This window comes from Ursus maritimus, unplaced genomic scaffold (assembly GCF_017311325.1).
Source record: "Ursus maritimus isolate PB19 unplaced genomic scaffold, ASM1731132v1 scaffold_22, whole genome shotgun sequence".
In the NCBI taxonomy this organism is placed as follows: Eukaryota; Metazoa; Chordata; class Mammalia; order Carnivora; family Ursidae; genus Ursus; species Ursus maritimus.
This window is the reverse complement of record NW_024424675.1, coordinates 1,362,134-1,433,767: the sequence shown is the minus strand read 5'-3', so window position 1 is coordinate 1,433,767 and position 71,634 is coordinate 1,362,134. Positions and strand designations below refer to the sequence as shown.

Here is a 71,634-nt window from a genome sequence, read left to right as displayed (position 1 = left end):
AAATAATAGGAAAAAATCAATGAAACAGATTTGCTTCTTTGAAAATATCAATAAAATTGACAAACTTCTAGCATGACTGTCAAAGAAAAAATGAGAACACACAAATTACTAATATTAGGAGTGAAACAGGGTACCATTACAGGCACAATCATGAAAAGAATAAGGGAATAAACAAATTTATTTGCATACATTTGACAACTTAGATGAAATGAACAAATTCCACAAAAAAAAATTACCATAACTCAACTGAAGGATATGTAGATGGCAAATAAGGACATGAAAGGTGTCAACATTATTAGCCATTAGGGAAATTGTAATTACAGTCTCAATGAGATGCTGCTATGCACTGTCGTAATGGCTGGGGAAAAATTTTGCTGAGGATGCTGAAAAACTGGGTCATTCAAATATTGCTTGTGGGAAGGTAAACTGTAGAGCCCCTCTGGAAAACTGTTTGGCAGTTTCTTTAAAAATTAGGTCTGCAATTACCACAGGACCCAACAATTTCCCTCCTGGTGTTTACCCCAGGAAATGAACACTTGTATCCTCACAAAGACCTGAATATGAATGTTTATGGCAGCTTTATTCATAACAGCCCCAAACTGGAAACCAGTAAGATATTTTTCAATGAGTGGTACATCCACGCCATGAATACTGAAGAATAAAAAGGAACAAACTATTGACATGGGTAACCACCTGGAGGAATCTCCAGAGAATTATGATAAATGAAAAAAAAACAAAGATACGTATTGCATGTTTCCATTTATATAACATTCTTTAAGTGACAAATTATAGAAAGGAGGAACAGATTAATGGTTTCCAGAGATTGAGGAGGGGATGGAAGCATGGTGCAGCTGTAAGGACAAAATAAGAGATCACTGTGGATGGGAATGTTTCATATTTTTGATGTGGTTTTGGAGTATAGGCGAGGTTCAGTGGGCTGGAGTCTGGAGCCGACAACCAAGAAAGAATTCTTGAGGTATCTTTGGTGCAAAATGGTGGTTTATTAAAGCACGGGGACAGGACCCTGGCAGAAAGAGATACTGCCCTGTAGTTGTGACTGATTATATACTATGGGGGTGGAGGAGGTAAGGAAAAAGGGAGGTTGAGAAAGTACTTTTGTATGTTAAAGAAGACTCAAAGGATGCTGGAGGCCTTGCCATTGCCAAGTTAAGGTTGTTTTTCCCTCTAGGAAGGCATTAACAGGAAGATAGTTGAGAACTTCCTGGAGGAACATTTCACTCTGCCTGTTTCAAGTATGGGTCAATGGGCTGCAGGTTATAAGGACATTTAATTGTATCTACATTCCCTTCTGGAAGCTAGGTAATTGTTAGAAATGCTTTGTTCTTGTAGATTGCTAAGACATTTGTAAACTGAGGGAGACTCAAGTCTTGAAGGATTGTGATCTCTATAAATTAACTATTTGTTTTTCCTTTCCTTAGCTTTAGGGCAGCCAGGAGTGCCTGAGGAATGTCACATATATCCCACGGCGGTGGGGGGGGGGGTCAGCTTCCGCTTTGTCCTCAGCTTGCCTTCTGCTCCCTCATCATTTTGACTGCATCACTGTTAATATCTTGGTCATAATATTGGACTATCATACAAGATGTTACCATTGGAGGAAAGTGGGTAAAGGATACACAGAATCTGTGTATTATTTCTTACAACTGCATATGGATTTGGAGTTATCTCAAAATAAACAAGTTTAATTTAAAGAAAAGTTTTTAAAAAGTCCTGGGAGCTTGGAAGTCACCTCTCCGTCCTAACAAGTAGCAAGCTGAATAGACTGACAACAGATTTACAAGAGATTGGAGGACACAGGGCAAAGTGCTGCCCCGCGATTGTAGAGACACGGAGGCGATATGGGGGTCATGTTTTACCAGGGCAGAGACTAGCAGAAACCATGGCAGGAACCATTGTCAGAGCAGGCAAGCCTAAACTTCAATTGACAAATTCCTGGAGGCTCAGTGAGGACAACTCAGAAAAACTCCAGGGAAACCCAGGCATTGCAGTGTGGGGGAGATGGCCCCACAGTATTGTGAGATTTACCATTGGCAATTCAACCAGATTCCCACGGTAAATACCAGAGAAAAATTTCCTCCCATTTTGGGCAGGAGGAGGGAAAAAAAACATTTTGAAATACCCCAAAGCCCTCTGTTCTTAAGGAGGCCTGCCCTCAGGGGAAACTAGTTATCCAGAGCCTAACCTGCTGGGGTATTGTCAGAGCCTCACTACACAACTTCTAGCTGGCTCTAGCTAAGCTGGGCCTACACAGGACTTATATACGCAAATATAATATTATATGTGAACAGATGGATGAAAATAGGTCTCAGGAACTAGAATCAATGCTGGTCTAAAATGTTTTAGAAATTGCAATGAGGAAAGAACACAAATACTAGAAAAGAGGATAAGATTTCTGTATGATTATTTTTCTGGAGAAAACAAGAGAGTTGGGTGAACAGCACACTTGGTCACTAGACCCAGATAAGTCACCTGAGCAGGTGTGCACCCCACCTTCCATGTTCTATGGAAGCCTAGTCCTGACTGTCATGTGTAGAACAGTGGAGGCCACAGAGAAAACATCAGAAAGTATCTCTTGAAATTTAAATAAAGCCACTACTTAATGTCATAAAAGATGACTCATTCTGAAAATGTAATAATTCTGAACTCAAATGCACCCCAAATTATATATATGCCTCGAAATAGAGCAGAAGTCAGTGGAACCGCCAAGTGGCACAGACACAGCCCCAGTGATCGTGGACATCTCTGCAGTCACCTGTCCTAATGAATGAGAGCACATGGCCCCAAACCAGGAAGGCCAAAAAGAGAGGCACCCAGATGGAGCTTCCTGGAGAGGGTTTGTGGGACCAGGACCCATTTTTCAGGAGGTTCCAGCCCATTGTTGGGGAGTGACCATAGGCTTAGGGCAGCAGGAGGATGAGCAAGAGCAGAGCCTAGCCTCCCTGACCTCAGCAAGGGGAGGAGGAACATCCAAACCTTGGAAGGTTCAGGACACATGCCTGTCCTTTGGCCTCTGTCCTGACGTTTGAGAGCCCCCACGCCTCACTGGACCCCTTACCTCAACTCAGAACCAGCCTCTTGTTTCTACTTCCTTCCCTTTTGGCTCACACTTTCCTTCCAGTTTCACTCTTCCTCTTCTCTCATTTCTTTTTCCACTTTCCTCTCATCTCTCCACTGGCCTTGATGTGGGAATGAGGTATATGTCAATCACTAAGTCTATGTACAGAATCTTTGCTTCCTGGTTTTAGGAATTTAATTAATTATAGACACTGCTTGTGTTCTCTCTATCTCTCTGTCAAATACACACACAGACACACACACACACACACAGATTCTATTACAGGGCTTGGGGAGGTTGAGCTTATTACATCTGCATGCATGTTGACTATGATTTTCAAGAAAATCACATTCAAGCAAGAATTTGGGTATGTACAAAGAGATATACACAGAATAATCATTATACTGCTAATACTAGCAATGATGCAGATGACATGTGTTCAGAATAGAGGCTAGACTAAATCAATCATGGGATATTATTCAGACATTACAGGTGGAAAGGTCTTGTTTATATGATGGGGAAAGAGGGAAGGGACAGATCACAGACCAATGAGCAAATTAGTAAGATTATTCCTAGGGTTTGAAAGTGCTGATAGAATGGGTTAGTGGGCTAGCAATTGATTGGCAAGTGGGAGCAGAGGGTGAGAACTACCCAAAACAGGGGTATCATGCAGGTACCTAATATTCCACTTGCCCCATGTTCAACTCCACATTTCCTGCCCAAGCTTTCTTCTCCTCCATTCTCCACCCCAGCACATGACATACTGCCTGCTGCTTAAGCCACTTGTTATCTGGGGTCACCTTTGACTTTTGACTCTTCTTTCTCTAGACCTGGTTAGCTCAACCAGCTCATAACTCTGGGCATTACTTTCCCCTTCATTTGCTTATACCCCAGTAGCTGCCACCTCCTCCCAGTTGCAATATCCCAACAGCTTTTTAACTGAGAATCTAGCTTCCACCACTTTTGCCTTATTTCAATTAATCACCTGTCATTATATAGATAATCATATTTAAGAAAATTAGAAATCTTATCATGCCAGTCAGCTAGACCCCCATGTTTAAGCATTTGTTGTTTTGTTTTGTAAGTTCTTCAGTCATCTAATGGGGAAAGCACAGTTATGGGAGGAAGGAAGAACGAGGATTTGGACAACAGAGGGTGGGACATGGGGATGAAGGAGGTAATGGAGTAGATGAGGCTACTAACACCCTTATCCTACAGAGATAGGTTCAAAAGGAGCTCCTGGAAGTTGATGAATGAGAAGAGGTTTAATTATGTTTTTTAAACTTATACAAATAACTAGTAGAATATCCATCCATCAATCCATCTAACCATCCATCCATCCATCCATTCATCCATTCATCCATCCATCCATCCATCCATCCATCCATCCCTCCATCCATCCAAACAGTGAGAAGAAGTTGGAACATAAAGAGCTAGCATGTGAGCCAAATCCTCATCTTTCATATCAAGGATTCACAATGTATTTTATGATTCCTGTGGAAAGGAGCCGAAAGAGAAAGAGTGGAGTGGGCACTTGCTTTTCATCATCTTAAGGTCTTCTCTACATTTTATTTTCACTGTGGAGCTTTGAAATTTTTATAGAGGTTATTTTATTTCATTATTAGTTCTATGTTATTATTAAGAGCTAGAGCATTATGGAAATAATTAACTTAGAATTGCATTCCTGTGTAATCCCATCCATCAGGCACAAGCCTGTGAATGGTTCAAAATTCCAAGATTTCCTTTTTTTGAGCTTAACAAATCATTATTTATTCTGAACAACTCTAGATCTTTTTCTGCTTAATGCTTTACAACTTGCTTATTTATCCAGAGCAGATATCGGTCTTTGTTAGTACATGCACATGCTTTGGTTAATTTTTTTAGATCTCATTCCATAGATATTACATATTTTAAAAATTTTATTAAGTTTTTTCTTACAATCCAGTATAATTCACATACAGTGTTATATTTGTTTCAGGTGTACAATATAGTGATTTGACAATTCTATACATTACCTGGTACTTATCAAAAGTGGGCCCCTTAATCCCCATCCCCTATTTCACCCTTTGCCCCACCCACCTCCACTCTGGGAACATCAGTTTTTTCTCTATAGTTAAGGGTCTGTTTCTTGGTTTGTCTCTCTCTTTTTTTCCCTTTACTCATTTGTTTTGTTTCTTAAACTCCACATATGTGTGAAATCATATGGTACTTGTCTTTCTCTGACTGACTTTTTCACTTAACATAATACTCTCTAACTCTATCCATGTTGTTGCAAATGGCAAGATCTCATTCTTTTTCATGGCTGAATAATATATATATATATATTATATATATATATATATATATATATATATACCACATCTTCTTTATCCATTCATCTATCAGTGGACACTTGGGCTGCCTCTATAATTTGGCTATTGTAAATAATGCAGCAATAAACATAGGGGTGCATATGTCTTTTTGAATTAGTGTTTTTTATATTCTTTGGACAAATACCCAGTAATGTGATTATTGGATCATAGGGTCACTCTATTTTTAATTTTTTGAGGAATCTCCATACTGTTTTCCACAGTGGTTGCAGAATATTACACATTTTATTTAATAATCTACTATAGATACATATTTGGGCTGTTCTCATGGTTGTTTGTTTGTTTGTTTGTTTTTTAACTGTTAAGCACTGTAGTGCAGTGCAAAATTTTCAGTCAATTTTGTGCCTGCAGGCAAGTATTTCTGTAAGACAAAATCCTAGATGTGGAATACTGTGCTGAGGGATAAGTAACTTTCAAGTGTTTAACAGGGATTGCTAAACTGCCATAACAAAGACTGTTCAATTCCTACTCTGTCAATGATGATGAAGGTGCTTTATCGATGAAGCATTATCATCGTGTTTAATTTTTTTCCCAGTGTGGAGGAGAATAGTGACATTTCATTGTTGGCTTAACTTGAATTTTTATTGTTAAGGAGGTTAAGCCTATTTCCACATGAATATTATAGACATGTATATTTCTTTTTCTGTGATTTGTGTGTTCATGATTTTTCTCCAAATTTCCTACTGAATTTTTGTCTCAGAAATTACTCATAAAAACACTTTGATATTATGAAAATTAAAATTTGCTGTGTCACATTTGTCAAATTCTTAGCCCTTGTCTTACTTTATTCCCACTGGGATGACTATAATCATAAAAGATAATAACCAGTATTGGCAAGGATGTGGAGAAATTAAAACCCTTATACACTGCTGGTGGGAATGTAAAATGGTGCACCCACTTTGGAAAACCACCCAGTAATTCCTCAAAAAGTTAAATATAGAGTTACCACACAACCCAATAATTCTACTCTTAGGATATACACAAGTGTCTATACAAAAGCTTGGAACATAAATGTTCATAACAGCATTATTCATGATAGCCAAAAAGTGTTGTCAAAAAAAATTAGATGAGTAAATGTGAAGGTCTAATTAAGTGATTTATTAAATGATTTTTAATCACTAAATTAAGCTTTATTAAATGATTCATGAATTAAGCAGCATCCTATCTAGAAAGTAGAAGGGAGCTTCGGTGAGCTAAATGAAGAGACAAACAGAAAAGGGTTTTTAACGGCGCAGAGAGGACATTAGAGGAAGAAGGAGGAGGAGGAGGGAGGGAAAAGAAGAAGAAGAAGAAGAAGAAGAAGAAGAAGAAGAAGAAGAAGAAGAAGAAGAAGAAGAAGAAGAAAAAGAAGGAGGGAAGGAAGGAAGGAAGGAAGGAAGGAAGAAAGAAAAGGAGAAGAAGAAAAAAAGAAGAAAGAGAAGAAAAAGAAGAAGAACGAGAAGAAAAAGAAGGAGAAGAAGAAGAAAGGAATTTATTAGCAAGGGTTGAGTTGCTTAAACAAAGTCACCCTTCTAAGGGGAGTGGAAGGGGTCTATCAAAGTTAATTTCCTAGTGCTGACCAGGAAATTCCATGTTTACTGGTTAAAGATTACATTTCTGGTGGGTTGAAACTGTAGTTAGGTTAGTTATTAAGTCTTGGTTTACTGACCTGGGGCCTTAAATTAAGTGATGCCATTTAGGCTTGTGGTTTTCTTTTTAACTGTGGAAACAACCCAAATGTTCACAAATTGGTGAACAGATAAATAAAATGTGGTATATAGATACAATGTGACATTATTTGGCAATAAAAAGAAATGAAGTAGCAAGATAGGCTATAACATGAATGACCCTTGAAAACATGTTAAATGAAAGAGGCCAGACACTAAATGTCATGTATCATATGATTCTATGCATATGCAACAGAAGGTGGATTAGTGGTTGCCTAGAGATGAATGGGTGGGGAGGCTAGTGGTGAGAGCTAAGGAGTGCTGAGTTTCTTTCTGGGGTAATGAAAACATTCTAAAATGGGTTTGGGTGTAAAACTGTGAATTATGTACTTCCTACAAGCCACTGAATTGTGTACTTACATGGATGAATGGTATGGGAATTTGCTTTTAGTAAAATTGTTTAAAAGACCATCCTACACATGAACAATGAGCCCAGGTGCATCCCAGCTGCTCTCTGGATCCATGGGACACCCGGAGTGACAAGCACCCTCCTGGGTCTTTCTGAAATCCTAACGCCTGCAGTCACGAGCAAAAAGAAAATCTTTTTGGGTGGCAATAGCTTCTGGAACAATCAGTATCTGAGGTTTCTGGTGACCCTAAAGTAGATAGAGTGTGATTGGTTGGGAGGAGAGGGTTTTGGAGGGGAGGAATGGAGACCTGAGAATGGGCCCCAGGACTCTGGCTTGATGGAGCCCCTTCCCCTTCAGATCTGTGGGTCCACACCCATCACAGAATTCAGCAACTCCCCCACTCCCTTTTATTTCCCAGGACCACCTTCTTTAGAAGATGTGGAGTCACAAATGGGCTCCTGTCTAGAACTGTGGAATTCACAGTGGAGGGTGGGGGTGTCTCTCTGCTTCACATTGTGCAACTTCCTCTGGACACAGATGCCAAGTAGAAGGTGGATCAACAGGGGCAGCTAGAGACACTTCTCACCACAGGTCAGCTGTTTTCCAACAATTGATGTGTGGCCAAGAGGGGAAATGGATTCATTTTGGATGTGTTGTCTGCTCAAATTGTTGACTCACTTTGAGCCAAGACGTCTTTTTCTTTTGGATTTTAAAGAGCCTTTTCCATAAGAGAGAATTTAGTCCTTTGCCAAATACCAAATATCTTCCAAATAACTTATTCTGTGTTCCCATTCATCTCTTGACTTTGCCTGTATGTGCATGTGTGTGTGTGCAACAAAATGTGTGGCCAAATTAATTATTCTTTTCCATTTTGGTGTCTGTGTTTTATACTTGCTTAGAAAATGCTCCAGGGGCACCTGGGTGGCTCAGTTGTTAAGCGTCTGCCTTCAGCTCAGGGCGTGATCCCAGGGTCCTGAGATCGAGCCCCACATCAGGCTCCCTGCTGAGGGCCTCCTTCTTCCTCTCCCACTCCCCCTGCTTGTGTTCCCTCTCTCTCTGGCTGTCTCTCTCTCTCTGTCAAATAAATAAATAAAATCTTTAAAAAAAAAAAAAGAAAGAAAATGCTCCTCAGGTTGAGCACACAATTTTGTCTCAAACATCTAAACCCCCAGCCAGGCAACTCTCAGGCTTTACAGGCCCAGGAGTCTGACTTCCTGTTTGGAGCTTTATCTTACGTATCTCAGGTATGATCCTCTTTATGCTGATCTATATTTTGTTCTGGAATGACAAATATTAATCCCCAGGTTTCTGAGTTCCCGGGAGTTCCCTGTCACTGCCAGGGTCTAACTGCAGAGTGGGATGGAGTCTGCTCCTCAGTGGAGCTTGGCTTGGGGCCTGAGAATAACCACCAGACAAGGGAACCCCCACAGGGGAGAGGGAGACAGAATTGGGAAAGCTTACGTGGGACAAGGTTAACGATGGGGTGACACAGGGCTAATGGGTCTGTGGGAATCTGCTCATTCATTCATCCCACTGGTATGTTATGCCAGCACTGTCATTGCCAAATGATGCCTTCTACTTGGTGTTTCTGGGCACAGCTCCTTCCAGCCATAGCCACCACCTCCCCAAGTGCCTCTTAGTCCCAGATTCCCTGAGTGTGGCAGTTTGGTGGCTCATCCCACTTCTAGGACTATGGACTCATATAACAGAACCATGACAGAAACAACCATGGAGGTGCTTTCTTTCCAAGGGATTCAGTCATAAGCCCAGGAATTTAGAAAGCCAGGAGGTGTGAAACAAGCAAGCTTTCTGCATTAGGGACAGACACTGCTGGTCTTGCTGAGCCAGTGGGGTTCTGAGAGCTGAGGGACCTGTCAGAGGTGCCCCACACATAAGCAGCATCAGAGGGCTGGGCTTACCTCACAAAGGGGCCATAGATGTGACCACCTGGCCAGAGACTGTAGCCAGAGGGCAGAAGCACCCCTGACTCAGGCCTAACTAACACCCTGACTAGGTACAGGGCATGAACTGAGTGTTCTGGGCCAGAGAGTGGCCCACAAGGGGAGCTGGTCAAAGCTCAAGTCCTCAGAAAGGAGAAAGATACCACCTGTGGGTGAGGGGGGGTCTCACCCACTCAAGTCTCACCCAGCTCAAGTATCAGCAAGCAGGAGTGTGAAGAGCTTGGTTCTGAGGTGGGTCTGGTGTATAGCTGTACTGGCTGAGGAAGGACTATAATGCCAGGGTTAGCTCCAATTGTTCCCTGGGCAACACATTCAGACATTTTGGAGCAGGAAGTCTTACAGGCCAAAATGAGCTGCCTGAACAAATCCCATGTATATCAAGTCAGCGCAAACCATCAAACCATTGGGTGAAATGTTAGGTGGGGAAAGGAAGCAAGTTAACATACTTCAGATATGGGGCAAGCTGGGGAGACACAAAGGCCATGTTGTCTGGACCCTGGGCCTGTGATGCTCTCTGCTGCCTCAGTCTCCCTGCTGATGGGGTTATGGGGCCCACAGTGGGCATTTGAGCAAAGCCTGTGCAGCAGGTCAGAAACACACACTGGTCCTGGGGAGAAACACAGGTAAGTCTGCCTGGCACAGCTGGACATGTTGAGGATTTGGTTGGAGGTTCCTGGGGTGAGGACACGTGGGGCCAGGATGGCATCATTGCTGGGTAGCCGACATAAGACCTTATGAATATTCTGTGCTCCATGTATCTCATGTGTAGTTAGTGTCTGATGGATATCAGGTGTCTCTTGGTTCTGCTGTCACATTCCTTGTTCAACTTAGCAAGCTATACTTACCGCTTGTCTGTGATGAACACAACCTTTGGATTTTTGCCTTTGTCTCTGTTGGGGAGGAAAATTTCCTGTCCCCTTCAAGGTCCTTTTAGCCAGACTAAGAATCAAATTGACATGCAACAGATTAACAGGAGAAAAATCAAATTTAATTTCATACATATGGGGAATCCACACAGACATGGAAATTCCAAAGACAGTCAGGCAAACCAAGGTATCCATATCGTTCTGAACTAAGGAAAAGAAGGATGGGGTCTGGGACTTCAAAGGGAAGGAGTGTAATCCTCAAGAAGAAAGAAAAAGAATTGATGTTTGGTAAACAAATGCTTATTGGCCCCATAGAAACAATAAGACAAAGAGAGGACGTTGATCAATCAGGCTCTGCTAGGTTCCTCCCTGTCTACCACACCTTGTTCATAGTATAATGTAGTTGTCTATGATAGCTCTCTTCCTGGAGTAGGTCCTCTAAGTTCTTTTTAGGTAGTTGGAGGAGGGGTGGAGGTAAATCCCTGAATCTGCAGGGTTTTGATTGTCTTTCAAATCAAAATAATCTTCTTGCCAAAGTGGCTCCCCTTGAGGTGGCCTGCCCTTGGCCCCTACATCTCTCAGGCTATTTGCTTCTTCACCGTCTATACTTAACACATCAACTGTTGTGCTCTGTCTGGTGAACTACACCCTGACTCACCTTCTATAGGAGAATGAAATCTCCTCAAGAGCAAGTGCGCATTACAAGCTGTCATCTACACATACTCGTTTGTTAGATTGTGGTAGGTCTGAAGGTGTGTTTCAGGTAATGAGGTAAATCTCCACAGGTCGCCCGAGGCACTTACTTGACCTCTTTGTGAGACCTATCTTCCTCCTGTGTGAAAGGGGCTGCTCACTATGTGACCCCAAGGGAGATAAATAAGAGAAACATGTGGTATCCTTATTATAGGGCCTGGCGAGACTCAATAATACTCCATAAACAGATCCCAGTGTGATTGCTAATGAGCCTGACTGGAAATGGGGGAGATGCAGCTGCAGTTTTGAGGCCAGACAGAGGCTCAGCTGCGGATTTTCATACGTGCCCCTGAAGAGGAAACAAGATGAGTTTCGACAGCCATGTTCTCCCTGTGGCAGGGCTTCTGTTGCAGGTTCTTGTGCCTTTCTGTGCACCGAAACCTGATACAGAAAAGCACCTGCACGGAATGTGTGGGAACCTCGCAGGCAAGGAGGCAGGGGTCAGCTGGTAGGGAAGGAAAGGAGTGTGAGTGCATTCCTTCCAGAAAGGAACAGCCAAGATGGGAAATGCTCTTAATTGTGACTTCCAATTTCTCAACTCCTCTTCTCTTTGAGGAAGGAGAGAGAGAAGTCTATAGCACACAAAGCTAACAGAAGTTCTTCCCCTTTCGCCCCTAGCAGTGCCAGGAAGACCTGGGGGTGCAGAAGCAGCAGGGCCAGCCCGGCCCATGTCCTGCCCCAGTCCTGGAAGGACAGAAGGAACAAGGCCTATACCCTCTTGGCTGAAGTGCCATGGCCAGACTCTGCCTGAGCCTGCTGCTCCTGGTGGCCACCGTGACCCTTGTGTCCAGAGGTGTCCACACCTGGGGCAGGTCGAAGGTGGTGAGGAAGTTCCAAGACATCCCGGAAACTTACGTCTATGTGCAGCAGGCACTGTGGTTTGCCATGAAAAACTATAACAAGGCCAGCAAAGACAAGTACACTTTCAAGGTGGTAAAGGTCCTTAAATCCCAGGAGCAGGTTGGTGAGCATGTTGCCTTTGCTCTTTCTCTCCAAGATGCAGTCATGAGGAGGCCCATTATCCACGGAGGGCACAGACCCCAGGGAGTGGAAAACAGCTGAAAGATGCCTTTAGCCAAATATGTATTAATTTTATTTTAGGGGCTTGGGGAGGAAAATTAGTTATGCTTCATGCCTTATTATTCTGGGATGAAATACATAATAACCATTAAAATAACTTAAAATGGATTGCAATCATGTCAAAAAGCATAGGTGAGAGTCCAAGAAGGGCTGTTGAAGGGGCCAAGTCTGGGACAATTTGGGCTGATATCATCAAAATGAGTCATTATAGGCATAGATTATAACACAGTGAAAAAGCAGAGAAAGTTCAAGTCCAGCTTTCACTGAAAAAAGGAAGGGAAGGCTTTTCTTTACAGAAAAACACCTACCTGTAGATGTAAAAGACTGTGTAAGTAGGAAATCATCATGGCAATATCTACTTCAGGCAAGCGTCAGCAATGAGTCCTATAACCACTGGGTGGGAGAGTGGTGGGGACAAATTGCTGCAGGGATTCTTTCATTAATTAATTACAGGGAAAAGATACCTTTACAATCAGGAAATCTGGCAAATGGCTTGTTCACCAAATGTTTGTCACCAACGCTGGGACAAACTGACATCATGTGCCCCCGATGTGAGGTCACAGAAAGGACATAGCATCACCTGTGCATGGTATCCTTGTCTGAAATCCATCGCCCCAGAGGTAATCATGAGGAACAATTAGACAAATCCATATTACGGGGCATTCTATAAGACCTCTTAAAAATATCAGTGTCATGAAAGACCAGAAGAAAAAGCAAGGAAACTTCTTGATTAAGGGAGGTATAAGAAACATGACAACTAAATGCAATATGTGGTCTTTTATTATTTCTTGGATTAAAAAAAAACTGTAAAAGGTGTAGTTGGGGGAATTGGAATACAGACCATATCATAGAAGAGAGCATTGCACCATTGTTGTTTCCCAAGAAAGACGATTGGACTGTGGTTTGGGGGGACCCCAGAGAGTAATCGGTAGGTGCACAGAGGAATGGGGGTTCAGCTAGTCTGGCTGGAATTTAAGAAAGGGAAGAGAGAGGGGCTGATGGGGCATGGGAGCTACCCTGCAATGTCAGAGTGACATGTAGTACAAGGACAGTCTTTGTGCTCCTCTTCTTCCTTCACTAGCCCTGTCTCCTCTCTACCCTCTGCCCTCTAACCTTTGCTGTCCACCCCTCCAGGTCACCAGGAACCTGCTCAGGTTCCTGTTTTCTTAATGGGCCAGGAGGGAAGGCTCATCTGGCAGCTTCATGTCCCTATGAGGTTGGGACATTTGGTCCCTTGGCCATCTTCCACACGTAATGGGCCTTGGCTCCCTCCTTTTCTTTTGTGTGGTCCCGGTTATGTTGTTTATGTTTCTTGAGTAGTGGACACCTGGGGCCAGGATGTATGTTACCATTGGGTTACCAAGTGAAAGCCTCATGAATATCAACGGAATATCAATATGACACACAACTTGGGGGCTCATTTATATGTAGTGAACTAATTAATAGTGAACTATTCCACTTTATGGACTTCTGTTTATCTATGCTTTTTCAGTTCCACAAATAGATGGTTCCACTTTGTTTAATCAAAAGTACACCAAATTCTCATGTCTCAAAAATTATGCATCATTTTGTACTGCATGCTAGTTTTTTCATGAATGTACATTTTATTTCCCAGTTCACTGTAAACTCTTGAATTCAGGTAGAAATTCAAAAGAATCAGGTAGAAACAGGTTCAAAAAGAGTCTAGAACATAGGTATTCAGAATTTCTTGAATTTCCATCTACATACCACTGGAAAACACACCGAAGAAAAAGGTAAGGAAGAATGAAACATCCTCCCCAAACAAAATTAATTTGAAACAAAACAAAAGCACAAAGAAAAATGCTTGGTGATAATTCAGATTAAATTTAGTAACACACACACAGGCTCTATATAAAGAGAACAGCTGTATCTTACTGGTTGATTTAACTTAAAAGTACAAAAATCTATATCAGGAGTTGGACAATTATAGCCTGCAACCAAGCCTGGCTTGCTGCTTATTTTGTATGCCCCATGAACTAACAATAGTTATAAGAAATAAAAAAAAGAAAATTTCGTGACATGAAAATTACATAAAACTTAAATTTCCATGTCTATAAATGAAGTTTTATTAGAACATTGCCACCTGCATTATTTGAGTGCAGTCTAGGCTACTTCTGTGCTGCACTGACAAGATTGTGTGTTCTGAGCCTCAAATATTTACTCTCCAGTCTTTAAAGAAAAAGTTTGCAGCTATCTGCTCTAGTTCCTAGTTGACTGAGGCTCTGCTGCAGATTCTGTGCAAGGTGCATGATGGTAAAAATAAGCACCATAGGTCAGATTATGTGCTAATTTCTTTTAGAAAATACAGTGCAGTGTTATAAATGTATTTTCTCTTCCTTATAATTTTCTTAATAAAATTTATTTTCTCTAGCTTACTTTATTTCAAGAATACCAGCATATAGTTAGTATATATGACACACAAAATATGTGTTAGTTGCCTGTTTATGCTATTGGCAAGTTTTCTGGTCAACAGTAGGCTATTAGTAGCTAAGTTTTTGAGAAGCCAAAAATTCCATTTGGATTTTTGATTGTGCCTGTAACTTCCGTGTTGTTCAAGGGTCAAGTGTATATACAGTCTACTTTGTACCAGACCTGGTTGCTTTTCATATGCTCATTCAGATCCCACAACTCATTACATAGGAATGACTTTCTTCCACTTTAAAGAGAAAATAGGCACAGAGAGGTTTAGTATTTTGTCCAGGGACACACAGCTAGTATGTAGAAGAGCCAAGATTTAAACCCAGGCTGCCTGTTGTGAATGAGCACGTCCATATGGATGGCGTGCAAGTGGTGGAACATTGCAGCCAGAGGAAAGAAGTCATGGAAGGTCAGGAGAGTCAGAAGGCCTGTCTGTGAAAGCAGGGAAGGGCTGCCTCAGCAGCCAGGACCCCTATCCTCTCCCCTTTTCTGGGCAATCAGGGGTCAAGCTAGGGCTAGTGGTCAGTTGGTGGTTGTTGAGTATGGCTCAGAGCAGTTTGTTTTTATGATAATTTTAACTTGGAAATATTACTCAAATATAAAGCAGTGGTTCTCAAGTGGGCATGGATTTTGCTTGGCAGGGGATTTTTGGCAATACCTGGAAGGATTTTTGGTTATCACAACCAGAGGGAGCCACTACTGGCACTTGGAGGACAGAGGCCAGGGACTCTGCTAAGCACCCTATAGTACCCAGGACAGCCCCCACCCAAAGACTGATCCAGCCCCAAATGTCAATAGTACTGAGGTTGAGAAACTTGTTATCCAGTCATAAAAAAATGTTCTAGGAGTATATCTGGAAGTCATTAAGTTGATCTGACTCATCATTTACTGAGGGCACCCCAGAAGAAGTTGGCTGTCCTTCCAGACACTTTATATACACTAACACATATAACTGAAAAATTTTAAAGTATGTATGATATTTAAGAAACCATCCTTAGAATTCTGCTGACCACTACCATTTGTTCGATGCCCAGGCAACTTCTCTAGAATGTCCAAAATGTTTACTATGTTTTTGAAATGATCTCTTCCTCTTCTAGGGTCACTTATTGTGTTTAACTTGATTATTCTCTTTAATACTTTCTCTCCCTTAAGTTTTGTAAAATCTTACCTTGTTTTCATCTTTATTTTTTTTTATTTTTTTCATTTTTAAATAATAAAAGTCTCCATCTACCATTGTGCATCTCCATTTCCCCATAGGACACTCTGGAACAAGGGCTGGTGGGGGGCTCTGCACTGGGAGTGGAAGAGACCCTGAAATCAGGGACTTGGAAGGGTGTATCATGTGGAATAATGTTGGATTGCTAAAATTGCCAAGGAGGGAAGTTAGAGAAGCAATACCTTCCAAGCAAATTTCAGTTCTGGGATGTCTTGTCTTCTCCCAATATTGACTAGATATGAAGGTGTTATAGACTCTGCTGTTTATTTCCCAAGCTCCAATAAGCAAACCATAACTTGTCCCAGGAAAACATTCTTTGGGGAATTGTCTTCTTGCTTTATCTTGGGGACAGTTGTCATTATTTAACATTCAATACCATGATGAGAGCCAGACAGACAGAGGGAGAGAGACCAAAGTAAGAACCCCTCCCCCTCAAGTTACCCCAAAATTTCTGGCAAGGAAACTATAGGAGGGAGGGAAGGTGGTGGGGAGACATTCTTTGCCCTAAGCAGTCAATGACATGTTTATTTATCAGAAATGACGGTTGATATCATGTATTCATTTATGATATCTAATTTTTATTTGTTTTATTTTTAAAAGATTTTATTTATTTATTTTGAGAGAGAAAAAGAGAATGAAAGAAAGAGAGAGAGTGAGGGGAAGGGGCAAAGGGAGAAGAAGCAGACTCCCTGCTGAGCAGTGAGGCTGATGCGGGGCTTGATCCCAGGACGCCAGGATCATGACCTGAGCCAAAGGCAGACACTTAACCGACTGAGACATCCATCCAGGTGCCCCTAAGATATCTAACTTTTAAATTACTCCTTGACAGGTCACAGAGAGTTTGGACTACTTTCTTGAAGTCAAAATTGCCCGAACAATGTGCAAGAAAATTTCAGGAGAAAATGAAAACTGCTTATTACAACAGGATCCCCAAATGCAAAAGGTACGACCTCAGTCAGGTCTGTGCACCACACAGAAAAAACCGATAGGACCAATCCTGCTTTGATTTTCTAGTTTCCTTTTTAAAACCATATTCTGATCATATTCAGGACCAAGGACAGCCAGGTTCCAGACATAAAGCACTGTTTCTATCAGTTTTTGCTGATACCCCTCACCCCTGCCAATACACACATAGACACTTACCGGCTTAAAGAACACCCGTTCACTATTTCTCACTATTCTGCAAGCTGGGCTGGGTTTGGCTGGACAGATTTGTCTTGGTGATCTTTTCATAGAAGTTACTTCCAATTTTTCTCTTTCATAGTTGAAGCTGCATACACAAGTGTCTGTGCCTTGTATATTTTTTTCCACCTATTTTGTATATACCTAAAACTGGCAGGTGTCATGGCTAAGCAAAAATTATGGCAGATGAGTGATTCCTGAAAATTGCCCAGACATGTGCAAACAAAATACATCTTCACATTCTAATGAACAGTAGGCACCACAGCAGAGCACCAGATGCAAGTGGATGACTACATCTAGAGAGTAAGCTATTATTATAAGTTACTAGAACTAGTTTTCAATTAAGTAACATTAAAAAAATTCTGATAGATACTAAGAATGATATTTCAAATACCCATGTGCTTGATTTTATAAGCCATGTTGTCATTTTATTACATTAATTTAAAATGTTTATTTCGACCAGTAAAATGTTAAACATGCATTCCACTCCCTCCCTCAAAGATAAACACTGAAATTGTTGAGAAGTGTTCCTACTCATTTAAAAAATCAATTCGTGGATGCAGAGTTTTTTTGTGTTTTGCAAAATGTACATCAATTTTGGAATTTTCTCTTGTTTTCTTTTCCGCTCAACAATATATTTTGAGATTTATTATGTTGGTAAAATCTGTTTTTATGCCAAATGATTTCTTGGGACTTTTAATGTATGTATAAATCAGCTAAAATTGTTTTTATTACTGCCTATTAAGCTCTTATATGACCGTTACATCGTATTTGACCATCTGGCTACTTGTGGTCATCTTAAAATTTCACTTTTGACCATAATGCAGCAGTGACAGGATGCTTGCTGACTGAGCAGGTTGGGGCTCTCCTCTGGGACACCCTGGGGAGTGGGGCCACCATACAGCCACATTTGCAACTTCCGTGCTGGTGGTGCCACCACACGTGACTCACAACCTCAGTTTTACTCTCCAAAGTGGTTCCACCAACATACCTTCCTTCAGTGGTGTGTGCGGTTGTTCATTTTCCCTCAGCACTTGGAGTTGAATCTTAAATGTTTTCATTCTGATGTATGTGAAAGGTCATCTCCCCACCATTTCACTTGGTTGCTCCCTGATTTCTAGTCAGATTGAAATATTTTACTATCCCTAGTAATCATCCAGGTTTTCACTTCTAGGCCTTGCTTTTTAATATCCTTCCCCCCCCCCCCCGGAGCTACCAGAGGGCCCCTTTCAGGAGCCACACCCAAGCCACTGGAACCCCCTGACCACAAATCCTCATGTTTCCCACTCCCTGCCTCTGTCTCTCCTTAACCAAACTCAACTGCAAGCCAGAGGGTGCCCACTGATGAGATCTATGGAAGTCAGAGGGCAGAGTGCCCATTGACACAGACAGTGGAGGGTATAGGGTAAGGGTTCCCATTGGCACAGCCTATAGAAGTCATTGGTCTTTCAAGACCTGCCGGGTAGAAATAGAAGGAATGCAGACATGGAGAGACACATGGAGAAAAGCCAGCATGGGTCAGGGGTGGAGACAAAAAGATCCATAGGAGTCTGTTAGGAGTCTAACGGAATAGCTTAGATGAAAGATGATGTTGGTTAGGATGGTGGAGGTACTCCGTTCTGGATGTCTGTGAAAGCCTTGGTTGGAATTTGCTGATGGATTGGAGTAAGAGGAGAGGAGAGGAGGATGACTTCAAGGTTTGTGGTGTTTGGAGGCAGTTCTCTCTCTTGGTTTTCTCTTATGCTATCATCTACATGGAGCATCTGACCTTCAGTAGACTTCATTCACTTCTTATCATGAGGAGAATCCTCTCAGTCTCCGTCCTTGCATGGGATCCCTTTCCATTTCAGAGCTCCTATAGATTTGACCTTATCTACTTTCTTTAGTTATTTATTGAGATTTAGAAAGGAAGAAAAGGCAAACATCTGAGCTCCTTGTAATATGAATTTAAAACTGGATATGATTTTAAATAGTTATTAGTCTGATTCATTTCATGTGGAAAATTTGGAACTTTCAAAAGTATTAAGTCACTTAAAATCAACTATAAATACCCCTATGTAAAATTTACTGCTGTCAATATATTGTTATTTATACTAGCTTTTCTGTACTTTGTATCTTTGTGCAGTTGGGATCATACTCTATACTGTTCTATGACCTAGATTTTCATTTAATAATAAACTCTAAGAATTTCTAAAACTGTAATATTATTTGAAAGCATTATATACTGAAACTGTGATTTCATTTAATTGTGTTCCATATTTTACTTAGCCAATCCCTGAGAACTGGTTAAGTTTCCTTTTAGCTTTCATGAACAGTGGTTTAATAAATATTCTTCTTTATATTTATTTGTGTGATTATTGTTTCCTTGTAGGCAAAGTTCTTGGAAGTTGAATTACTCAATATTTTTTCACTTCTTAAAGATTTTTAATATACATTTTTCACATGCCCTCTAGGATTGGGTTTTCAATTCTTCTATTTCCTAATTGTTTCCTGTCTACTTTGGCTGATTCAGAAGTTAAGCAATTAGTCAACTCTCTGATAAGCCCACTCCTTCCCCTTTCTACTGTTGTCAAGCTGAACTCATCCCAGATGCCCCTTCAGCCAAGATGAATCTCTGGACTGGCCTTAGTTTTCCAATGGCCTGTCTGGATTGCTGGTAGCTTGGTCTTATTTCCTTCCTCATGCTGATCCCTCAGTATTTGTATCTTATACAACTTCAATTCTGTTTGATGTTGCCATTCATGTTTTCATTTATATTTTTATTCTAACTGAATAAAAATTTTAGGAGCGAGAAGAGATATGCAAGTGAACTCATCCCACACGAGGAGCCTGAACCCTGCTCATTCTGCAGGCCCCCAGAAAGAGCTCTATGTGTCCCCTCAGTTCCCTGGCTGCAAGTTTTGCTCTTGTCTCTGGCCAGACCTTGACCTGCCCCACTAAGACATTCAGGACTTTGTACTATTCCTGTTAGGCTTTCTCTTCTGGGAAAGACACATTAGGCCCTCCATGCAGCATGCAGTCTCAGTAGGCTGCAGGGGAATCAGCATGGCTGGATGAAGGCCAGAGCTGGGGATGAGGATTTCTGAGAATAACCAGTTTCTGGTCTCCTGCTATCCACAATGGCTTAAAATCACAGGGAGGTGAATTGACAGAGGTCCATCCTGGTGAGTGAGGCAGACTCCTCTGCCATCTGGTCTCAGGTCTAACAGCTCCAGGGACTGCAGGGGCATGGCTGGATCAGGCTGCCTTTAGTTACTCTGAAGCCAAATCCTGGCACCCAGAAATAGAAACTTCTACTTGTTTTTCATTTTTCTTTCTTACAAGCTAATTATTCTTTTCGTCTCTTTCAGATGTTTCTTTGCACCTTTATTGTTGCAACCAAACCTTGGAAATTTGAGTTCACTATGCTGAAGAAACAATGCAAAGAGGTCTAATTATTGTCTAGCATATTCGACTGCTTTCACTTCCATTTTAAAGAAGCAAATACACTTGCAAAACATTTAAATAAGCTGACCCACTGACTTCATTTTTGTGGCCTTTTTGCTTTTTTGTGTGCGCTCAGGGTCTGATACTGAGAACATAACGCCTTTTCACAGTGTTGGCCAGCCTCTTCTAATTGACTCACTCATCCAGTAGCGGGACAATCTGCTACCAGTAGATGAAAGAGAGTGTAAACCTGTTTCCATATCTCATTGAACTCTGGGCACAAATTACTTTTCACTGGCAGCTGTTTCTGGAGAACTACCTGGAGGACCCAGCCCTCAACTGTTTTGAGCTGGTGGGTTGTTTCTGCGAGATTCTGAGGGTCTGGCTGCCTTGAGAGTGTTCCTTCCATGGATTTCCACAGAAATCTCTCTGCCTAGGAATCTGGGGAAGACACAGCCCAATGGCTTAGAAACAGTTTTAGACAACTGATCCAACTGGAAGATAGTTGGGTCATTTGTAGATTTGCAGTGTACTTTTGGTTTTGAAGTGAAGCAGAAAAAAATGCAAGGGTTATTGATGGCTTATGGATGGTAGGCTGCTTTGTGCATGAATGTGTGTGCGTATGTGCACAGTGGGATGTATTAGTTATTTAATGCTGTATGACTAATCACTCTGCCCTTAATGGCTTAAGCAGTTTATATATCTCATGGTGTCTGTGGGTCAGGGATCTGAGGGTGGCTTGGTGGGGTAGTTCCAGATGTCATTTTCTCTTGAGGTTACACTCAGACATTGACTGTGCAGCCCTCATCTGAGGGTTAGTTTGGCTCTGGAGAATCCACTTCCCAGGTGGCTCACACTTATGACTGCAAGTTGGTGTTAGCCATTGACAGGCAATCTCTGTTCTCCATGTGGGCCTCTCCACTGAGCTGCTGTGCGCTTGGTATGGCTTCCTCCAGATAGAGTGTTCTGAGAGACTAAGATGGAAGCCACACTGCCCTTTGTGACCTAGCTTCAGATGTCACACACCACCACTTCTCCCTTGTGTTATTGGTTCCCCAGATTAGCTCTGGTTCAACATGGGAAGGGACTCTATGATGACCAAGAGATGAGGATCAGTGAACGCCATCTTGGCGGCTGGCTACCACTGTGTGTGTGTGTGTGTGTGTGTGTGTGTGTGTGTGTGTGTGTACGTAGAGGTGGGATCCAGAAAGAGGTACTTTCTGCAACCTGAATATGGAAACTACAGCACTGGTGTGCAGGTCAAGGCCAGCCAGGGCAGTGTCAACAGTAGCACAGCATCGGGGCACACGCATTATCTTCCACATGTGAGAGATTAGGTAAAGCTCAGAGGTCACCTGGCTGACACACACTCTCCCTGTACCCGAGCCCCTCTGCCTGAAGGCTTTCTCCCCACCTATGGGAGGTGGCTGCAGTGCTGGGGAGGGGATGCCCCAGCCTCCTGACCCTTGGGCTATAATACTGAAGCATGTCCTATGTAGTTTCTAAGATGTGCCCAGCAAGATGGAGCTCTAATCTCCCAACTTGTTAGTCTGCTCACTCTCATATGCTGCTTGTCCTATGTAGTTTCTAAGATGTGCCCAGCAAGACAGAGCTCTAATCTCCCAACTTGTTAGTCTGCTCACTCTCATATGCTGCTTCCCATTCCTACTTCCTCACCGCCTTTCTGGTATTTTCTACAATTGCCTCCAAATAAACCACTTGCACTTGAATTATCGTCTCAAGGGGAGCTTCTGGAGGAAGTGACTTCATAGTGGAGCTCAGGTCCACTGTGAAGAGCAGCCTGGGGTTACTTGGGGACATACCTGGGGAAGGTCAGGCAACAGGACACACTTTGCATTTTCTCACCTCAGCCAGCAATAATATCCTGGGGAGGGCATGCCCAGGCCTCCCTCCTCCATGTGGAAATGGAGTTCTAGGGACAGAGGCAAAACAGTTCTTGTCACATTGCTCCCCTCATCTTGGGATGGCCATCCCTATGCCTACAACACCTGTAGCTTTCACTTCTCTACCCACTTCAGCCCTTCAGCCCCCAACCACTGCCAGGGCACTCACTCTCTTGTTCTGTAGCTGGAGTTGGCCAGCTCCGTCTGGTCCCATGAACATCCCCTAGAGCAGGGCTTTCCCTCTGAACCCTGACAGTGTGTTTCCACACCGGGAGGGACCTAACATATTCACACACCTTAGGCTGGTTGTTTCCATCTTATCCATAATACCTGCAAGCATCTGGGGCATACTAGACTTTACTGACCGCATCCAAGGTCAGCTGGCTAGTATTAGTGGGATAGTGCTTTGGGTTTAACTCTCCAAAACTGTCTGGGCCCTTCTGATGCATTGAGTTAGTCAGAATAAAGACTCAGTATCAAGACAGTTACATTGACTAATGAGATTTCTGAGTTTTTATTTGCCCACAGTTGGTAGTGGCATATGTGAACCTGAAGAGACCTGGAATGTGTGGATGTGTAGCCTCCAAGGCACCTTTAGTATTGGTCCATTCCCTTCCAAAGTTCAAAGGCTCATTAAGGCCAAGCCTGTAGCCTAGGCCACCTGAGGGACCAGCTGCCCATGAGAGGTTATCCTGCCCCCACTCTTCTCTGTAGAAGATACATGGATGACAGAAGCATTGGCTTTGTCGCCATGTCCTCATTTTCCCTGTGATCATGAGAAGTTTGAAAAAAAGAGAGACTCAAAAATGCAGCTTCCAAGCAGGACTTGCTCCCTTCCTGGGCTACACTAGGGCCAGGGAGAAATCCAGGTCTGCATCCCACGTCAGGTTTTAGGATCTGAAGGGAGTTGGAGCATCAGGGACCAGAGTGGTTATCTGGAATGTGTGGTGTCATGCTGAAGCTCACACACAGGACAAGGACTGCAGGCTGCTGGGGTAGCTCTCCACGTATGTCACCTGCCAGCTCCTACTCTCCCAGGTCCCAGATCCCTTTCTCTTTCCTCTGGCCTCCATGGGAGAGGCGTGGGCATCCACCAAGGCCTTCCCAAGTTTTCCAGTTCATTGTTACTTTGTGTTCAGTCCTGTATTTATTGAGCCCAGGCTATATCGTGACCCTGACACCTTGGGAAAGTTGAGAAAAGTGTCCATTGTCTCCTGACAGATGAGGAAGTGGCCACAGAGCAGAACATGGCAAGAGCATTTGATAACCAGCATAACTATTTTCCCAGTTGCAGGCCTTGACCCAGAGACTGAGGCTAATAGGCCAGCACTAGAGCAGTGGAGTCAACATTAGACTCACATTTTGGGGAAAGAGGGAGCTCTCCTGAGACTGAGCCACTGGCTGGGCCTCTTTTCCTTTCTGGGAATTGGGGCCTGGACAGCGGCTGGCCTGTGTTTCTAGCAACCCCCTGCTTTTGCCTCTGCCTCTGGCAGGGCTTTGCCCAGGGACTTACCTCAGGGTGACACTGAATATCCAGAAACCTGCTTCCCTGCTCTTTCAACAGGCAGACTCCAGAAGAGAAGCAGGCGGGACTACTCCAAGCCAATGAGGATGGACAGGGCAAGGGAGAGGTGCCTTCCCACAAGAACTGGTCCCTCAGTCCTACACCTGATACAAAGCTGGAACACCTGAAACTTGTACTCACCCTCAGGGCCCTGGGGACATAGTGGGGACTGGGACAAAACCCCTACTTTCTTTTTTTTCTTTTTAAAGATTTTATTTACTTATTTGTGTGTGAGAGAGAGGGAGAGAGAGAGAAATACCACAAGCAGGGGGAGCGGCAGGCAGAGGGAGAAACAGGCTCCCTACTGAGCAGGGAGCCCAACGTGGGGCATGATCCCAGGACCCTGGGATCATGACCTGAGCTGAAGGCAGACACTTAACCAACTGAGCCCCCCAGGTGCCCCTAAAACCCAGACTTCCTGTAGATTTCCATGGGAGGGGTAGGGGTGGAACCATTAACAAAGGCCCACAAGTGTGATCTGAGGCAGGATTTAGTGGGTCCTTACCAGGAGCCATGATTTGATACCTGTCTTGTGGGCTCTGCTTCCCCAGCACCAGGAGGTAAGGTGAGCCCAAAAAGGGCCTGGACAGGTCCCCCCACCATTGGGCTGAACACACAGGAGACCCTGTCCTGGAGCTACCTGGTGGGACTTCAGTAGAATTTGTGGGGTTGACTATGGAAAACATGCGGGATCACAGTGGGTAAAGAGCCTCCTTTATGCTTCCTTCTGCAGATTGAGCACAACTCAGGACAGACCAGTGTGGGAGTAGACAGTAAGGTGGTTGGTGGGAGGGTCTTCAGAAATCTACTGAAGTCAGGGACCAGGCAGGATGGCTGTGGGACAAGAGTACAACTATGTCCATGCTTAGTGATGCTCGGTTGGCAAGGAGGATGCCGATTGCTAGGGTCTCCCCATGGCTCTGCCTGGAATCCTGGGAAGCCCATCCAGGTCTCCATGGAGGATGAGCCCTGAAGATATCTAACACCACATGTCTGGTGTGAGTCCCCAAGGAGAAGCCTGTGATGAAAATTGTGGGGCACAGGTGGTTCATTTGGGAGATGGTCACAGAGGCACAGAAGGGAAGGGAGACAGAGGAGGAAGAAATTCAATCGGGCTATTGTTATGGGGCACTGAGCAACCATGGGTTTTGTCCTGCTGGAATGTGTGAGAACCCTATGGATCTTCCCTCTGACAGCCTCTGTGGAACTGGGAGCCTGTAGCCATCCTACCTGGGGTTGGAGTGTTGTCCTTGGGCCCTACCTCTATCCACTGAGGTGTGCCTGCTCTGCAGATGGAGTGCCACTTGCACAGAGAAAGCCCTGAACAGAACTTGGGGGAGATGCAGATCTTGAGGTGGAATGGGAAGTGTTAGGTACTGGGTGGTCCAACTGCATGGGCACTGGAGGGATGGCTGGTTAGGAGAGGGGAGCCACTGCCCCAGGACCAAGGGCTGCCCCCGCCTGTATGTTTAAATATAGTTTGACGGCAACACAACACTCTTATTTGTGTTCATATTATCTATGGTAATTTCAAGGCAACATCAGGGAGTTGAGAACAAGGCCATATGGCCCACAAAGGCCAAAATAGTTACACTTACTTACAGAAGAAGTTTGCCAAGTCCTCTTTTAGAAGATTCCCAAGACAAGGGCCACATGTGTCCTGAGGACCTGAGAGCCTGTCTGGGTCTATCTTGCATTTTGAGTACCTTGCTGGGTCATGGTCATTGTACCTCTGTGAGCCTGGAAACAGCAGCACCTGTGCTTCCAGGTTGTGCCACCTGGAGATGACTCCAGAGGTTCCAAGAGGTAAGGGAATCCAACCCCTGGGGCCCACTCTACTGCCCTGTTAGGATGAGCCCTTCACATCCCCGGCCCCTCTGTCTGGAACCATGCCACACAAGCTTCTTGAAATGCTAATGTTAAAGATCTCTTCTACAGGATGAAAATGGACAAGGAAGAACTTCCATAATGCCTGGGGGTGAGACTCAGACCCTTGCAAGAGAACAAACAGAGCCTGGTGTTACATGGCCACTGAAGAGACACCTACAGAGAACCACTGGATCCAGGAGGAGAACAGTCAGAGCCAGGCAGGGTTTGGTGTCACTCAATGGAAGCCCTCCAAGCAGGTCTTGTACAGGAGATGGAAAACTGTTCTCCAGGGCACAGTACCAATGGTGAAGAAGCAGCTGAAGTCTGAGGGAACAAGCACAGGGATGGAGGGTGAGTGGAGAATAGTGGGAAACAATCCAGCTCTAATCACAGCACACATCCCAACCACCCACCCTGGGGTAAGCAGCTGGGGAGGCGGGCTGTGTCCCTCAAGGGCAGCCCCACCTGAGTCCTACTTGTTCTGGACCTGGGACGTTGTCCTGACCTCAGGGACTCCTGTGCCAATACCCCATCCTTAGCCCTGTGATTTCCAGGGCAACACTCAGGTTGATCCAGTGTGACCCATGCCCTAGTACAGCATTGGGGTGCTCTCTCCCAGGGGGTGCTATCTCAGAGGAACCCCCACCCTAGGTGGGGTGACCCGGAGTTGGAGTTCACCTTGACCTTGTGCCCTGGAGCAACAGCTTATAAATCAGTGGGACCCAGGTCAGGGTATAAGAGGGTGGACAGTGGGCCGCTCCTCAACCCTCACAACCTCAGGCTCTCAACAGAGCCAGGAAAACCTCAAAAAGAGCCACAAAGGCAAAGGTGAGGTTGTCCACTCCAACACGGCCCTTCTCCTGAAGGCGGGAAGGGAGGTGGATAAAGCTCAGAGAAGGGGCATCCTGTCTCAGCCCCAAGAGTCCTGGACCCTCATGGCCATGAGAAATCTGGCACTGGTGTGGCCTGGGGCCAGGCAACTGGAATGAGGTGAGTGGGCAGTGATGCTTCCAGATTGGCCAGGGGCTACAAGTATGCCCCGAGGATGGCCTGTCCCTGTCTGGCTGGACTCCTACTGCAGTACCAGCAGTGGGCAAAGTAGGGCCTGCAGCTGCCTCACTTTGTCTCTGTCCCTAGGAATGGCACTGTCATCTGCTCCACCTCCCCCTCTGTCCCAAGCTGCATCCTCAGCTGTGTAGCTGAGGGATCTGCTGTGTGTCTTACATTGTTCAGCTCTGGGCTTTCTTGAAAGGGACGGTTGTCAATGTCTTTGTCAAGTTTCCCACATTCGGTTCTACAAAGCTCCAGCTCCATGGTGAATGCCAGGTTGTCTTCTATCCGTGGTACATGGAGACATTACAGTGGGAACACCTGTCCTGGTTCCATTAAGAGCTGCTAGTGTAGATCCACGCAGTGTAGGCAGAGTCCCAAACACTCCTCCACATAGGGAGCTGCCTCTGGACCTGGGTCAGCTTGATGGGGTTAGAGCCAAGCTTGGGGAATTCAAGCAAAGAGGCCTGTGTTTGCTGTGAGACCCAGGGTCGATGCAGGCCTGGTCACACACCACTCATACATCATACCTTACAGCCCCATGTCCCCAGATGCCCCAGGGAGACCCAGCCTGACTTCTAGCATGCTTCTGAAACTACAGCAGCACTCCCGGGGTTAGGTGCTGAGTGCCTTGGAGGGTGTTTGCTCTGCAAGAGTTTGCTGAGTAATGTCAGCCCCAGAGTGGGAGACTATTCTGCAGCCCCATTGTGACAACTTTCACCCGCCCAAGAACAAGAAAATGCCCTGCAGTGCTGCTGGAACACTCACATGTGCACATGTGCACATGCACACACACACACACACACACACACACACACACAGAATAGTGTAACACTATTACAAAGTGCCTTCTGAAATTTTGTGTACTTAATTAAATTCCATACTCCTACTCCACCCTCCACAACTCCCCCCACCCAAACTGAGTGCAGTTCTAGGGATCCTACAGCAGAGGTCCAGCCTGACAGAGCTCACAGCCAAACCAGGTGGGACCTGGCCCCAAAGTGTTCATAGAGGCTGGAGCTCTGTGCAGGGTGGAACTCCCACTGCCCTTCCCTCAGGCTCTCAGTGCAGAGGTCCAGAGGGAGAGAGGAATGCCCTGGGCCCCCAACACACACACACACACACACACACACACACACACACACACACACACAGTAGGACATACATACACTCACACATACACATGCTCATTGACACCTCACCTACACCCATACCCACACACAGACACACACTCACTCAAAACCTCATACTTACACATATATACACTCCCACACTCACTGATACACTCAAACACACTCAGACATACATACACTCACTTATGGACATATACCCACTCATAACTACTCATACTCACCTTTATACAACCTCTGCACGCACATACATACACACACACACTCACACACAACTATACACACATGACTAGACCTGCTCCACAGGCAGCCCAGCATTCCTGGCTGATTTCTGTAGACACTCCCATTATAAGGACAACACTCTGGGAAGAGTGTAGAGTAGAATCCATTCCTTAGGTGGAGACCATAGGAAGGAGACCAGAGAGGAGGCTCTGAGATCACAGAGGCTGCTCAGGATGAAGAAGAATCCTCACTCCCCAGATCTTCAGCCCCCTCTCTCTGGGTCTGTTCCTCTGTTGGCTAATGATTATTTTTTCATTTGTTTTCTTAGAGTATTTCCCCAACTGACCTCCTCTTTGAGTCTTCTCTTACTCAGGATCTTTACCACCTCATGGTCCAGATTTTGAGATATTAGTCATTAAATAATGTCATAAAATCATGAAGATTGAAAATATGCCTCACATGTGAATAGACCTTGACTAGGGTGTTTAATTTCCAAATTATTTCTTCTATAAAACTAACACTGACTGGACAGTTGTATTTAACTGTATTTTATGAACTTCAGATGGTGAACAAAATCTCTTGATATGATGTCTTCCTCCCCTGGCCTTGACTATAGCAAGTGCAGGTCATTACATCAGAAAATGTGGTCACCTACCTGCTCCTTTCAGAAATTCAGGATGTGCACCAGTCTGTAGGACTTTGTGTCCTTGTTCTGCAAGTTGAATATGTGTAAGGCATACTCCACAGTGGCAGGGAAATGACTTTCCATGTCACTGTCTTTCTCCTCTTGGGAACTTCAACTGTGAGTAACCAGGAGCTGGGAACCTAGGAGAAGCAGGAGCATGGTCCAGGGAAAAGCCCACCTGCACTGCCATTGTGTCATGGTTGCAGGGGTCTGGGCACTCATGGCCTTTGCCCTTCCTAGCTCAGGTTCACACCCGTGTCCCCTGGGCATTGTTCTAATTCACTGGCTCCAAAGTAACTCTTGCTTCCAGGCCTATTCTCTGTTATTACACTCTGTTCCTTCAATCTGTTACTCTGTCTCCTCCATCCAAATCTGCAAAATGTGCCCGCTGTCTGGGGAGAGGAGAAGCCCCAGGCAGGGCGGGCTGGTAAAAACCAGTGATGGGAGGGAGGGGTCCCCTGTAGCTGAGCCGCAGCCACAACCCCTCCCTCACCACCTCATTGGGGAGAGAGAACACTTGGAGGGCCCAGTATCTGAGGCTAAAACAAGGACACAAGGCTAAGAGGTAGAATTGGAAGGTGACTCCAGGACACAACAGTAGGGTGAGGGCCACTGAGATAAAGACAGAGGTGAAAAGAATGAGTTGCCAAGAGCCAGCCTTGTGGGAGATGGTAAGCAACCTCCCCAGAGAAAATCTCCTTATCAGAAGACTTGACAGGTCCTGGTGACTGTGTCCCTCTTGGGTCCCAGGCCCCCTTGAATAGTGGAGCAGACAAGGTTCGCTGACTCCTGGGATGCTAACGCGTTAGGGGAGTTCAGGGGCAGGAACCCAGGGTTGGGAGGGGGACTGTCCAGTGATGCACACAGGGACTTACTGCAACTGTCTGCAGTCCCTGCCCTGTGTGGGAGCCTCAGCATGATTCCCCCACATTCCTGAAGAAAATAAGAATACCTCCATGATGTAGAAACATGTATGGCAGCATAAAGGTGTAGAATAACTTTGAAGGGGAAAAATAGCACCAAGTGACCTGTTTCAAGATCAGAGGGACTTCCAGGATGGGTGAACAGGTACAGAGCATTTCTGGAAAGGGGAGTGATTGAGATTAGGACTTATCAGAAGGTAAAGCTGTTGCTTAAGGTCTGGAGAAGCTAATATAGGTAGAACCATCATAAATGTAAGAATTAAAAACAATAATTTTCAAGAACAATTACATTGGACATTTACACAATGTATATTTAAAATTCTTAAGTGAAACAATATAGAAGAAGCAATTTAATACCTGGAAACTTTGCTTACAAAGAAGGAATAATCAGGGGTGCTTGGTGGCTCCTATGGTTGAGCATCTGACTCTTGATTTTGGCTCAGGTCATGATCTCGTGGGTCCTGAGATTGAGCTCTGTGTCCTGTCACGATCTTTGCTCGGCAGGGAGTCCACTTGACATACTCTCTCCTCCTCTCTCTCTGCCACTCTGCTTGCTCTATCTCTAAAATAAATTAATAAAAATTTTTAAATAAAAAAACAAAGAAGGAATAATCAGGTATAAAATACTTAAAAAGAAATATTCCACACAACACTTTTCAAATTTGCTGAAAATAGAAAAATAGAATCAGTCAAATCAATTCTTGGGTATGGATTAAATGTGAGAATGAGTTTTGAGAGGTCACCATTCCTGGGAAGGACACCAGCCCTGAGGACTTCTGTGCAGTGAGGACAGGCTGTCAGCTTCAAAATAGCTTTCTCTCTGTCTATAGGGCAATCTGGTCACTGATGCCTGGGGGTCTGCAAACCCTACATCAGGCAGGGAGTTCCAACCCGTTCCCTGATCCAGTGTGGCCCCCACAAACCATCCTCAGACCCAGCTCATGCCCTTCCATTTCAGCGACTTCTGGTGATTTAGTTGCATCCCCACCCCCACACTCAGGGACTCACTCTGCACTGTGCTCCTCAGCATGTGGTCCAGAGACCAGAACAATCAGCATCACCTGGGAGCAGGTGAAGATGCAAAACTTTCCAGGCCTGCCAGACTGACTGGGTCAGAGTCCCAGCTGAGGGAAAGGCCCAGGGGTCTGTGTGTCCACAGGTTTTTCAGGACGTTCTGGTCCCCCTGAGTTCACAAGTAGCAGCACACAAATGCTGAAGCCTTTCACATGCACAGAGCTGAAGCCTTGTCTGGAAAGATGTGCTCTATAGTCCTCCCAGAGCCCCATCTGCTGCTCCAGATGGAGGCTGTGAGGGTCTCCCTCTAGAACCCAGACTCTGCCCACAGGAAATTGTGTCCACTGAGCCTTGAGGACCTTCACCACGAGAGGGCACTGATGCTCACCTAATGGTCACAGCTCAGCCATCCCTGGGAGCTCACTGGCTTTGCTCTGTGTCTGTTTCTCCCTCACTCCACCCTCCCTCTTCTAGCGCAAATTCCTACAAAGAGATCTATAGACCCAGTGTGTGTCAAGGGTCACCCCTGCTGCAACATCTTTGGAGAGCAGGTGCTTACAGCATCCTACCAGGCCCCAGGCTGAGCACAAGGCAGCACATTCAGGTGCTGAGAAGTGCAAAAAGAGATGCAATGAGCTCAGCTGGAAGCTTCTGGTCCCAGGACCCTGAATTCCTCTTGCCTGTCATCATCCCAGGAGCCAGTGAGCCTTCTCTGCTCTACTACTCAAGGGGGTTGGGGAGCTGAGGGGGACACAGACACCTGGACCCATTAAGAACTCAATGCTTTTTCCTTCTGTGCAGTTGCCTTCTGTCTGCCCCGAAGTTGGCTCTTGGTCACTCATCCTTTTTGGCTCTGTCCTTATCTCAGTGGCCCTCACCCTACTGCTGTGCCCTGGGGTCACCTTCCACTTCCACCTCCTGCTTTTGTGTCCTTGTTTCAGCCTCTGATTTTGGGGCATCCAAATAAAGTCCCTCCCCAGCAAGGAGCTGAGAGGGATGTTGTGGCTGGGACTCGGCTACCGGGGACCCCTCCCTCCCATTGCTGGTTCTTTCCAACCTACCCTGCCAGGGCTTCTCCCTGTCTCTGGACAGGAGGCAATTATGCAGCTTGGAATGGGGAGGCAGGGTGACATGTGGGAAGGAACAGTGTGTAATAGCAGAGAGGAAATCCAGGGGAGGAGTTGTTCTGAAGCTGATGTACTGGACCGGTACTCAAGAAGCTTTGTGTGGCATGATTCCTGACAGAGGGGATGAGTAAGTGGAACACTCATCCTAGCAGGGCAGTAGAGTGGGCCCAGGGGAGTGGGTTGTCTTCCCTCTTGGAGCTCTGGAGCTTCCACCTGGAGCTCAGGTGATGCAGTCTGGAAGCACAAGGTACTTCTGAGCTGCTCTTTTGGGGTTCATAAGGGATCACTTTCATCCCCAAAGGTGTAATGACCATGACCCGGCAGGGAACCCAAAGTGTAATGTGGACCCAGAAAGGCCCTTAGGCCCTCAGGACACATGAGGCCCCCGTCTTGGGGGGCTTGCTCAAACCCTTTCCCTGGTCCACACAGCTGTGAGGATGTGGGAGTATCTGTAACCTCCACCCACAGAGTGGTCCAGCCAGCAGCAGCAGCAGCAGCAAGTCCTGGAGCCTCAGAAATGTTCCATTAGGACCTCCCTACTTTGCACAAGGAGGCTGCATTTTCTTGAGTTCCCAGGAGACCCTTGGACACTTGCCATTTGAGAGGCACTGTTCTCCCAGACACTACAAGACTCAGCCCAAATCTCCTAGAAGAGGACTGGCAAACTTTTCCCTTGTATAGTGGCAGTCTAACTATTTTGGCTTTGTGGGCCATTATGGCCTTGTGCCGAACAACTCAATGTTGACTTGAAGGGACTGTGGACAGTGTGAATACACATGAGAGTATTGTCTTCCAGTGAGACCGTATTTACACACACAGGCAGGGGCCACATTTGGTCCTCAGGCCATGGCTGCCACCACATCCCTCCAGTGTCCTTGAAGTTGATGGCCCCAGTGTCCCGTCACCTATAATTTAATCTTGGGCTGAAAATACCTTTATAATTAACACTTTATTTTCATGATTATCAGATTATTATTTCAAAAATCCACATTCTATATTGGGTAGAGGGGTTTAGAGACACGGTGGAAGTAGACTGGTTCACTGACCTTTCAACTCTGCTGCTTCCTTATAATGTTTAGCCTTCTTGGTATCAGCTCTGAGACAGGTGATAGAACCTTCCAGCTTCATGTGCAGTCACCTGCTTGCCTGTAACAGGATCAGTTGCTGTGGTGAATGGTTCCATGCTGTGGTGTTATTGGGATGCAGGTTCATGAGTACTGGAGCTTCTTGATGGAGCATTCCTCCTAGCATCATCTCACTGCAACTGTACTGCTCCAGAGGCTCCTGGCCTTGATCCAACCATGTACCACACCACCATTGCCACGAGAACATTCTTGCAGTTGCCCTCTGACTAGTGATGTGTGGGAAGGTGTTGACCCACAATACAGGACTTTGCAGGGGGCTATAGATGTCTACACTTGGGGTGGGGGATGAGTTATCTCCTTGTCTCACATGGGAGAGAAATGTTACTTGGACCCTCCATGCTTGTGTGGCTCTGTGAGAATAATGGTTTCAGAATGACCATAGGGGTCCATACCTGACATGGTGCTGGTGGGCACCAGGTGTTGTAGGTGGTGAGGAGTGAGCATTGGGGGTGCCCCAGGTGGGCAGGCTGGATTGGGGCAGACAAAGTCCCTCAGCATTGAGAGCAGTACTGGGTCCAACGCTGCAGTATACCATCTGGTCCACTCAGGGTAATTTGATAATCACAGTGCTGAAAATCAGTTCTGGGATCTACACTTTGCTGTGTCACATAAACTCATGGAAATTGATGGACCTAAACATGCTGTCCTCATAACAATTCTCATCCCATTGTCCAGAGCTCTGTCAAAGGCAGCACCTGTCTCTATGGGAAAAGGACCTGAACAAAAACATGGATTTGTTCATGTCCTCTTGCCCCTGCCTCTGTTCCTGACTCCTCTAGCAACCGCTAGCTTTGCCAAAACTTCCCTCTTTCTTGTATGAAGTACTGGGGTTGTCCCACTGTTTTCCACTGGCTGACATCAACTGTCATTTCTTACTGTCTTTCTCATGCCTTTGCCAGTAGGATGGTCTATGGATCAGCAGGACTACAGTAACAGGAAAGTGATTCCCAAGCCCGTCTGGACCCTGGGCACCTGTGGGCCCCGCCCCTCAGGCTGTTGATTCTCAGAAAGGTGATATAGACCCTTTTCTAGAGTCCCTCTGCAGGTTTGCCTTCTGTTGCCAATGTATGCTTTTTGGGTCTGTGGACCCTTGTCTCAGTAGCCCTCAGCCTACTGGTGTCTTCTGAAATCCTCTTCCATTTTTATTACTCTTGTATGCTTGTTTTCGCTTCTAATCTGGGACACCTAAATGAAATCTCTTCCCAGTGAGATACTGATGGGGAGGCTGCGGCTAGGAATCAACTACAGAGGACCTCTTTCTTTCATTGCTGTTCTTCCCAACCCACCCTGCCTGGGCTTCTCTACCCCTCTGATAAAGCAATTTTTATAGCCTTCTATGGGGGAGGCAGGGTGACATATGGGAAGGGACAATGTGTAATAGCAGAGAGGAGATCCAGAAGGAGGAGTTGTTCTGAAGCCAATAAATTGGACCCATGCCCAAGGAGGCTTCCGTGGGAGCCTGAGCTAGGAAGGGCGAAGGCCATGGGTGCCCAGTTTCCTGAAGCCATGCCACATTGGCAGTGCAGGTGGGCTCTGCGCTGGGCCATGCTCCTTCTTCTCCTAGGTTCTCAGCTCCTGGCTACTCATAGCTGGCATTCCCATGATGTAAGTGACTGTGATGAGGGAGAAGTCATTATCCATTTCTTCCCTGCCACTGTGGAGTACACATTACACACTTTCAACCTTCAGAGCAAGGACACAAAAGCCTACAGGCTGGTGAGCATCCTGAATTCCTGGAAGGAACAGGTAGGTGACCACATCTTCCTGGCTGATGACTTGCACTTGCTATGAAGTTAGGGCCAGGGGTGGGGGTTCTTATCATCATCTGAAGTCCCTAAAATACAGTGACAATACAGCTTATTCAGTTTGTTTATCTGAAAGCTTTGTAGTGAAAATTTAAAAATATTTCCTCAATATCTACTCAAGTACAATACATTATTCAATCTTTATGACATTGCTTAACTGAAAAATGACACCAAAATATGGACTATTTGGTGATAAAGATTCTGAGTGAGGAACAAACCTAGACAGAAAATGTGAGAAGAGATAGATTGGGAAATGTTCCAAGGAAATATAATACAAGGAGATGATTAGAAAACAGAGAGCAGACACCAAGAAAGAGGGAGGAAGAAGGGCCTGAGGTTCAGGGCAGTAAGAATTCTCCCTCATCTAGAGCAGCCTCTGTGACCTCAGGGCCTCTTCTCTGGGCTCCTCCCTGTGGTCTCCACTTAAGGGGAAGGATGCTATTCTACACTCTTCCCAGAGCATTGTTCTCAATATCCTAGAGCATTGTCCTTGTAATGGGGTGTGTACAGAACACAACCAGGAAGGCTGTTTTCACATAGTCTGCATCAGGAGCGTGTATGGACTTGTGTGTGTATATGTGAATTGTCAGTGAGTGTGTGTAGTGTATGTATGTGTATGTTTAAGTGTGAGTGTATGTGCAAGAGAGAGTGTGTTTGTGTGTGTGGGCGTGTGCCTGTGTCTGTATGTAAGTGTGGGTGTCAGAAGTTCTAACTATGTGTGTGTGTCTGTGTATGAGTGTAAGTGTGACATTGAGTGTGAAAGTATGAGTGTGTCTGTGACTGTGTGTGTGTGTACACGTGTTGGTGGCCCAGGGCATTCCTCTCTCCCTCTGGACCTCTGCCATGAGAGCCTGAGGGAAGGGAAGTGGGAGCTCCACTCTGCACCAAGCTCCAACCTCTGTGAACACTGCTGGGCCAGATCCTGTTTGGTTCTGCTGCCCGAGCTCTCTCAGGCTGAAACTCTGCTCTGGGTTTCCTAGATCTGAACTCACACAGAGTTAGGGTGTGGGGAGTAATGGAGGGTGGAGTGGGGAATATGGAATGGAATGAAGTAGAAGAGAGTAGAGAAGGGTCACTTGGGTGGCTCAGTTGTTAAGCGTCTGACTCTTGATTTTGACTCAGATTATGATTTCAGGGTAGTGAGATCAAGCCCACATTGACTCCATGCTGGGCACGGAGTCCGCTTAAGATTCTCTCTCTCCCTGTCCCTGGCCCCTCACCCACCTTCGCTTTCTCTTAAAAAAAAAAACCAAAAACCAAACCAAAACAACAACAACAACAACAACAAAAAACAGTGGAGAGGAGTACGGAAAATTTCAGAATGCACTTTGTAACAGGATAAGAATTTTCTCAGGGGCGCCTGGGTGGCACAGTCATTAAGCGTCTGCCTTCGGCTCAGGGCATGATTATGGCATTATGGGATCGAGCCCCACATCAGGCTCCTCCGCTATGAGCCTGCTTCTTCCTCTCCCACTCCGCCTGCTTGTGTTCCTTCTCTCACTGGCTGTCTCTATCTCTGTCAAATAAATAAATAAAATCTTAAAAAAAAAAAAAGAATTTTCTCAAAGCCATTACCTTGTGCGCATGTGCGTGAGTGTTCCAGCAGCACTGCAGGGCATTTTCTTGTTCTTGGGCGGGTGAAAGTTGTCACAATGGGGCTGCAGAATAGTCTCCCACTCTGGGGCTGACATTACTCAGCAAACTCTTGCAGAGCAAACACCCTCCAAGGCACTCAGCACCTAACCCCGGGAGTGCTGCTGTAGTTTCAGAAGCATGCTAGAAGTCAGGCTGGGTCTCCCTGGGGCATCTGGGGACATGGGGCTGTAAGGTATGATGTATGAGTGGTGTGTGACCAGGCCTGCATCGACCCTGGGTCTCACAGCAAACACAGGCCTCTTTGCTTGAATTCCCCAAGCTTGGCTCTAACCCCATCAAGCTGACCCAGGTCCAGAGGCAGCTCCCTATGTGGAGGAGTGTTTGGGACTCTGCCTACACTGCGTGGATCTACACTAGCAGCTCTTAATGGAACCAAGACAGGTGTTCCCACTGTAATGTCTCCATGTACCACGGATAGAAGACAACCTGGCGTTCACCATGGAGCTGGAGCTTCGTAGAACCGAATGTGGGAAACTTGACAAAGACATTGACAACCGTCCCTTTCAAGAAAGCCCAGAGCTGAACAATGTAAGACACACAGCAGATCCCTCAGCTACACAGCTGAGGATGCAGCCTGGGACAGAGGGGGAGGTGGAGCAGATGACAGTGCCATTCCTAGGGACAGAGACAAAGTGAGGCAGCTGCAGGCCCTACTTTGCCCACTGCTGGTACTGCAGTAGGAGTCCAGCCAGACAGGGACAGGCCATCCTCGGGGCATACTTGTAGCCCCTGGCCAATCTGGAAGCATCACTGCCCACTCACCTCATTCCAGTTGCCTGGCCCCAGGCCACACCAGTGCCAGATTTCTCATGGCCATGAGGGTCCAGGACTCTTGGGGCTGAGACACGATGCCCCTTCTCTGAGTTTTATCCACCTCCCTTCCCGCCTTCAGGAGAAGGGCCGTGTTGGTGTGGACAACCTCACCTTTGCCTTTGTGGCTCTTTTTGAGGTTTTCCTGGCTCTGTTGAGAGCCTGAGGTTGTGAGGGTTGAGGAGCGGCCCACTGTCCTCCCTCTCATACCCTGACCTGGGTCCCACTGATTTATAAGCTGTTGCTCCAGGGCACAAAGTCAAGGTGAACCCCAACTCTGGGTCACCCCACCTAGGGTGAGGGTTCCTCTGAGATAGCACCTCCTGGGAGAGAGCACCCCAATGCTGTACTAGGGCGTGGGTCACACTGGATCAGCCCTGGAAATCACAGGGCTAAGGATGGGGTATTGGCACAGGAGTCCCTGAGGTCAGGACAACGTCCCAGGTCCAGAACAAGTAGGACTCAGGTGGGGCTGCCCTTGAGGGACACAGCCCGCCTCCCCAGCTGCTTACCCCAGGGTGGGTGGTTGGGATGTGTGCTGTGATTAGAGCTGGATTGTTTCCCACTATTCTCCACTCACCCTCCATCCCTGTGCTTGTTCCCTCAGACTTCAGCTGCTTCTTCACCATTGGTACTGTGCCCTGGAGAACAGTTTTCCATCTCCTGTACAAGACCTGCTTGGAGGGCTTCCATTGAGTGACACCAAACCCTGCCTGGCTCTGACTGTTCTCCTCCTGGATCCAGTGGTTCTCTGTAGGTGTCTCTTCAGTGGCCATGTAACACCAGGCTCTGTTTGTTCTCTTGTAAGGGTCTGAGTCTCACTCCCAGGCATTATGGAAGTTCTTCCTTGTCCATTTTCATCCTGTAGAAGAGATCTTTAACATTAGCATTTCAAGAAGCTTGTGTGGCATGGTTCCAGACAGAGGGGCTGGGGATGTGATGGGCTCATCCTAACAGGGCAGTAGAGTGGGCCCCAGAGGTTGGGTTCCCTTACCTCTTGGAACCTCTGGAGTCATCTCCAGGTGGCACAATCTGGAAGTACAGATGCCTCTGTGCTGCTGTCTTGGGGCTCATGAGGAATGACCCACTCCCTAGGGGTGCAATGACCATGACCCGGCAGAGAACTCAAAGGGCAGGATGGACCCAGATAGGCACTCAGGACCTCAGAACACATGAGGCCCCTGTCTTGGGGGGCTTGCTCAAATCCTTTCCCTGGTCCACACAGCTGTGAGGATGTGGGAGCATCTATAGCCTCCACCCACAGAGTGGCCCAGCTACTAGCAGCAGCTGCAGCAGCAGCAGCAGCTCCTGGAGCCTTAGAAATGTCCCATCAAGGCTTCCCCACCTTTGGACAAGGAGGCTGCATTTTCACAAAATCCCGGGAGACCCACAGACATTAAATTTTGAGTGGTACTGCTCTACCAAATGCTATGTGACTCTGCCTGAATTTCCTGGGTGCAGATTTGGCAGACAATTTCTGCAAAGAGTTCAACTGTGTTGGCCTTTGTGGGCCATCAGTCTTGTTCTCATCTCCTCAATGTTGCTCTGAAAGGTCCGTAGAAAATATGAATACATATTACAGTGTTGTACTCCAGTGAGACTGTATTTACATACATAGGCAAGGGATGTGTTCGGTCTTCAGGTCGTGGCTGCCTCCCCACCGCTGGATTTAGATGTTTTTCCAGTGCCTGTGCAGCTGGGTGACCCAGTACCTGCCATTCCTTGCTCCACCTCAATATCTGTGTCTCCCCCCCAGCTTTGCTCAGGGCTTTCTCTGTATAACTGGTACTCCATCAGGAAAGCACGTACATCTCAATGGGGAGTGGTAATGACTACCCCCAGGGAGAGCTGCAATGTGGAAGGGCCTAGGGTCCCAACCCAGACAGATAGCCAGAGACTAGAGTCACACAGCTCTCACACATTCCAGCAGGACAAAACCCATGGCTGCTCGGTGACTCTTAACAACATCCACATTGGCTTTCCCCTTCTCTACCACCCTTCCCCGCTGTGTCCCATGTGCTCATCTCCCAAATGCCCTACCTATACCTGCCAGTCTGCATCGCAGGATCTCCCTGGGGACTTACAGCAGACATGTGGTGTTAGATGTCTTCAGCTCTCTCCACAGAGAGCTGGATGGGCTTCCCAGGAATGCATGTTTCTAGGCAGAGCCCTGGGGAGAAGCTGGCAGCGGGAATACTTGCTCTAACCCAGCATCCCTTAGAATGGACACAGCTGTGCTCTTGTCCCACAGCTCTCCCGTCTGGTCCCAAATCTGAGTAGATTTTTCTTTCTTTTTTATTTTATTTATTTTTTATTATGTTCAGTTAGCTAACATATATCATTAGTTTGTGATATAATGTTCAATGATTCATTAGATGTGTGTAACACTCAGTGTTCATCACAACACGTGCCCTCCTTAATACCCATCACCAGGTTACCCCCATCCCTCCCCCCTCCTCCCTTCTGTAATCCTCACTTTGTTTCCCAAAGTCCAGAGTCTCCCATTGTCTGTCTCACTCTCTGATTTCTTCCCATTCAGTTTTCACTCCCTCCCCTTGTGGTCCCCCGCACTATTCTTTATGTTCCACAGATGAGTGAAACCATATGATAATCGTCTTTCTCTGCTTGACTTATTTCACTTAGCATAATCCCCTTCAGTTCCATCCATGTCAATGCAAATGGTGGGTATTCATCCTTTCTGATGGCTGAGTAATATTCCATTGTGTATATGAGTCGATTTTTCTGAAGACCTTCCCAACACCTTCCTGTCTGCTCCCACACTGGTCTGTCCTGAGTTGTGCCTCAGTCTGTGGAAAAAAGCATAAAGGGGGTTCTTTACCTACTGCGGTCCCGACATGTTTTCCACAGTCTACCTCACTGATTCCACTCACGTGCATTTCTGGGCAATTCCAAGGAGGTTTCTGTGGACTCAGCCCAATGGAGGGGTAACATGCTCAGGCGCACTGCAGACTCACTTCAGCTCCTGGGGCTGGGGGACCAGAGCCCACAAGGCAGGCATTGAGTCATGGCACCTGGCAGGGACTCACTAAATCTTCCCTCATACCACACTTGTGGGATTTTGTTAATGGTTCTGGCCCCCACCCAGAGATTCTGGCCCCAGCGCTTGATGGTGAGTCCATGCTCCAGGCGCTCCAACTTTGTAACAGATGTAGGATTGAGGATCACGTACTGTGGGGAGACCATTCCTCTCTTACCCTGTCACCTCTACCTGGCTTTGGGGGGTCCCGCCCACTTCTCCTCCTTTCAGAATAGGTTTGTTGAATAAGCCTAAGCTGCCTTCCTGGAGTCAGGGAAAGGAAGAAATCTGAGTATCCAGGGAAGGGGACCCAGGCCAGGGCTGTGGAGTGAGTTTGAGAAAGGAGTGAGTTTGAGAAAACACTGGGAATGGGCTGCCTGGAGCCATCCTGCTTCAGTGAGCAGGGCTGGCAGATAGATCCAGACATCTGTAGCCTTCGAGGTTCTGGTCAAAGGATGAGTGTGGCCATGGCAGAAACCCTGTTCAGGCTCACAATACTCCTCATGCTTGAGCACACCCTCTCTCCCTAGGCATTAGGCCAGGGGGAGAGAACACAGGTGGGATTCACCCATGGAAGGTGAGGACAGGGTCAGGTTTAGAGGGGCCCAGGCCCCCACTCTCTGGCTGACCCTCTCTGCCCTAGGCAGTGGGTGACAAAGGCCATTTCCTGGTGTGAGGCCACGGAGAACCCTGGGGGCTGGCCAACTGTGATGAATTCCCCCTGATCTCCAGGGAGCCCCATGGATCTAACTGGAGGGCCTGGACTGGAATTGAGAGAGCCAGCCTAGCTCTGCCACATGCCAGTCCTGCAGCCCTTAGCCATCTACACTCCAATTGCCCACATGCCACACAGGGATAGTATCCTCGATGCTTTCTCCAAAGGGTGCCATTTGAGATAATATTCAGGGGTATGGAGTAGAAGACCTGTATTTCCTGGAATATTCTCCCTAGTTTGGAGTCATTCTGACCACTCGCTTCTTTTCTTGTCTCTGCTTAGGTCCATGTGGACCTTGCACATTGGTCCATAGCGTCTGACCCTTGGTCACAGGCTTGGGGACAAGAGTTAAGGCAGGCCTTAGTGCTGCCACTGAGATGATAGTAAAGTGCAGATTCCAGGAGTTTTCTCACCACTGTGATTATCAATGACCCTGAATGTAGGCCTGGGGAGGACACACTGATGGAGAGGGTAGGAGTACAGGCCTTGTCCAAGGGTGAACTGTAACCCCAGCTGTAGGCCCAGCTCCTGGTACTGAAGGATTTGGTCCATTCCCCATCCAGCCTGCCCACCTGGGGCACCCCCAATGCTCACTCCTCACCACCTACAACACCTGGTGCCCACTGGTGCCACATTGGATGTGATCCCCAATGCTCATTCTGAAACCATTATTCTCACAGAGCCACACAAGCATGGAGGGTCCAAGTCACATTTCTCTCCTGTGTGAGACAAAGAGATAACTCATCCCCAACCCCAAGTGTAGACATCTATAGCCCCCTGCAAAGTCCTGTATTGTGGGTCAACACCTTCCCACACATCACTAGTCAGAGGGTAACTGCAAGAATGTTCTCATGGCAATGGTGGTGTGGTACATGGTTGGATCAAGGCCAGGAGCCTCTGGAGCAGTACAGTTGCAGTGAGATGATGCTAGGAGGAATGCTCCATCAAGAAGCTCCAGTACTCATGAACCTGCATCCCAATAACACCATAGCGTTGGACCATTCACCACATCAACTGATCCTGTTACAGGCAAGCAGGCGACTGCACATGAAGCTGGAAGGTTCTATCACCTGTCTCAGAGCTGATACCAAGAAGGGTAAATATTATAAAGGAAGCAGCAGAGATGGAAAGTCAGTGAACCAGTCTACTTCCACCGTGTCTGTAAACTCCTCTACCCAATATAGAATGTGGATTTTTGAAATAATAATCTGATAATCATGAAAATAAAGTGTTAATTATAAAGGTATTTTCAGCCCAAGATTAAATTATTGGTGATGGGACACTGGGTCCATCAGCTTCACTGGCACTGGAGGGGGATCTTCGTTGGCAGGGATGGGATTGGTGTCAACACGGCCTAAGGACCAAACACATCCCTTGTCTGTGTATGTAAATACAGTCTCACTGGAGTACAACACTGTAATATGTATTCATATTTTCTACGGACCTTTCAGAGCAACGTTGAGGAGATGAGAACAAGACTGATGGCCCACAAAGGCCAACACAGTTGAACTCTTTTTGCAGAAATTGTCTGCCAAATCTGCACCCAGGAAATTCAGGCAGAGTCACATAGCATTTGGTAGAGCAGTGCCACTCAAAATTTAATTGTCTGTGGGTCTCCCGGGATTTCGTGAAAATGCAGCCTCCTTGTCCAAAGGTGGCGGTGCCTTGATGGAACATTTCTGAGGCTCCAGGAGTTGCTGCTGCTGCTGCTAGTGGCTGGGCCACTCTGTGGGTGGAGGCTACAGATGCTCCCACATCCTCACAGCTGTGTGGACCCGGGAAAGGGTTTGAGCAAGCCCCCCAAGACAGGGGCCTCATGTGTCCTGAGGGCCTGAGTGCCTATCTGGGTCCATCCTGCCCCTGGGTTCTCTGCCAGGTCGTGGTCATTGCACCCCTAGGGAGTGGGTCATTCCTCATGAGCCCCAAGACAGCAGCTCAGAGGCATCTGTACTTCCAGATTGTGCCACCTGGAGATGACTCCAGAGGTTCCAAGAGGTAAGGGAACCCAACCCCTGGGGCCCATTCTACTGCCCTGTTAGGATGAGCCCTTCACATCCCCGGCCCCTCTGTCTGGAACCATGCCACACAAGCTTCTTGAAATGCTAATATTTAATGATTTTTTACATGAAGAAAATTCGCAGGAGAAATTTTCACAATGCCCAGATATGAGACACCAAATATTTTCAAATAAAGTGAACACATCTTGAAGATGCTCAGCCACTGAAGGGAGACCTATATGACATCACTGGTGTCCAAGAGAAGAACAACCAGGGCCAAGTGTGCTGACATCTCATCAGTGGATGCCGTCCAAGCAGGTCTTTTTTAAATATTTTTTTAGTATTTTTTTTGACAGAGAGAGAGAGAGCACAAGCAGGGGGAGTAGCAGGGAGAGAGAGGGAGAAGCAGGCTTCCTGTTGAGCACAGAGCCCGATGCAGGACTCAATCCCAGGACCCTGGGATCATGACCTGAGCTGAAGGCAGACGCTTAACCAACTGAGCCAGGCAGGTGCCCCTCCAAGCAGGTCTTGTTCCAGAGTTCGAACATTGTTCTCCAGGGTTCAGTGCTGATGATGAAGAAGCAGGTGATGATCTGAGGGTAAGTATGGGGATGGAAGGTGGGTAGAGAATGGTTGGGAACAGTGGCTCCTGCTTTAAACACAGCACACATCCCAGCCACCCATACTGGGGTGAGCAGCTGGGGATGCAGGCTTGTTCCTCAGCCATAGCCCCACTTGAGCCTTCCTTGTTCTGAACTCAGGACCTTGCCCTGACCTCAGGGGCTCGTGTACGTACCATTTTCTCATCCTTAGGCCTGTGGTCTCCAGGAGAACATTTAGGCTGACCCAGTGTGACCCATGACCCTAACATAGCATTGGGGTGCTCTCTCCCAGAGGGTGCTATTTCAGAGGAACCCCTCACCTTAAGTGGGTAAGTCCCAGAGCTGGGGTTCACCTTGACCATTCTCCCTGGAGCAATAGCTGATAGTTCATGGAATCTGATCAGGGCATAGGAAAGAGGGCTATAGTCCCCTCCTCAATCCCCATCCCATGAGCTCTTTTCTCAGGGGGACCTGAGAAAGCCAGTCTGGCAAAGGCCATGTTGCCCATCTCAATATTCTCCTCCTGAAATCTGTAGGGAAGGCACGTCAATAAAGACAAGAGAAAGACATCCTATGGCTTTCCCAGGAGACATGGACTCTTGTGGCCAGGAGCAATCTGTCATCACCATGGCCCAAGGGACAGGCAACTGGAATGGGGTGAGAGGGCAGAGGTAGTTCCCAGATTGGCCAGGGGGCTACAAGAAGACGCCGAGTATGGCCTGTCCAGCTGAGCTCCTACTGCAGCACCAGCAGTGGGGATAGCAGTACTTACAGCTCTGTCACTCTTCTATGTTCCTAGGAATAACACTGTCATCTGCTCTACCTCCCCCTTTGCCCCAAGCTGCATCCTCAGCTGTGTGACCCAAGGAACCTACTGTATGTCTTACATTGTTCTGCTCTGAACTTGTTTGAGAGGGACAGTTGTCAATGTCTTCATCAAATTTCCCACATCTTGTTCTTCTAAGCTGCAGCTTCATGGAGAACACCATTGTGTTCTTCTCCATTAACTGTAATAGACATTGACATTAATGTGAGAATCTGCCTCCTGGTTCCCTTGCACAGCTGCCAGTGCAGACCCATGCAGTGTGGGGAGAGCCCCAAACACTCCTTCACATAGGGAGCTGCCTCCAAACCTGGGTCAGCTTGCTGGGGATAAAGTCAAGCTGGGGAATATAAGCAAAAATGCCTGTGTTTGCTGTGAGACCCAGGGTAGATGCAGGCTTGGTCACACACCATTCATACATCACACCCTGCAGCCCCATATCCCCAAATGCTCCAGGGAGACCCAGCCTGACTTCCAGCATGCTTCTGAAGCTACAACACTCCCAGGAGTCAGGTGCTGAGTGCCTGGGAGGGTGTTGGCTCTGCAAGATTCTGCTGAGTAATTTCAGCTCCAGAGTAGGAGACTCATCTACAGCTCCATCGTCACAACTTTCACTTGCCTGACAACAGGAAATTGGCCTGCAGTGCTGTGAACACTGATGTGAGCCTGTGAGTGTGCACTTTCACACACAACCCTCATCCCCCCCAACTATGGCTTCCAACTATGCTCTTGTCTTACTACAAAGAGCAGCTGGAATTTTCTGTATTCCTTCTGTACTCTTCTCTGCTCAATTCATTCCATTCCTTACCCCTCCCCACTCCACACTTAATTACTCCCAACATCCTAACTCAGTGTGAGTGCAGATCTAGGGATCCCAGAGGTCCAGCATAAGAGAGCTCAGGCAGCAGTACTAGATGGGACCTGGCGCAGCAGTGTTCACAGAGGCTGGAGCTCCGTTCAGGGTGGAGCTCTCACTGCTCTTTCCTCAGGCTCTCAGGGCAGAAGTCCAGAGGGAGAAAAGAATGCCCTGGGCCCTAACATGTGCGCGCACACACACACACACACATGCTTGCACACATACTACACACAGTGACACACCCATGCTACTCACACCCACACCTATACACACAGACACACAAAGGGACAAACACTCACTCAAAAACTCATATTTATCTATATACACACTCTCACTCATTAAAACACTCACACCCACACCTACACCTGACACACATACACACATGATCATACATGCTTCTGATGCAACCCACATGAAAACAGCCTTCCTGGCTGCATTCTGTACACACTCCATTACAAGGACAATGCTCTAGGATATTAAGAACAATGGTCTAGGAAGAGTGTAGAATAGCATCGTTCCCCTTTAGTGGAGACCACAGCGAGGAGCCCAGAGAGGAGGCCCTGAGGTCACAAAGGCTGCTCTGGATGAGGGAGAATTCTTACTGCCCTGAAACTCAGGCCTTTCTCCCTCCCTCTCTCTCGGCATCTGTTCTTTGTTTCTGTTTGCATTTGTTTTGTTAGAATATTTCTTCAATCTGTCTCCTCTGACATTTTCTCAATCTATCTCCTCCTCCTTTCTGTCTTGTTCTTTTCCTTATTCAGGATCTTTATCTCCTTGTATTGTATATTTTGATCATCAGTAAATAACTTCATAAAATGATGAAAATTAGAACATCTTACAGGCAGTACACATTGACCTGGGCATTTAAAATTTCAAATTCTTTCATAAAACTGAAACTAACTGTACAGTTTGTATTTTTGCTCTATTTTATGGACTTCAGAACAAGACCCCTAGAAATGACCCTCCAATTCTGACCCTGACTTCATATCAAGTGCAGACCATTAGGCCAGGGTGTGGTACCTACCAGCTCCCTCCTGGAATTCAGGATGCGCACCAGCCTGTAGGCCTTCGTGTCATTGTTCTGCAAGTTGAATATATGTAAGGCATACTCCACCGTACCAAGGAAGTAGCTCTGTATGGCTTTTTGGCCATTACCCTCTGCTTCCTCTTCAGATCTTGACCCATGAGTCATCAGGAACTGGGAGGCTGAGAAAAGTAGCAGCAAGGCCCAGGGAAGACCCTGCCCACCCTGCCAGTGTGGCATCACTATGGATATCTGGGGACCCATGGCCTTTGCTTTTCTAGCTCAAGCTCCCTCTGAGCCTCCCTCGGCATTGGTCCAGTACATCAGCTTCAGAATAACTCCTCCTCTGGATTTCCTCTCTGCTGTTACACACTGTTCCTTCCCACATGTCACCCTGCCTCCCCATTCCAAGCTGCATAATTGCCTTCTGTCTAGAGACAGGGACAAGCCCTGGCAGGGTGGGTAGGAAAGAACCAGGAATGAGAGGGAGGGGTCCCCGGTAGCCAAGTCCCAGCCACGATATCCCTCTCAGCTCCTTGCTGGGGAGGGACTTTATTTCGATGCCCCAGAATCAGAGGCTGAAACAAGGACACAAAAGCACGAGGTGGAAGTGGAAGGTGACCCCAGGGCACAGCAGTAGGGTGAGGGCCACTGAGATAAGGACAGAGCCAAAAAGGATGAGTGACCAAGAGCCAACTTTGGGGGAGACAGAAGGCAACTGCACAGAAGGAAAAAGCATTGAGTTCTTAATGGGTCCAGGTGTCTGTGTCCCCCTCAGCTCCCCAACCCCCTTGAATAGTAGAGCAGAGAAGGCTCACTGGCTCCTGGGATGATGACAGGCAAGAGGAATTCAGGGTCCTGGGACCAGAAGCTTCCAGCTGAGCTCATTGCATCTCTTTTTGCACTTCTCAGCCCCTGGATGTGCTGCCTTGTGCTCAGCCTGGGGCCTGGCAGGATGCTGTAAGCACCCGCTCTCCAAAGATGTTGCAGCAGGGGTGACCCTTGACACACACTGGGTCTATAGATCCCTTTGTAGGAATTTGCTCTAGAAGAGGGGGGTGGAGTGAGGGAGAAACAGACACAGAGCAAAGCCAGTGAGCTCCCAGGGATGGCTGAGCTGTGACCATTAGGTGAGCATCAGTGCCCTCTCGTGGTGAAGGTCCTCAAGGCTCAGTGGACACAATTTCCTGTGGGCAGAGTCTGGGTTCTAGAGGGAGACCCTCACAGCCTCCATCTGGAGCAGCAGATGGGGCTCTGGGAGGACTAAAGAGCACATCCTTCCAGACAAGGCTTCAGCTCTGTGCATGTGAAAGGCTTCAGCATTTGTTTGCTGCTACTTGTGAACTCAGGGGGACCAGAACGTCCTGAAAAACCTGTGGACACACAGAGCCCTGGGCCTTTCCCTCAGCTGGGACTCTGACCCAGTCAGTCTGGCAGGCCTGGAAAGTTTTGCATCTTCACCTGCTCCCAGGTGATGCTGATTGTTCTGGTCTCTGGACCACATGCTGAGGAGCACAGTGCAGAGTGAGTCCCTGAGTGTGGGGGTGGGGATGCAACTAAATCACCAGAAGTCACTGAAATGGAAGGGCATGAGCTGGGTCTGAGGATGGTTTGTGGGGGCCACACTGGATCAGGGAACGGGTTGGAACTCCCTGCCTGATGTAGGGTTTGCAGATCCCCAGGCATCAGTGACCAAATGGCCCTATAGACACAGAGAAGGCTATTTTGAAGCTGACAGCCTGTCCTCACTGCACAGAGTTCCTCAGGGCTGGTGTCCTTCCCAGGAATGGTGACCTTTCAAAACTCATTCTCACATTTAATCGATGCCCAAGAATTGATTTGATTGATTCATGTTTTTCTATTTTCAGCTAATGTGATAAGTGTTGTATTGTATATTTCTTTTCTATGTATTTATTTTTATACCTCACTATTCCTTCTTTGTAAGCAAAGTTTCCAGTTATTAAGTTGCTTCTTCTATACTGTTTCACTTCTTAAGAATTTTGAATTCACATTGTATAAATGTTCAATGTAATTGTTCTTAAAAATTGTTTTCAATTCTTATATTTATGATGATTCTATCTACATTGGTTTCTCCAGACGTTAAGCAATTGCTTTATCTTCTGATAAGTCCTAATCTCAATCACTCCCCTTTCCAAAAATGCTCTGTACCTGTTCACCCATCCTGGAAGCCCCTTTGTTCTTGACGCAGGTCACTTGGTGCTATTTTTCCCCTTCAAAGTTATCCTACGCCTTTATGCTGTCATATATGTTTATTTGTCATTGAGGTAATCTTATTTTCTTCAGGAATATAGGGGAATCGTGCTGAGGTTCCCGCACAGGGCAGGGACTGCAGGCAGCCACAGTAGGTCCCTGTGTGCATCACTGAACTGTCCTTTATCCCAGCTCCTGCCCCCTTCCTCTTTCCTTTGTTCTTTGTGGGAGAAGCCTGGGCTGCTGTTATCCACTTCATTGCTAGTTTGTGTTCAGTCCTGTATTTACTGTGCCCAGGCTGTGTCCTGACCCTGACATTCTGAGAGAGGTGAAGGAAATGTCCAACATTGCCCTGGCAGGTGGGGAAGTGGCCACAGAGCAGATCATGGTGTATGTGTGCCGACCATTTAATAACCAACACAGCTATTTTGTTCTCATGTCGCACATGATTCCTGGCTGCAGACCTATGAATTCATTCCTGGGAATGGTTGTCAGCAAGCTTGGCTTTCAGGTGGTTCCAGGGAATGGAGGGCAACCCTACATACTCATGATGTCAGGGATTCATGTCCAGATCAGACTTGCCCTCCAAGCATGCCCAAAGTTCTGGATGTTGTCACTGTGTGGGGCCCATCACTGGTCCTGGAGGAGTTTCCATCTCCCTTGTGGTGAAGCTTGGGACCAAAGTCTTTGCCAGGGCCTTTGAGGTCAGGGTGCAAAGCCATGCTGCTGCTCTGGCAGATGCCCATGGACAAGGAGACATGGCTGGATGTGGTGTGAGCTCTGACCTTTACATGGACAAGTGTACAACCTCAAACAGTACCTCCTTCAGATTATTGCTTGTAGGCATTGTCCATGCTCAGGCGTGCAGGCAGTGAGGAGCAGCCTTCCCAGTGTGCTGTCCCACTCATTAATGTCCCCTCGGCACTGACCGTCCCTGCCTGATTCGGGGCTGTTTTCATCAAGCGTCAGGCTCCAGTCATTTTCAGGCAAACTCCCTGCCTTCAGTATTGCATATTTTGCCTGTCCAAGGATATATCTATAGTAATACCCATTCTTACGTCATCAAAACATTGTTATCCTCTTTTTAATGTGAAGTATTTCTGTGAAATTGATTTCAAAATGATCAGTGAGTATCACTTCTCTGCTGGTGAGATATCACATTCTAGAACCCTTCTGCAGGACAGTCTTGGGACAAAAAGGGTCAAGGACACAGAAGTGGTTCTGTCCACCATCTCATTATTGAGACAGAAACACACAGTACCCCAGGGCAGACTCTAAAATCTGGTCTGGAGTGGTTGTTCCTAGACTAAGATAAAGTGTGTGTGTGCCATGCGGGCTGTAGCTGCAGGGCTGTGGCCTGTTTAGATGGTACTAGGATTTAAAAGGCTCACAATGCAATCAAGGCTGGCCTGTCTCTGTCCTTCCAGCCCTCTCCCCACTAGACTCATTGACCATCATATTATAAAATGGTTAATAAAAATTCTTTTCCTTAGCACACAAAGAGTTTGTTGCTGTACTAGAGACAGGAAAAGGACACACTGATATTTCAGTTCATCTTTTGAATCGTGGGAGATCCTCTCTCTGGCTGGATTAAGGATGGGAGAATCAGAGTCAAGATGTCCTCAGATCTCATCTCAGCGTGCGGGGGCGGGGGGGGGCAGCACTGAGGCACAGGATTATACAAGGACATCAGGCAACTGAGGGAACACCCAAGGGAAAAGAGTCCGTTGGTGTGGGCTCCAAAGAAGCAGCTTTCATAATCTAGTGGGAGAAGGGAGCTTTGGATCTTAGTTCCAATCATGTCTGTGTGTCTATCTATCTTATCTATCTATCTATCTATCTATCTATCTATCTATCTATCATCTATCATCTATCACTTGATTTTACACACACACACACACACACACACACATTCTTTTTCTTGGTTAAATCAACCTTAATGATCTTTCAATGTCTGAGGGTCAGAAAGTCAAATGTGACTTAACTGGTACATCTTGTCTAGGGTTTCATGACACTGTGGTTGAGATAACAGCTGGGGTTGCTGTCACCTGAAGGACTGACTGGGGTGACGGTCCACTTCTAAGAGGTTCACCCCCATGATTATTGGCTGGAGGTCACATTTCCTCACCAGTTGTTCTAGGAACACATGTGGGTCTTTCTATAGATCTGCTCCACACCATAGCTGGCTCAGCCCAAAGCAAATGATTCAAAAGAGAGCAAGGGCCAAGGGAAAGCAGGAAGCCTCACTGCCTTTTAAGAGCCAGTTCCTGAATTTGTAGACTGTCACTTCTACTTTATTTATTAGTTAGAAGGAAGTCACTGAACCCAGCCAACACAAACTGGGAAAAGAAACAGACTCCACCTGAAAGGAACAGTATCAAAGATTTTTGGACAGATCATTAAGCTGTTGCATATATACACAGAAAAATTATTAAGGTAGAAAAATAAATATTTTATAATATGTTTTAAATGCCTATCAAATCTATTAGGAAAGAAATCAACATGAGAACTGAGACGAGAAAAAGGAAAAAATGGAGAGAGGACAAAGTTGAGAGACAGAAAGCAAAGTGGGTAGGATTGAGAAGGAAATGCAGGAAGAGCTGATGAACAAGGTAGAGGGGGAGCAAAAGGGAGAGTGTGATGGAAAAAGCAGAGCAATGCTCCAGGAGACCCTGTCCTGTGTTGGAATGATGCCCTCCATCAAAGCACCTATTCCCGGGTCTGCATTCCTAGGGTCAGTCCTTGAGCTGCTTAGCGCTCCTGCTGAAAGCGCAGGCTGAGTACTCAGTGACCCCGGAAGTGAGGGCCAGCAGAGGCTGGTGCAGATGTTAATTACATTCTATGAAAGGGAAAGCAGCATCATTAGGGCTGATGGGTATTATGTCTCAATGTCAGAATTCAAATATGGAATTCCTCATGGACCAGGAACTAGGCTGTTAAGTCCTGAAAAGTATGTGGACAATGTTGACACCTACCCCTTTTGGCATTTAGGACATTACCAAATGCTGTGTATGTGATTTGAACTCACTGAGTTCCAGAAGGGTCCTGCATAGACCACAAGGGGCTCAGTGAGTGGTTGAGCCTATCTCTCCTGAGAATCTTGGTTGGCTCATCCTGGGGAGGCAGAAAGGGCTGCTCTGATGGGGTTCCTCACTGCAATCTTCATGCAGAGCTCTCATCCCCTGGCCCTGAGCAGACCAGAGGTGCATAGTTTTTAAGCAGCCTCAGTGCCCCTGGGCAGGCCACAGCTTCCTTCCTGGATTGGGATTCCTCTGGATCTTCCTCTCCTTATTCTATAGGCTTCAGGCAGAGTGGTTTAGCTTCTTCTTGTGTCCTTGATGATTCTCAAGCCTTTTTCCTGGTTTGAGGGCTCAGCTGGCCCAGAGAACTAAGCCAGCTGATTCACTCCTTATGCATCCCTTGTCCTGGCCTAGGAACTCTGGGGTAAGTAGGTAGGAGATGAGCTGCCCCTGTATCCAGAGCTGTCTCCCTTTAATCCAGGGTTCTGTTGAATAGGGAGCCTGTCCCCAAGGCCTATTCCAGGGGTGAAACAAGGTCACCCAGTGGTCTTGTGTCCTTCTTGGTATAAAGCTGGCAGCTATGTGATTTAGGTCAAGGCCTGTGAACCTAGCCTGATCCTTGGAGCTTTTCAGGAAAAAGTCCAAGAGCACAGTGTTGAGGCAGATGGAGACTTGAGAAGCTCACCACTGGGAGCCGAGAGATGGCCTCAAAGCCAGGCCCATCTCAGGAGTTCCCAGGCTTTAGGTACTATCCTGCAACAATGGCCATGGCTCCATGCTTCCCTGGGCTACACTTGCCAGGGAAAAGAAAAGGGAATTGTTTTACATTTTCTTATGGGTTTTCAAAAAGTTCTGAAGGTTTCCTCTTCCTTTTTTTTTCCTTAGAAGGCAGAGTTTAAGGTGCTTGATGAATACCACTAAGGATGACTTAGCAGGCAAAAATGGGCATGCATGGCCAAACACACCTATCCAGTCTTTACTTCCCTTCCCAGTCTGTCAGAAACAGCAATTGGAAACTTTTATCAAAGACATGATATAGGTTTCTAATCTCCCTTTCTCTGAGCATATCCTTCAAAGATGTTTCCTCAATGATTTCATTGGGATAATATCTGCATCACAGCAATAGCCATTCCCATGGTTTTCTTTCTCTTTAAATACAATTTTAAGGTTTAAATAATACCATAAATGTACAAATATAATCAACACCACTTTACCTGCTTAATCATATAACACCTTCCAAAATTTGCTTGGATCTGATTCTGTTTGGGTTATTTTTTTCTATTCAACTACTTAATAAAATGTTTTCCATATAACAGTGAAAGTCCCATCTAAGTGTTCTTTTTTAGAAATAACTCAGCTAAGGGTACCTGGGTAGCTCAGTTGGTTAAGCATCCAACTCTTGGTTTTGGCTCTGGTCATGATGTCAGGGTCATGAGATCAAGCCCTGTGTAGGGCTCCACACTCAGTGTGGAGTCTGCTTCCTCTCTCCTTCTCCCTCTGCCCATCCTCCTGCTGGTGCACTCTCTTGGTCTCTAAAATAAATAAATAAATCTTCAACAAAAAAAAAAAAAAAAGAAAGCTCAGCTATTTTCTTTAACTCGGCTATTTTTTTTATCTTTACTTCCTTATAGAACTTTAGAACAAGTTCGTCTCATTTCAGAAGAAAATTCTTCAGAGTTTTCATTGAAATTGCATGACATTGGTCATAAATGGGAAAATCAGTCACTTTATTAAGTAATGGGGGTCTTTCCAAGGATTACAATGAGGTGCACATGTGTGTGCACACACACACATTTCTCAAGCGTCCTCCTACAGTCTTAAGTAATACATCACAATCTTTCAAGTTATATTGACTTAAAAAATTATTCACTGGTAACTCACTGTGTTTTTTTCTCTTTCTACCATTTTGAATAACACACCATTTTATTTTTATTACATTTTACAGCTGTTTTTTTCAGATGCCATAACATAATATTCATGTTTATAGCTTGATCTGTCAGCAACACTGCTGGGCCCTCTCATTTGATCCAGTTGCTATGAGTTGGGCGGTTTTTTTTTTTTTTTTTTGAAAGTGAAATTCTCTTCAGATACCTTAATTTTTATCTCTTTTTTAAAAATCCTTACACCATTTACAGTTGACCCTTGAACAACATAGGTTTGAACTTCTTGGGTTCACTTATGTGCATATTTTTGGGGATAAATACTGTACAGTACTCTACATGTATTTTTCTACTTTATGATTTTCTTAATAATGTTTTCTTTTATCTAGCTTACTTTATTGTAAGAATACTGTATACAGTATGTGTAACATACAAAATATGTGTTAATGGACTGTTCACGCTATCAGTAAGTCTTCTGGTCAACAGTAGGCTATCAGTAGTTACGTCTTGTAGGAAACAAAAGTTATATGTGGATTTTTATACTGTGTTGGAGATTGGCACTCCTAACTCTTGAGTTGTTCAAGGGCCAGCTGTATTCATGCTTCTGTTCATATCTTAATGACAAGTGTTGAATATTAACTCTGTGAGCAGGCAATGCTATTTTATCCTTCACTTCAAAGGCAGTCCCCCCCCCCCCCGGGTTAAGCTATTTCCATTCTTTTATTGACCAGCAAGCATTTTTTTTCAGATTTAAGTGCACTTTATTAAATGCTTTTTTATTTCTGTATCTATTAAGATAAAGATGATTTTCTCCTTCATTATATTATTATTAGTTTTACTATACTATTCTTATAGCGTGGGATAAACTCTAGAGAGTCATAAAGTGTTAGCCTTTTTTTTTTTTTCTGCACAGCTGTGTCACATTCCTGAAATGTACTGGGCATTTGAGTATTTATGTTCATGTGGGAGATTAAGCTACATATTCTGCTCTCAGTTTTTGCCAGGTTTTGATAGTAAGATATACCAATTTCATAGAACAATTTTGGGAGCTTTATCCCCATTTGTAACATCTGGGAAAATATGTGTAAGGAATTATCTGTTCCTTGAAAATTTGGTGAAATGTGCTGAGATCATTGTCTGTGTAGTTTTGTTTTGTGTCAGAGATTCAAGAGGAATTGTGGACTGTCCAGTAAAATTAATTTAAAGGTTCTCTGTTTTTCATGAGTATATATGACAACTCTACTTTTCTGAAAAAAATTTCTGATTCAGGTAAGATTTTTCTATTAGTCAGGGTAGGATAGATGCTACTGCAGTAAGAAATAGGTCCCTGAATCTCAGTTGCTTAACCCAACAAAGTCTGATTTTGACCCTTGTAAATCCAATACAAGTCAGGCAGCTTCTATTGGCATTTATTTCCCACTGCTGCCTCCTCAGGCATGTGATGTGATTTCCTCTGACAACACCTGTGCTGAAATTCCTTCTTTTCATTTGTATAGGCAGAAGAGAGAGACCATGCTTAGAGAAGTAATCTTGCTCTTAACCACCTTGGACCAGAGCAGACATGACTCTACTCACATTGTCATTGGCCAGAACTCAGTCACATAGTCCCAACTCAAGTGCAAAGGAGTCTGGGACACTGCCTTCCTTTGTTCCCAGGAAGACGGAGCATGTAGCATGCATGGAGGCTGGCTCTGACACAGATTTCAAATATACCAGTTTAAACCTACTATCAGGTTTTTAATTAACTTGTTATTGAGATAATTGTATATTCACATGCAGTTGCAAGTAATAATACAAAAATCCCATGAACACTTTATCCATTTTCTCCAATGTTACATCTTATAAAAATACAGTAAAATATCACAACCAGTATATTGACATTGATACAATCCACCTGCTTTATTCAGATTTCCCAGTTATATCTGTACTGATGTGTGCATGTGTCTGTGTGTGTGCATCTGTGTGTGTGCTTGTCTGTGTGTGTTGGGTTGTATACAATTTTATCACCCACGTAAGTTCACGTACCCACCACTAGTTCCAACTTTACAAGGACCTCTTGTGTTGTCTTTTTATAACTACACCAGTCCCTCCAGCCCACTCAACACCATTTCTAGTCCACATCCTTGGTCCTGGTAACCACTCATTTGTCCTATATTTCTAAAATGTTTGTCATTTCAAAGCATTATATAAATGGAATCATATAGTATGTAACCTTTGTGATTTAACTTTTTTCAGTCAGCATATCTCCCTGGAGATTTGCCCAAGTTGTATATATCAATATTTTGTTCCTTTCATTCCTGAATAGTATCCCTCAGTTTGTATGTATTGTAGTTTGTTTAAACCATCACCCATTGAAAGGTTTCTGGGCTGATAACCAGTTCTTGGCTAACACACACACACACACACACACACACACACACACACACCTGCTATAAACACTCCTATACAGGTTTTTGTGTGAACATAAGTTTTCATTTCTATAAGATCAATGCACAAGGGTGCAATTCCATGTTGAATTTTATAAGACATTGTCAAACTGTTTTCTAGGGTGGCCGTACCATTTTACACCCCCATCTGCAATGTATGAATGTTCTACTTTTTTGTGCATTCTTATTAAAAAAGTATAGTTGACACATGTTACATTCATTTCAGATGTGAACTATAGTGAATTGACAAGTCTATACATTATGTTATGTTCTTCACAAATGTAGCTAACATCTGTCACCATATGATGTTATTACAGTATCATTGACTATATTCTTTATACTGTACTTTTATCTCTCTGACTTGTTATTTCAATAACTGGAAGACTGCATCTCTCACTCCCCTTCACCCATTTTTCCCATACCCCTGGAAACCATCAGTTTATGGGTTTGTTGCTGCTTTTTGTTTGTTTACTCATTTGTTTTGCTTTTAGAATTCTACATGCAGATGAAATCAGATGGTACCTGTCTTTCTCTGATTCATTTCATTTAGTATAATACCCTTTAGAGTCATCTGTGTTGTTACATGGCAAATATCCATCCTTTTTTATAACTGGGTACTATTCCATTGTATATATATACCATTTCTCTTTTATCCATTCATCTATTGATAGGCACTTGGGTTGCTTCTGTATCTTGGCTATTGCAAACAATGCTGTAATAAACATAGGGGTGCATATATCTTTTTGAATTAGTGTTTCCATTTTGGGGGGTAAATACCCAATAGTGGAATTACAGGTATGGGTATTTCAATTTTTAATCTTTTGAGGAACCTCCATACTGTTTCCCACAGTGGCTGTACCAAGTTTCCACCAGTAGTGCACTGTTGTTCCTTTTTCTCTGCATCCTTGCCAATACTTGATATTTCTTGTCTTTTTGTCTTTTACTATTGTTTTTCTTTTCAAATTGTTATTTAAATTCTAGTTAGCTAATATACAGTACAATATTGGTTTTAGGAATACAATTGAGTGATTCATCACTTACATACAACACCCAGTGCTCATCATAAGTGCCCTCCTTAAAACCCACTACCCATCTAGCCCAACTCTCACCCACCTCCCTTCATCAACCCTCAGTTTGTCCTCTATCTATTTACTAACTTACTTACTTATTTATTATTTATTTATCTATTTGTGTTTTTATGTATGTATGTGTTTTGGAAAGGAAGGGGGAGGGGGGAGGGGTAGAGGGACAGGAAAGAGAGAATCTAAGCGATGCTTAATGACTGAGCCACCCAGGTGCCCCCCCAATTAGCTTTCTGACAATCAGCTTATACTAATGGACCAACTCACATGAGTAGCCCCTACATTTATTTTGCATACTTGCTATCCATTTGTTTCCTTCTTGTATTTTCTATGATGAGTTGTCTGTGCTCTCTGCTTAGAATGATTTTATTTATCCATGAAAGTGTTCAATAATGTTGCTAGTTCCACCACCTCACCATATGTATGTGTGGGCACGTACACTTACACACATTCATACCCACACAGACGTGAGAATGTCCCACACTTCCAAATAAGGTCACGGGGATGAAAGGTACTCAATAGGACTTATAGTCAACGGTACCGTAATAGCATTGGATGGTGACAAATGGGGGCTACACTTGGGGTGAGGGTAGCGTAACGTATGGGGTTGTCGAATCACTATGTTGTACACCTGAAACTAATGTGACATTGTGTGTCAACTGTACTTCCATAAATAAATAAATAAACAAACAACAGTTTGTAAATTCCAAGTGGGTAAAATTTTAAATAAAAAAATAAAACAATGAAAGTTCTAGAAAGAAATAAATGTGAAGTTTAGATAAGACTTTTTGAAAGTGTTTGGTACACGGCATCAAAAACAGAAACCATATTTCACTCATTTATGGAACATAAGAACTAGGAAGATTGGTAGGAGAAGAAAGGGAAGAAGAAAGGGGGGTAAGCAGAAGGGCGAATGAACCATGAGAGACTAGGGACTCTGGGAAACAAACTGAGGGCTTCAGAGGGAAGGGGGTGGGGGGATGGGATAGGCTGGTGATGGGTAGTAAGGAGGGCAGGTATTGCATGGTGCACTGGGTGTTATGTGCAACTAATGAATCATCGAACTTTGCATCAAAAACCAGGGATGTACTGTATGGTGACTAACATAATATAATAAGAAAATTATTTTAAAAATAGCAAAAAGAACCCAAAAATTACATGTTAATGAATTGAATTTAAATTAAAAATAAATAAAATGTACAAAAAAAAAGAGTTGGACTCAACTGACTGAGGCACCCAGGTGGCTCTATCTTTAAGAGTCTTTTACAGTTTGTTTCCCTCTCTCTTTTTTCTTCCCCCCCCCTATATTCATGTGTTTCATTTCTTAAATTCCACATATGAATGAAATCATATGGCATTTGTCTTTCTCTGACTGACTGATTTCTCTTAGCATAATACACTCTAGCTTCATCCATGTCATTGCAAAAGGCAAAAGTTTTCTTTTTGATGGCTGAATAATATTCCATAGTGTGTGTGTGTGTGTGTGTGTGTGTGTGTGTGTGCGCGCGCGCGTGCGCGCGCGTGTGTATCACCTCTTCTTCATCCATTCATCAGTTGATGGACATTTGGGCTCTTTCCATAGTTTGACCATTGTTGATAATGCTGCTATAAACATCAGGGTGCATTTACCCCTTTGAATCTATATTTTTGTATCCTTTGTGTAAATATCTAGTGGTGCAATTGCTGGATCAAAGGGTAGTTCTATTTTTAACTTTTTAAGGAACCTCCATATTGTTTTTCAGAGTGGCTGCACCAGTTTGCCTTCCCACCAACAGTGCAAGAGGGTTCTCCTTTCTTCTCATCCTTGCCAACAATCTGTTGCATTTCCTTGTTAATTTTAACCATTCTAACAGGTATGAGGTGGTATCTCATCACGGTTTTTATTTGTATTTCACTGACGAGTGATGTTGAGCATTTTTCATGTGTCTGTTAGCCATCTGGATGTCTTCTTTGGGGAAGTGTCTATTCATGTCTTCTGCCAATTTCTTAACTGGATTATTAGTTTTTTGGGTGTTGAGTTTAATACGTTCTTTACAAATTTTGGATACTGACCCTTTATCAGATATGTCATTTGCAAATATCTTCTCCCATTCCATAGGCTGCCTTTTAGTTTTGTTGATTGTTTTGGTATTAGGCATTCTGACAGGTGTAAGATGATTGCTCATTGTGGTTTTCATTTGTCTTTCCCTGAGGGCTAGTGATGTTGGGCATCTCTTCATGCGTCTGTTGGTCATCTATCTATCTAAAAAATCTATGCAAGTATTCTGAATTTTTTATTCCAATTTTTTTGGTGTTAATATGTATAAGTGTAATTGACCATATATGTTTGGGTTTATATCTGGGCTCCCTATTCCTGTTCCATTGATCTACATGTCTGTTTTTGTGCCAGTACTCATATTGTTTTGATCATTGCCACTTTGTAGTATATCTTGAAATCTGGGATTGTGATCATTCAAGCTTTGTTCTTTCTCAAGATTGTTTTGGTTATTGGGGATCTTTTTCGTGCCATATTTTAGTAGTATTTGTTCTAGCTCTGTGAAACATACTGGTATTTCAATAGGGATTGCATTGAATCTGTAGATTACCTATGGACATTTAAACAATATTAATTCTTCCAATCCTGCACATGGAATATCTTTCCATTTGTTTGTGTCATCTTCAGTTTTTTCATCAGTATTGTATAGTTTTCAGAGTACAGGTCTTACACCTCCTTGGTTAATTCCTAGATTTTATTTTTAATTTTTGGTGCAATTGTAGATGAAATTGTGTGTCTGTGAAGGAGGTGAATTCAGGGTCTTCCTACATTATCACTTTGGACCATTCTATCTTATTGTATTTAATTTGCATGACCTTGTTGTTTAGTTATGTTGAACATGTTTTCATACGTTTATTTTCCATCTTGTATTTTGTTTGGTGAAATGTCTTTTAATATCATTTGCCCTATTTCTAGTTAGTTTTTTTAAACTGTTGAGTTTTGAGAGCTCTTTCTATATTCTAGATCCTAGTTATCTATTAGAAATATGGTTTGCAAATATTTTCTTCCACTCTATAGCTTCACTTTTCATCTTGTTCACATGGGATCTTACTGAGCAAACATTTTTAATTTTGACAAGAATGATCACATCTTCCTTTTTTATGAATCATGCTTTGGTGTCAAGTCTAAAATCTCTTGGCCTTCTTATAGTATTTTTATATGCATATTAATATTTGTCCTGTTCACCTACAGTTCTGCTGTTTTTCATTATTAATATTTTAAATTTCTCTCTGTTTACGGATAGTTCTTGCTAAATATCTGCCTGCTTCTAATAATTTTTTCACCCAACATTTGGTTTAGTTCATAACCTCACTTTTTTTATTTTACAATTTTGTTGTTTTGTCATTAATCTCACCTTTCGACTACATTTAATATTATATTCTTATTTTCCTATTACGTATGGCTTCTAATAAATGCATCTATCTCTTGTTATACTACAGTAGCTCCAATAGACAAGTTTTAAATTGTATTATATCCATGTTTAAAAGCGATTAACATATCTATTGGAGGTTAGGAATTAAATAACAAAATGTTTTAGTTGTGTTTTTACTCTTTTGTCAGTTTATACTATGAACTAAACGTAAAATGGACTTACAAACTAACTTATCACCAATTTATTCTACCAGTTCTTTTGTTGTCAATTTTTTTGTTATTTCATTTTGAAGATAATTTAGTAACATACTTTTTACTACTAATAATACAAATTTTATCAACAGGATATGTGATTAATCCAAAAATCATCTTTTTTTTTTTTTTGCCAGAATGTTAACATGTCTGACATCTGTAATGGTATCATCTCATGACTATCAGCTCATTCTGTCAAAAAATCCACATTCTATATTAGGTAGAGGGGTTTACAGACACGGTGGAAGTAGACTGGTTCACTGACTTTCCAACTCTGCTGCTTCCTTTATAATATTTAGCCTTCTTGGTATCAGCTCTGAGACAGGTGATAGAACCTTCCAGCTTCGTGTGCAGTTGCCTGTAACAGGATCAGTTGCTGTGGTGAATGGTCCAGTGCTGTGGTGTTATTGGGATGCAGGTTCATGAGTACTGGAGCTTCTTGATGGAGCATTCCTCTTAGCATCATCTCACTGCAACTGTACTGCTCCAGAGGCTGCTGGCCTTGATCCAACCATGTACTACACCACCATTGCCATGAGAACATTCTTGCAGTTGCCCTCTGACTAATGATGTGTGGGAAGGTGTTGACCCACAATACAGGACTTTGCAGGGGGCTATAGATGTCTACACTTGGGGTTGGGGATGAGTTATCTCCTTGTCTCACACGGGAGAGAAATGTGACTTGGACCCTCCATGCTTGTGTGGCTCTGTGAGAATAATGGTTTCAGAATGAGCATTGGGGATCACATCCAATGTGGCATCAGTGGGCACCAGGTGTTGTAGGTGGTGAGGAGTGAGCATTGGGGGTGCCCCAGATGGACAGGCTGGATGGATAATGGACCAAATCCTTCAGTACCAGGAGCTGGGCCTACAGCTGGGGTTACAGTTCACCTTTGGACAAGGCCTGTACTCCTACCTTCTCCATCAGTGTGTCCTCCCCAGGCCTACATTCAGGGTCATTGATAATCACAGTGGTGAGAAAACTCCTGGAATCTGCACTTTACTATCATCTCAGTGGCAGCACTAAGGCCTGCCTTAACTCTTGTCCCCAAGCCTGTGACCAAGGGTCAGACGCTATGGACCAATGTGCAAGGTCCACATGGACCTGAGCAGAGACAAGAAAAGAAGCGAGTGGTCAGAATGACTCCAAACTAGGGAGAATATTCCAGGAAATACAGGTCTTCTACTCCATACCCCTGAATATTATCTCAAATGGCACCCTTTGGAGAAAGCATGGAGGAAACTATCCCTGTGTGGCATGTGGGCAATTGGAGTGTAGATAGCTAAGGGCAGGGCCAAGGCTGCAGGACTGACATGTGGCAGAGCTAGGCTGGCTCTCTCAATTCCAGTCCAGGCCCTCCGGTTAGATCCCTGGGGCTCCCTGGAGATCAGGGGGAATTCATCACAGTTGGCCAGTGCTACATGGCCCCCAGGGTTCTCCGTGGCCTCACACCAGGAAATGGCCTTTGTCACCCACTGCCTAGGGCAGAGAGGGTCAGCCAGAGAGTGGGGGCCTGGGCCCCTCTAAACCTGACCCTGTCCTCACCTTCCATGGGTGAATCCCACCTGTGTCCTCTCCCCCTGGCCTGATGCCTAGGGAGAGAGGGTGTGCTCAAGCATGAGGAGTATTGTGAGCCTGAACAGGGTTTCTGCCATGGCCACACTCATCCTTTGACCAGAACCTCGAAGGCTACAGATGTCTGGATCTATCTGCCAGCCCTGCTCACTGAAGCAGGATGGCTCCAGGCAGCCCATTCCCAGTGTTTTCTCAAACTCACTCCACAGCCCTGGCCTGGGTCCCCTTCCCTGGATACTCAGATTTCTTCCTTTCCCTGACTCCAGGAAGGCAGCTTAGGCTTATTCAACAAACCTATTCTGAAAGGAGGAGAAGTGGGCGGGACCCCCCAAAGCCAGGTACAGGTGACAGGGTGAGAGAGGAATGGTCTCCCCACAGTACATGATCCTCAATCTTACATCTGTTACAAAGTTGGAGCACCTGGAGCATGGACTCACCATCAAGCGCTGGGGCCAGAATCTCTGGGTGGGGGCCAGAACCATTAACAAAATCCCACAAGTGTGGTATGAGGGAAGATTTAGTGAGTCCCTGCCAGGAGCCATGACTCAATGCCTGCTTTGTGGGCTGTGAGCACACAGGAAACTGTCTCCTGGAGCTACCTGATGGGACTTGACTAGAATTACTGCGTGACTGTGGAAAATCCATTGGGATCACAGTGGGTAAAGAGCCCCCTTCATGCTTTCTTCTGCAGATTGAGGCATGACTAAAGACAGCCCAGTGTGGGAATAGACAGGAGGTTGGCTGGTGGGAGGGTCTTCAAGAAAAATATACGAAAGTCTGAGACCAGACAGGAGGGCTGTGGGAGAAGAACACAGCTGTGTCCACTCTGAATGATGTTTGGCTGGTAGTGAAGATGCCCGCTGCCAGGCTCTCCCCATGGCTCTGCCGGGGGGATCATACATTCCTGGGAAGCGCATCCAAGTCTCTACAGAGGATGAGCCTTGAAGATATCTAATACTAAATGTCTACTGCAAGTCTCCAGGGAGACCCTGCAATTTGGATTGGAAGATACAGGTAGTTCATTTGGGACATGATCACAGGGAGCACACAGAGGGGAGGGGAGGCAGAGAAAGGAGATAGTCAACATGGCTGTTGTTATGGGTCACTGTCCTGCTGGACTATGTGAGAACCCTGTGGATTTTGCCTCTGGAACTCTAGGGTTTGTCCTGCTATAGCTCTATGTGGGGGTGGAGTGTTGTCCTTGGGCCTACCTCTCCCCACGGAGGTGTGCCTACTCTGCAGATGGAGTGCCACTTGTACAGAAAAAGCCCTGAGCAGAACTTGGGGGGAGAATAGGATTTTGCAGTGGAGTGGAGAGTGTCAGGTACTAGGTGGTCCAGCTGCATGAGCACTGGAAGGACCGCTAGTTGGGGGAGGGGAGCCACAGCTCCAAAACCAAATGCAGACCTTGCTTATTTGTGTAAATAGTCTTACTGGAACACACACTCATATTTGTGAAACTTTCAAAGCAAAGTCGGGGAGCTGAGAAGAAGGCCCACAAAGGCCATAACAGTTACACTCTACTTACAGAGAAATTTGCCACTCCTCTTGTAGGAGATCCAGGCTGAGTCTTATAGCATCTGTGAGAACAGTGCCTCTCAAATGGTAAGTGTCCAAGGGTCTCCTGGGAACTCAAGAAAATGCAGCCTCCTTGTGCAAAGGTGGGGAGGCCCTAATGGAATATTTCTGAGGCTCCAGGACTTGCTGCTGCTGCTACTGCTGGTGGCTGGACCACTCTGTGGGTGGAGGTTACAGATGCTCCCACATCCTCACAGTTGTGTGGACCAGGGAATAGGTGTGAGCACGCCCCACAAGAAGGGGGCCTCATGTGTCCTGAGGGCCTGAGGGCCTAAGAGCCTTTCTGGGTCCACCTTGCACTTTGGGTTCCCTGCCAGTTCATGGTCATTACAACTTTGGGGATGAAAGTGATCCCTCATAAGCCCCAAAAGAGCAGATCAGAAGTACCTTGTGCTTCCAGACTGTGTCACCTGGACCTGGTTCCAGAGCTCCAAGAGGGAGGAGAACCCACTCCCCTGCCCTGCTAGGATCAGTCCTTCACCTGCATAGTCCCTCTGGAGCCAGGCCACACAAAGCTTCTTGAAATGCAGATGTTTAATGATCTATTCTACCTGAAAAAATTTGAACAATGAGGAATTTCCACAATGCTTGGAAGTAAGACCCAGACACTTGCAAGAGAACAACCTGGTGTTGCCACCTACATAAAAATGCTGGTGTCCAGTAGAAGAACAGCTAGAGGTCAGGTGGGGCACGGCCTCAATCAAAGGAAGCCCTCCAAGCAGCTCTTGTTCAGGAGTTCAAACTTTGTTCTCCAGGGCTCAGTGCTGATGGTGAAGAAACAGGTGATGGTCTGAGGGAACATGCACAAGAATGGAGGGTGGGTGGAGAATACTGGAAAGCACTGGCTCCAGCTTTAAATACAGCACACATCCCAACCACCCATCCCAAGGTGAGCAGCTAGGAATGTAGACTGTGGTCCTCTGATATACCCTTATCCAAGACCTTCATATTCTGGACCTAGGACCTTGTCCTGACCTCAGGGGCACCTGTGTCATACTCCCTACCCTTGTCTGTGTTCTCCAGGGGATCACTCAGGCTGACCCTGTGTGACCTATGCCCCTAGTGTAGCATTGGGGTTCTCTTTACCAGTGGGTGCTAACTCAGAGGAGCCTCTGGTCAAGGTGGGCTTGTCCCAGAGCTGGGTTTCACATTGACCTTTTCCCTTGTACCAGGAGCTGGTGGTTCACTGGGACCCAGATCAGGGTATAGGAGAAAGGGCAGTGGGCCCTTCCTTAACCCCCACTCCTTCAGACTGTTGACAGAACCAAGGGGAACTCCAAAATATTCAGTGAGGCGAAGGTGCTGTGGGCCACCCTAACATGCCCCTATTCCTGGAGGTCAGGAAGGGGGGTGGATAAAGCTCAGAGAAGATACATCCTGTCTCAACCCCAGGAGACCTGGACCCTTGTGGTCACGAGAAATCTGACACTGGTGTGGCCTGGGGGCCAGGCAGCTGGAATCAGTGAGTGGGCAGATTTGGTTCCCAGACTGGCTAGGGGCTACAAGTGTACCCCAAGGATGGCCTGTCCCTGTCCAGCTAGACTCCTACTACAGTACCAGCAGCGGGCAAGATAGGGCCTTCTGCTGCCTCACTTTGTCTCTGTCCCTAGGAATGGCACCGTCATCTGCTCCACCACCCCCTCTGTCCCAAGCTGCTTCCTCAGCTGCGTATCTGAGGGATCTGCTGTGTGTCTTACATTGTTCAGCTCTGGGCTTTCTTGAAAGGGACAGTTGTCAATGTCTTCGTCAAGTTTCCCACATTCGGTTCTGCGAAGCTTTATCTCCATGGAGAATGCCAGGATGTCTTCTATCTGTGGTACATGGAGACATTACAGTGGGAACTGACCTTTTGGTTCCCTTGAGCAATTGCTAGTGTAGATCCATGCAGTGTAGGGAGAGCCCTAATCACTCCACCACTAGGGAGCTAGCTGCCTCTGGACCTGGGTCAGCTTGCTGGGGGTAAAGCTAAGCTTGGGGAATTCAAGCAAAGAGGCCTTAGGCTGTTGTTGAGGCCAGGGATAGATGCCGGCTGAGTCACACACCATTCATATATCACACCCTGCAGCATCATGTCCCCAAATACCCCAGGGAGACCCAGCCTGACTTTCAGCATGCAACAGCACTCTCAGGGGACAGGTGCCAAGTGCCTTGAAGGATGTTGGCTCTGCAAGAGTTTGCTGAGTAATGTTAGCCCAGAGTAGAAGACTCATTTATGACTCCATTGGCACAACTTTCACCTGCCCGAGAACAGAAAATGTCCTGCAGTGTTGCTGGAACATTCACGTGTGCACTTGAGCACACACACACACACACACACACACCAACTATGGCTTCTGAATGCCTCTTGTCCTATTACAAAGTGCAGCTGGAATTTTCTATACTCTTCTCCACTCTCTTCTACTTCATTCCATTCCATATTCCCCACTCCACCCTCCATTACTCCCCACACCCTAACTGTGTGTGAGTGCAGATCTAGGGAGCCCAGAGCAGAGCTCAGAGAGAGTTCAGGCATCAGAACCAGATAGGATCTGGCCCAGCAGTGTTCACGGAGGCTGGAGCTCTGTGCAGAGTGGCGCTCCTACTGCCCTTCCCTCAGGGTCTCAGGGCAGACGTCCAGAGGGAGAGAAAGGAATGCTGGGGCCCCAACACGTGCACACATGCCCGCACACTCACATAGAGTCAGACACACATATATACACTTTCACACACTCACCAACACACTCACGCCTACACACTCACACTTGCACACATACTAACACAACCGCACTCACCCACTGACACATACTCACTCACATCTACATGTACTCACTCACAGACACACACAAAGACACACAGTCAATTCACACTTCCACATATACACACATACTCACTGACACTCAGAATCACACCTACACCTTCTCGACCCCCAACCACACATGACCATACACGCTCCTGATGCAGCCTATGTGAAAACAGCCTTCCTGGCTGCATTCGGTACACACCCATTACAAGGACAATGCTCTAGGATATTGAGAACCATGGTCTGAGAAGAGTGTAGAATAGCATCCTTCCCCTTAGCTGGGGACCACAGGAGGAGCCCAAAGAAGAGGCCCTGAGGTCACAGAGGCTGCTCTGGATGAGGGAGAATCCTTACTGCCCTGAACCTCAGGCCCTTCTCCCTCCCTCTCTCTCAGTGTCTGTTTTCTAATCACCTCCTTGTATTTTGTTCCTTAGAATATTTCCTTAATCGATCTCTTCTGTGGGTCTTTTCGTTACTCAGGATCTTTATCACCTTATAGTTTATATTTTGAGGTCATTCATCATTAATGTCATAAAATGATGAAGATTGAAAATATACCTTACATGAGAGTAGATGTTGTCCGAGGTATTTAAATTTCCAAATTTTTTATTTTATAAAACTGAATCTAACTGGATAGGTTGTACTTGCCCTGTTTTATGGACTTCAGATGGTGAACAAGATCCCTCGAAAAGACCCCTCCTCCCACAACCCTGACTTTATAGCAAGTGCAGGTCATCAGGCAGGAAGATGTGGTCACCTACCTGTTCCTTCCAGGAATTCAGGACGCGCACCAGCCTGTAGGCCATCGAGTCCTTGCTCTGCAGGTTGAATATGTGTAAGGCATACTCCACAGTGGCAGGAAAATAATGTATGTCTGTTTGTTCATCATTGTCCCCCTTCTCTTGGGAACTCCAGCTGTGAGTCACCAGGAGCTGGGAACCTAGTAGCAACAGGAGCAAGGCCCAAGACAGAACCCACCTGAACTGCCAGTGTGGCATGGCTGCAGGGATCTGGGCACCCATGGCCTTTGCCTTCCCAGCTCAGGCTCCTACTTGAGCCGCGCTGGGCATCGGTCTAGTACATCGGCTTCAGAATAACTCCTCCCGCTGGCTGCATTTCCTCTCTGCTATTACACACTGTTCCTTCCCACATGTCACCCTGCCTCCCCATTCCAAGCTGCATAATTGCCTCCTGTCTAGAGACGGGGACAAGCCCTGGCAGGGTGGGTAGGAAAGAACCAGGAATGGGAGGGAGGGGTCCCCGGGAGCCGAGTCCCAGCCACGATATCCCTCTTAGCTCCTTGCTGGGGAGGGACTTTATTTCGATGCCCCAGAATCAGAGGCTGAAACAAGGACACAAAAGCATGAGGTGGAAGTGGAAGGTGACCCCAGGGCACAGTAATAGGGTGAGGGACACTGAGATAAGGACAGAGCCAAAAAGGATGAGTGACCAAGAGCCAACTTCGGGGGAGACAGAAGGCAACTGCACAGAAGGAAAAAGCGTTGAGTTCTTAATGGGTCCAGGTGTCTGTGTCCCCCTCAGCTCCCCAACCCCCTTGAGTAGTAGAGCAGAGAAGGCTCACTGGCTCCTGGGATGATAACAGGCAAGAGGAATTCAGGGTCCTGGGACCAGATGCTTCCAGCTGAGCTCATTGCATCTCTTTTTGCACTTCTCAGCCCCTGGATGTGCTGCCTTGTGCTCAGCCTGGGGACTGGCAGGATGCTGTAAGCACCCGCTCTCCAAAGATGTTGCAGCAGGGGTGACCCTTGACACACACTGGGTCTATAGATCTCTTTGTAGGAATTTGCGCTAGAAGAGGGAGGATGGAATGAGGGAGAAACAGACACAGAGCAAAGCCAGTGAGGTCCCAGGGATGGCTGAGCTGTGACCATTAGGTGAGCATCAGTGCCCTCTCGTGGTGAAGGTCCTCAAGGCTCAGTGGACACAATTTCCTGTGGGCAGAGTCTGGGTTCTAGAGGGGGACCCTCACAGCCTCCATCTGGAGCAGCAGATGGGGCTCTGGGAGGACTATAGAGCACATCTTTCCAGACAAGGCTTCAGCTCTGTGCATGTGAAAGGCTTCAGTATTTGTGTGCTGCTACTTGTGAACTCAGGGGGACCAGAACGTCCTGAAAAACCTGTGGACACACAGAGCCCTGGGCCTTTCCCTCAGCTGGGACTCTGACCCAGTCAGTCTGGCTGGCCTGGAAAGTTTGCATATTCACCTGCTCCCAGGGGATTCTGATGGTCCTGGTCTCTGGACCACATGTTGAGGAGCACAGTGCAGAGTGAGTCCCTGGGTGGGGTGGTTGCAGCGGAATCAGCAGGAGAAGTCACTCGAGTGTAAGGAATGGCCTGGGTCTGAGAATGGTGTGTGGGGGGCCACACTGGATCAGGGAAGGGGTCGAAACTCCCTGCCTGGTGTAGGGTTTGCAGACCCCGGGCATCAGTGACTAGATGATCCTGCAGGCACAGAGAAGCCTGCTTTGAAGCTGACAGCCTGCTCTCGCTGCACAGAGGTCCTCAGAGCTGATGTCTTTCTAGGAGTTGGACCTCTCCAACACAAGTTTTGCAATTCTAGGGTTGCCCACATTTAGGGGACCCTGCCAGGTGCCCTCAGCTAATGCTCTGCCCTGAGAACTTCTTCTCCTTGTTCCAGGGAATGTGAGCATTCCTGTGTCTTATCCTCCATGGTTGTTTGTGATTTTTCTCTTCAGGCAAATTCCATGGTCACTGTTTTATTGTCCCCAAGCAGACTCCATCCTGACAGGTGGTAATGTGTTATTTGTAACGATGGTGATAGTTTCATTGGTGTACACTCAGATCCAAACTCTCAGTTATAGATATTAAATGCTGTAGTTTTTATATGTCAATCACACTTCAATAACACATATTAACCAAAAACAAAAATTGAGAAAAAAAGCAAAGGAAAGGAAAGAAAGAGGTCATATCGTTTCTCAGATGGCTTTAAGTTTACACAAACTGAAGCTTAAGTGACATGGTTTTTTTTAGCCTGAGAATGATTGTGCATGTTTAGGGGTGGGATAGGACTGTTTACAATCATAGCAATGTCACTGTGGATTTTCAGTGGTAGAGACAGGCTGTGGAGACCTGTGTGAACTACTTCCTGACACACATGGATAGATTGCAAACGTCCCAACAGAGCCAGGAAATGCCCACTGAGGCTACTCACACTTCGCCGTGGAAAGAGCCTGAAGAGCACAGATCTGTCCTACATATGTCCATGTCTTCCCCATCCAAGAGAATATCCTCACATGATTACAGAAGGGAAGATTTAGATCTCCATGCTCCATACTGGTCCTAGCAGTGCGGCTAAGAGGAAGTTGATAGCTGGCTACATCCAGATCTGGAATCACAGGTGCATGGACACACTACTCCTACAAGTGTATTTATACTCTTGTCAAGTCTTAGTGGTCTGGAGTGGTCTCCCTTTTCAGACTGAGAGCTACTAACATATCAAAAAGGAATTAGAAACATATCAAGCCAAGGGATGAGAAGAGTGAATGTATATCCTACCCTGTCAGAACCTGAAAGACATAGGCACAGACATTTTGTAGGCCCTGAATAAACCCAGAGATGTATGATCCCCATCTGGGAGCCTACAATAGCCTGTCACAGCCTTCTGTCTGGCCACCTTTCCATCTGGGATCTGGGATGCCTTTTCTTTAGGGACTCCTGTTCATCCTTCAATGCCCAGGCCAAATGTACGTTTTCTCTAATGCTGCCTTGAGTCCCATGGCAGAACTCTATCTCACTAACCTGAGTAATGAGTGCTTATCTCCTGGTAGAGATTTGTCAGGCCCACTTTTATGTTACTGGCACAGAGTGCCCCATATAGGTTGTATAGGAAGGTCTCAGTAACTGCTCACTGAAATGGGTCTAATTCCATGGAAACAAAACCTTGTATTTATGGAAACATTCCTTTCAGAAATCAGGAAGTAAGCAGTGGCCAGGACCAAACTACCAGCTCTTCCCTGTGGAGACAAAGGTGATGCAGCAGGCAAGCAGAAACCACCATCTCTGTCCCAGACACAAGGCATGGCATTCTTCCCAGCTCCCTCCCTCTGACCTCACAGCTCAATACATTCCAGGTGAGCTGACTCACTGCCCAGTCCAACTCTACCCTACCCTCCAATTGTCCTGCACCATCTTGTCCAGGATTGCCCATTTGGCTTCCAGGTCACTTCCTAAGGGCCCTGCACCTCCAGCTTGACACTGCCTCATGGGGCCCCACCCAGATAACCTGAGATGCTTGAGTTCCTGTGTTGGGAAACAAGACTGTGCCCAGAGTTCATGTGAGCAAAAGAGGAAAGGGGCAGAGAGAACTCCAGGACTCAGCACAGAATAGAGTGGTCACAGTCAGGTCAAAGGGAAGCACTGAGGGGGCAGGAGACCTTCAGGCCTAGCAGAGTTGCTCCCCACCTGGCCCTCCCTTCCCTAGGGCTTCCATCTGGAGAGTTCTTCTTGCTTGAGTATTCAGGAGATGTTGAATCCTGATCATTTAAGGCAGGCATCTCATTTAGACTTCCAGCAAATTTAAATTGATAAAGAGGAGTAAGAACTGAACGTACAAATGACAAAAGGAAGAATAAAAATATTAATATGACCACATGATATGTGACACCTCCACCAGGAATCGCTTGCAGCATGTGTGGATGGTTTTCTCCTCCTTCCACCAATCCAGCCTGCTGTGTGGTTATGAGCCAGTGGTCTTACAGAACCCACTGAGGAGGAACACACCAACTGGCCTCTTGTTCCAGGGCAGCTGGGCTCCCACCGAACCAGAGTGCTGTCCCACTCACCCCGCCATGGCCTCACTGTTGCAAACCATTCTTTGCCTTTCTTGTGATCAGAGCTAGCTGCCCAATCTCCTTCATTGTTGTCTACACTAAAACAGAGGTTTTCCTTGAACTGTTGGCTGTAGAGCTTGACCCTTGAACAATGTGGGGGTCAGGGGCACTGACCCCTGTGCAGTTGAATATCCATCTATAACTTTTGACTCCCCAAAACTTAGCTAAGGTTGA

At 45.8% G+C, this 71,634-nt stretch overlaps 2 protein-coding genes across 4 annotated transcripts; one reads left to right on the top strand and one right to left on the bottom strand.

The window, feature by feature from the left end:
* The first annotated feature begins 11,810 nt into the window (after positions 1 to 11,810).
* Positions 11,811 to 20,429, top strand: LOC103677862 (cystatin-13-like). The gene is made up of 3 exons (XM_008707105.1): positions 11,811 to 12,038; positions 16,643 to 16,756; positions 20,346 to 20,429. The coding sequence occupies exons 1-3, from the start codon at positions 11,811 to 11,813 to the stop codon at positions 20,427 to 20,429; spliced, it is 426 nt and encodes a 141-aa protein (XP_008705327.1).
* A 22,742-nt stretch (positions 20,430 to 43,171) lies between these two features.
* On the bottom strand, positions 43,172 to 67,716 carry LOC103677864 (cystatin-9-like). Of its 3 annotated transcripts, none has more exons than XM_040637888.1 (3): positions 67,351 to 67,716; positions 44,564 to 44,683; positions 43,172 to 43,667 (listed from the first exon to the last, which is right to left on the bottom strand). In XM_040637888.1, the coding sequence occupies exons 1-3, from the start codon at positions 67,609 to 67,611 to the stop codon at positions 43,563 to 43,565; spliced, it is 486 nt and encodes a 161-aa protein (XP_040493822.1). In that variant the 5' UTR covers positions 67,612 to 67,716; the 3' UTR covers positions 43,172 to 43,562. The 3 variants fall into 3 exon arrangements, with proteins under 3 accessions (XP_040493822.1, XP_008705328.2, XP_008705329.1); XM_008707106.2 differs by lacking the exon at positions 67,351 to 67,716 and adding an exon at positions 46,380 to 46,696; XM_008707107.2 differs by lacking the exons at positions 43,172 to 43,667; positions 44,564 to 44,683 and adding exons at positions 64,327 to 64,600; positions 65,508 to 65,621 and having other exon boundaries at positions 67,351 to 67,700.
* Positions 67,717 to 71,634: the final 3,918 nt, after the last annotated feature.

Coding starts and splice junctions, on each gene's coding strand:
- LOC103677862 (XM_008707105.1), top strand. CDS start 11,811: ATGGCCAGACTCTGCCTGAGCCTGCTGCTCCTGGTGGCCACCGTGACC. Junction 12,039..16,642: donor TCCTTAAATCCCAGGAGCAG/GTTGGTGAGCAT, acceptor ACTCCTTGACAG/GTCACAGAGAGTTTGGACTA. Junction 16,757..20,345: donor AGGATCCCCAAATGCAAAAG/GTACGACCTCAG, acceptor CGTCTCTTTCAG/ATGTTTCTTTGCACCTTTAT.
- LOC103677864 (XM_008707106.2), bottom strand. CDS start 46,643: ATGGGTCCCCAGATATCCATAGTGATGCCACACTGGCAGGGTGGGCAG. Junction 44,684..46,379: donor TGAATTCCAGGAGGGAGCTG/GTAGGTACCACA, acceptor TGTCTATTACAG/TTAATGGAGAAGAACACAAT. Junction 43,668..44,563: donor CAAGTTCAGAGCAGAACAAT/GTAAGACATACA, acceptor ACTTACCCTCAG/ATCATCACCTGCTTCTTCAT.